We start from the raw sequence: 72,089 nt of genomic DNA on the forward strand, positions 1-72,089 counted from the left end.
ACTGGGTACTTAGAAACAATACAAAACTGTATAAAGATTTTGGAGATTACAGGAACGCGAGTATATTTTTTAAATGTTTAATGTGTTTTTTGCTTTTGATGTTGAAGTATACATTTCATATGTTTTATTTAAATTTCAAGCGTTAGATATAAAATTTCTTTACTGTTTTCATTTGAAGGAAAGTGAGAAATAATTCAAGCCATCTACATTAGACTAAAAATTTTTGTGCTTTAGAAAGCATTGTTCCCCTTGACATACCCCAGAAAGAATTGAAAGAAGGAACTGGAAGCAGATGTTTGTTTACCCATGTTCATAACCACATTATTCACAGTAGCAAAAGAAGTGTCGGTGGCTTGATGCATAAAATGAATCCAATATACACATATAATAGGTATCTAGAATAGTCATTCATAGAGGCGAAAAGTTGACATGGTGATTGCTAAAAGTCGGAGAATAAGAAATTAGGACGCCATTGCTTTATTATATATACACAAAGTCCCCTTTAGGGTAGATGAGAAAAATTGCTTTAGAAGCATATTGGTGATCGTTATACAACTTTGTGAATCTATGTTTTGTTTTGTTTTGGAACCACACCCAGCTATGTGCTAAGGGGTGCTCCTGGCACTTCTCCGAGGACCGTGTGGTGCCTGGGATTAAACTGGCAGCCAAAACGCTTTGCTCATTGAGCTCTCTCTCAACTCAAACATTAGAAATATGCTGTCACTGAACCATATACTTAAATGTGTAAGAACATAGAATTTTCTGTCTTGTGTACTTTGCCACAATTTTAAAACAAAATGTTTTCCCTCTGATGACCAAGAGTTGCAGAAATCACTCATTTTGTAAAATAGTGTTGAGAAATGAGGATTCCTCATACCATCACAAACACCCATAGCCTCTACACCAGTTTATCACCTCCTTCCCACCCTTTTCCAGCTTATGAACTGTTACACTTGCCAATTACCAATTAATGTTCTTATTTAGATGTTTCTTTAATGGTGGAAGAATTTTGAAAATACAAAATTTTTAATGTTATAAATATCTTGAAGTTTGTGGGAAGAAAAAGAATCTTACAGTTTTCAAACTAGAAAAACCTTATCTAGATCACACCTCTTCTTCAGGAAAGGAAAACTAGGTATAAAGTAATAGTACAACTAGAAAGCCTAGTCTCATGATTCTTTGCTCAGAGTTTTTGTTCTTTTTTTGGGGGGTAGGGTTGGGGGCAGGGGGACATAACTTCATAGTGCAGCTAATTCATTATTTTCTTATTGGAAGAATTTAACAATTGGGACAATTAACAAATTCAAAGTAGTTAAATACAATTTAATTCAATTCCTAATTGCATTAAATCTTTGTATGTGTGAAAGTATTTGTGAAATACCTTCTGTTCCCTTTAAAGATGTGAACAGAAAGAACCCACTTGTTTGTTACAAAGCAGAAGTGAATGGGGGTGCACGAGAATGAGATTGAGTCCATTGTCAAAGTAGGTACTCTGTCCCCAAAACTCCTCCTCATTTTTGTAGCTAAAAATTTCAGGCTTCTAGGCCTCTGGGGCAGCCTGTCGAGCAAGCAGCCAGCCACAGGGAACTGGAAACTCTCCTCAGCCAAGGTGCTGACATGAGTACCAAGGCCAGGGGGGACCCCTGCAGTTTTAGAAGTGTGCAGGAGTAGAACTCTAATTCAGGACCTGCACCAATGAGGCCCCTCCCCCACAGGTACAGTGGTGGCAGGGGGTGGGGGGTGGCCTCCATGAGCAGCCGCTGTTATTTTCCCCTTTCATAGATAGTGCTTTGGACTCATACCTCCCCGTCTGTTACCTAATTTCTACGAGGACAGCCTGGCTATCCCAAAAACAGCGAAAGGGGGACACTGATAGTGAACTGGAGGAATTCACCTCCATACAACTACAGCATCATGAAGAAATAGCAGAGATCCCCACCAGAAGGAGTGGATGAAGAAAAGAGCCCAGAAGCCTCAACAGAGAATACCCACAAATATATTCTCTCCAATAAAGAATGCGGAGATGAAATGTTGAGGATGAACTCAAAGGAATGGTGGAACAGACATCTAGTAAAGTAAAGGAGGTTTTGAAAGAAACAGTGAAACAGACAGCCAATAAAGTACAGGAAGAAATGAGAGTAGAAATAAGAAATTTACAAGCAAAAGTGTTCATAATAAAGAATTCAGTAGATGAAACTAAAAACTCAGTGGGTACCCTCAACAGTAGAATAACAACAGCCAAAGACAGAATCAGTGAGCTTGAAGATGAGCTGCAGAAAGCACGCAGGCAACAGCATACCATGGGAAAAGACCTCAAAATAACTCAAGGGTGAATAAAAGACCTACGGAATGAATTTAAGAGGAACAACATAAGAATATCAGAGTACCAGAAGGACAGGGAGGCAACCCCAATGAAGTAGTGACAATCAAAGATATCATTATTGAGAAGTTCCCAGAACTGGAGAATGCAGGCATCCAGATCGAAGAAACCTGAAGGGAATCAGCTAAAAGAGACCCTAACAAAAAGACTCCAAGACATATCATAATCAGAATGATGATACCACAGATAGAGACACAGCACTGCAAGCAGCAAGGTCAAAGAAGGAAATCACATATAAAAAAAAGCAACCCTTAGATTGATAGCAGACTTGTAGTAGGAAACCATTTGAGCCCGAAGACAGTAGTGGGATGTAGTGAAAAAACTCAATGAAATGAACGCATCACCAAGAAAACTTGACCCAGCTAGACTCTCACTCAGACTCGAAGGAATGATAGACTATTTCATGGATAAACAACAGCTCGGGAACTTCATGGACTCAAAATCAACCTTAAAAGAAGGACTGAAAGGGCTATTGTAAGACAGACAAACCCCACAAGTACATCAAAACTCTGCAGAAAGATGGCACAAAACCCCCTGACAGTAATCTCTCTCAATGTCAATAGTCTTAATACACCAATTAGAGGAACATAATGGCAAAATGAATTAAAAAATGGAATCCAACATTCTGCTGCCTACAAGAAACAGAGCAAACACAAAAGATAAAATACAAACCTTCAAGCAAATGTCTCCCTCAACAAAAGCTGGGGTGGCCATACTCTTTCTTATCCAGCAACACAGATTTCAGGCTGAAAAGATTAGAAAGGACAACAAAGACCTTTTTTTTTTTAATAATCAAGGAATATGTGCATCAGGAAGAAATCACAGTCCTAAACATATATGCACCCAATGATGGTCCAGCAATATTCTTAAAACAATTGCTAATAGACTTCAAGGAGAACATTGGTAGCAACACAATAGTTGTCAGAGACTTCAACGCTGCCTTATCACCTCTTGATAGATCAGTAAAACTAAAATTTAGCAAGAAGTACTAGCTCTGAAGGAAGAAATGGAAGAGAGAGGGCTAATAGAGGTATACAGGGCTTTTCATCCCCCTCCCCTCCCCCCCGCCCAAAACCGAATACACATTGTTTTACAGCAGTTCACATGGAACATTTTCCAAGATAGACTGGGTCATGAAACACACCTCAAAAGAATGAAGAAAATAGAAATTATATCAACTATCTTTTCAGACCACAATGCACTGAAGATAGAAGTTAATCACACACAGAAACGGAGAATCAAATCAAACACCTGGAAATTAAACAGCTCAGTGTTGAACAACCAGTGTGTCAGAGAAGAAACCGAGAAAGAAAAGATTCCTAGAAACAAATGAGAATGAAGACATGAGCTACCAGGACTTGTGGGGACACAGCTAAAGAAGTGTTAAGGGGAAAGTTTATAGCTCGGCAAGTGTTTCTCAGGAAGGAAGGGCCCGTACAAATAACTTGACTTCACAGCTTAAGATCTTAGAAAATGACCAACAAAAGGAGCCCAAATCAGGCAGGAGGAAAGAAATGATAAAATTTAGAGCAGAAATCAATGAGCTGGATTCCCAAAAAGCAATCCAAAAGATCAATGAAACCAAGAGCTGTTTCTTTGTAAAAATAAACAAGATTGGTAAACCATTAGCAAGACTCACAAAGAAAGAAAGAGAGAACCCTAGTAAATCAAATCAGAAATGAAAAGAGGGACATCACAACAGAAACCAAAGAAATTTAAAACACCATCAGGGATTACTTTGAAAGTCTATATGCCATGAAACAAGAGGACCTAGAAGAAATGGATAAATTCCTGGATTTCTATAATTTCCCAAGGCTGACCCAAAAAGATTTGGAATACCTGAAGAGACATTTCACTGTAAATTCAAACAGTAATCAAAAGTCTTCCCAAAAACAAAAGCCCAGGTCCAGATGAATTACAGTGAATTCTTCCAAACATTTTAAAGAGGATCTATTGCCAGTCCTTTCAAACTTTTTCAGGAAACTGAAGAAACAGAAACACTCACAGTTTCTATGAGGCACATATCACCCTAGTACCACGAGCAGACAGGGACTCCACAAAAAAAGAAAATTACAGGCTGATATGCCTGATGAATACAGAGACAAAGATCCTCAACAAAATAATAGCAAATAGGACCCAAACACTCATTAAAAAGATCGTACACTATGACCAAGTGGGATTCATCCTGAGGATGCAAGGATGGTTTAACATTCACAAGTCAATTAACAATCCATCATATTAATAAAAGGAAAAAAACCATAATGATCATATCAATAGACGCAGAGAAAGCACTTGACAAGATCCAGCATCCTTTTATGATGAAAACTCAGCAAAAGGAGAATTGAAAGAACTTTCCTCAATATGGTCAAGCCATCTAACACGGCAAACATTATTCTCACTGGGGAAAAACTAAAAGCCTTCCCTCTAAGATCAGGGAGAGATAAGAATGCCCACTCTCACCATTTCTAGTCAATATCGTACTGTAAGTACATGCCATAGCACTTAGAGAAGAAAAAGATATTAAGGGAATCCATATAGGAAAGAAAGAAATCAAGCTCTCACTATTTGCAGATGACATAATACTAAGAGAACCCTAAAGCCTCTACCAAGAAGCACCTAGAAACAATAGACTTATATAGTAAAGTCGCAGACTATAAAATACCCAAAAGTTCATGACTTTTCCATATACAAAAGAGAATGAAGAAAGTGATATTAAAAAAACAATCCCATTCACAATTATGCTCAGAAAATCAAGTACCTCAGAATCAGCTTAACTAAGGAGGTAAAGGACCTGTACAAAGAAAACTACAAAACGCTGCTTCAAGAAATAAAAGAGGACACGAGGAAATAGAAACACATCCCCTGCTCATGGATTAGTTGAGTTAACGTTGTCAAAATGGCAGTACTCCCCAAAGCATTATCCAGATTCATTGCAATCCCTATTAGAATACCCATGACATTTTTCAAATAAATTGATCAAACACTCCTGAAATTCCTATGGAACAGTAAGCCCCCATGAATAGCTAACTCAATTCTTGGGAATAAAAGGATGGGAGGCACCATCTTCTCCAACCTTAAAATGTACTACAAAGTGGTAATAATTAAAACAACATAGTATTGGCAGAAAGACAGATCTGCGGACCAATGGAATAGGGTTGATTATCCTTACATACCCGCAAATATATGATTCTCTAATCTTTGATAAGGGAGCAAGGAATAGAAAGCGTAGCAAGGAAAGCTTCTTTAACAAATGATGCTGGCAAAACTGGACAGCTACTTGCAAAAAAAAAAAAAAGACTCAGATCTCTACCTAACACCATGCACAAAAGTCAGATCAAAATAAAGACCTCAACATCAGGCCTGAATCCGTAAGGCACATTGAAATAAGGTCGGTAAAACCCTCCACAACATCGCAGCTAAATTATCTTCAAAGATGAAATGCCACTGACCAAGTGGAAGCTAAGGTAAACAAATGGGACTATCTTAAACTAAGAAGCTTCTGCACCTCAAAAGAAACAGTGACCAGGATACAGACAGCCTATGGAATGGGAAAGAATATTCACCCGCTACCCTTCTGATAAGGGGTTAATATCAAGGATATACAAGGCACTGGTTGAACTCTACAAGAAAAAAATCCAATCCCCTCAGAAAATGTGGCAATGAAATGAAACAGAAACTTTCTCAAAGAAGAAATTCGAGTGGCCAAAAGGCATATGAAAAAATATTCTTCCTCACTAATCATCAGGGAGATGCTGATCAAAACAACAATGAGATATCATCCCGCAACACAACGACTGAAACATATCCAAAAGAGCAAAAGCAACCAGTGTTGGCATGAATGTGGGGAGAAAGGGACTCTCCTTCACAGTTAGTGGGAATGCCGACTGGTCCAGCCTTTTTGGAAAACAATATGGACATTTCTCAAAAAACTAGAAATTGAGCTCCCATTTGACCCAGCAATACCGCTCCTGGTTATATACCCTGGGTGCCCAAAAACACACAGCAGAAACACCATCTGCACTCCCATATTCATTGCAGCACTATTCACCATAGCCAGAATCTGGAAACAACCTGAGTGCCCAAAAACACAATAAAGAAACTGGCACATCTACACAATGGAATACTATGCAATTGTGAGGAAATACAAAGTCATGAAATTTGCTTAAAAATGGACATGGAGAGTATCATGCTGAGTGAAATGAGTCAGAAGGAAAGGGACAGTGTAGAATATCTGCACTCATTTGTGATATATATATATATATATATATATATATATATATATATATATATATTATCCATGGCCAGGGAAAACAGGCATTAGGAGGACTGGTCAATGATTGGAACTAACCACAAATGTGTGTGGGGCTGAGGATAGGTAAGATAGAGAAGAGACCAGCATGACAACAATCACTTACTGGGAATGATCACTCTGCACAAGGTCTGGTGGTTAAAAGTAGGCAAGGGATATTCTTGATAACCTTTCAATATCAGTTTTGCAAACCACAGTGCCCAAAAGGACAGAGACAGAGAGAGAAGAAGAAAAGTGTCTGCCGTAGAGGCAGATGGGGGGGGGTGTATGTTGGGAGTGATGTGAGGCAACCTGGGGACACTAGTGCTGGGAAATACACACTGGTGGAGGGATGGTTGTTGAAATCCTGTATGGCTGAAGTCCGATTATGAACAGCTTTGTAATGGTCTCTCATAGTGATACAATGAAAAAATTTAAATAAATAAATAAAAGGAATTTCAGGTCTCCAGTCAAACTGGAAGTCTTCTGTGTCCATAGACTTGTATGAATATTAAAGGGACCTGATTTAGTGATTTGCTTATAATATGGTCATTGAAAAAGCCATCTAATGACATGAAAATCCAAAATAAACAGAAGGAACAAATACTATGTGAAGAGACAGATGAATATTCAACAGATATTTGTCTTATGACTATGAGAGTGCATTGCACCCATAAAACAAATACAATAAAATTGATTTTACACTACAGAGTAATACTATTCTATAAATTAGAAATTTCTAGAATTTAAAGCTGAAAGGAGTGAAAAGATTACAGGAATAGTGGATAGGCCAGAGTACCTAAATAAGGATACCAGGGGAAGGAAAAGAAATAATCAAAGAAATAGAAGAAATTTTCTTTGAGCTAAGGAAATGCCTGGGACTTTAGAAACGTTAGAAACAATATTGATTCCACTGTACAAATTCTAACGTAACTTGAAGTATATTAGATATGATGAAAATGTGAATTTTCTGAATTCACTGGAAACTCAAGAAATTCACAGGGCTCTCAGAAAGCTTAAATGTGAATCCAGTGTTTTTTGTTTTTTGTTTTAAATATGAGACTGGAGCAATAGAATGGCAGGTAGGTCATCCATCTTGCATGCAGCCCAATCTGGGTTCATTCCCCGGCACCCCATACAGTCCCTCAACCTCCCCATGAGTGATTTCTGAATGCAGAGACAGGAGTAACCCCAGAACATCGCCAGGCACAGCCCCAAACAAAAAATAGTAAGTTTTGCTCCCTCAATGTCTCTTTTGCAAACCACAGCACTCAGAAGGAGAGATAACAAAAGAGAATGCCCTGCCACAGAGGTAGGGTGGGCTGGGGATGGGGGGGTGGGAGGGATACTGGGATCCATGGTGGTGGAAAATGGGCACTGGTGGAGGGATGAGTACTCAATCATTGTATAACTGAAACCCAAGCACAAAAATTTGTATGTCTGCAACTGTATGTCATGGTATTTCACTAATAAAAATTTAAGGGAAAAAATTGCTAGCATATAAATATCTTTACACTTTATAACTTTGTAATAGTTTTTATAGTAGTTTATAAATATTTACAAGTAGCAGCACTGCAGCACTGTCCTCCCGTTGTTAATCGATTTGCTCAAGCAGGTCCAGTAAAGGTAAAGGTAAAGGCCCTCCCGTTGATGGTCGATTTGCTCCAGCGGGCCCAGTAACGTCTCCATTGGAGACTTTGTTGTTACTGTGTCTGGCATATCGAATACGTCACGGGGAGCTTGCCAGGCTCTGCCATGCGGGCGAGATACTCTCGGTAGCTTGCCGGGCTCTCCGAGAGGGGCGGAGGAATCGAACTCGGGTCGGCCATGTTGGCCGCTTGTAAGGCGAACGCCCTACCCGCTGTGCTATCACTCCAGCCCTTAAGCAGGTCCAGTAACGTCTCCATTGTGGGACTTGTTATGTGTTTGGCATATTGAATACGTCATGGGTAGCTTGCCAGGCTTTGCCATGCGGTCAAGATAGTTTGCTGGGCTCACCGAGAGGGCTGGAGGAGTTGAACCCAGCTCGGCTGGGCCGGCCGCACGCAAGGCAGACGCCCTACTGCTGCGCTATCACTCCAGCCAAATATTTATAAATAAAACTATTATAAATAAGTCATTTATTATAGGGTTTTTTAGTAGAATTTAGGTTTTTGGTTTTTTGGGTTTTTTTGTTTTGTTTTGTTTTTGCGGAGAGGGGGCACACCTGGCAGTATTCAGGTCTTATTACTGGCTCTGCATTCAGGCATCACTCCTCATTGGATCAGGGGACTAAGTGGGGTGCTGGGGATCAAACCCAGATCCCGTACTTGCTGTACTTCCTTTCCAGCCCCAAATTTTCTTATTTGAACAATCGTTCACTTGAACACCAGGTAGAAATTTTGTTTCATAAATCACCTATGAAACTTGCTTTAATTCAAAAATTGCAGGGTGGGGGAAATTGAGCATGAGAAATAGAATTAAAAAGCATTAAATTTATATGGTTCTAAGTTAGAAGCAGAAGTTTCTGTGTGAATCTATTTTGTGATTCCAAATAACACAAGATCTGATTGATGAAGAGCTATTTTTTCACTGGATTAAAGTTGATGTTACACTATTTAAAGGTAGGGAAGTGTTCCTGACTTTTTTGCCATTTCTTGCCTTACTCTCTTGGGTTATGAACAATTGATCATTTCCCACTACATTAAAATTGAACTCTTGAAATTATGTGACTGAGAAATCATTACTAATACAATTGTAAACTGTAGAATCTTCAAATAAGAAAAAAATTCTAAAAAAAATTAATTCTAGGATCAGAGAGATAGTCCAGAGGAAAAGACGCTTATCTTGCACAAAGCTGATCCAGTTTGATCCCTAGCTTCTCCTGTGGTCCCCTGAGCATTGCTGGGTGTAGCCCCCAAACAAAAAAAATCAAATTTTGAAAAACCCTCTCTCGATGATTATTCCCACATTTCTTCCTCTTCTTCCTCCTTGTTCTCCTTCTCCTCCTTCTCCATGTTTTACAGTGTTGATGGTGGCCGGGGGCTCATGTATTTAACAGGTTATACAACAACTTCCAAATTCTCAGAAGTTTAACTGGCATACCAGTAACGTGAACTTGGTAATAGGTTATGGAATCTGCATCCTCTCCTTGTAAGATAAGTTTCTAGTACTGGGCCACGTCCCTAGCACGTTGTGAGCCACCATTTTGAAAAGTATTGTGTAATCATTATAAATCACCAGCAGTCCTTAGAACTCACAACTGCTTTAACTGTATTATAATCAACATTATATAACAGGAATGTGTAAAGTAGGCAGTCCACTGAAAAGTTTTTCGTAAACAGATTTTACTTCCTATTAATGAGAAGAAACTATGTGAAATACGTTTTGGAAAGCCTTTCATTGCAGGTCTCAAAAACTAATGGATAAGAGACAATCCTTCGCATTTGAATTTGTACTCAGCAACATAGAGAGGCTTAATTGAAAGCTGGGTTAATTCAGTTATCAAAAGTTTTTGGAATCTGTTGTATTAGCGTATGCAAACGTAGGCAACCTGTCCAACTGCTTAATCAGGAAGACTTTGTTCACGTGTTAGAGGATTGCTTAAGTAGATTATCACACTTGGAAATATTTACTTTGTATGGACTATGTTCAGAAGTTATTGGCTGAGTCAAAATTTATGTTTATCGCTTTTTGTGCTTATAATGCCAGCTTGCCTGGAACCTTTCAAGTATTTGAATCCCTTATACATCAAAACCATGCTTTAAAATGTATAGTCTGGTGGTTTTTAGCACTGTCCTCCCATTGTTCATCAGTTTGCTCAGGCGGGCCCAGTAACATCTCCATTGTGAAACTTGTTGTTACTGTGTTTGGCATATCGAATACGTCATGGTAGCTTGCCAGGCTTTGCTGTGCGGGCGAGATACTCTCAGTAGCTTGCCAGGCTCCCCGAGAAGGGCGGAGGAATCGAACCTGGGCCGACCAGGTCGGCCGCATGCAAGGCAAACGCCCTACCCTCTGTGCTATCGCTCCAGCCCTTACTCATTTTTAATAAAAACGGTTTTACATTAGTTCTAAGTTAAATATTGGGTTTTTGTTTTGTTTTGTTTTTCTTTGGGCCACACTTAGCATTGCTTAGAGTTTACTTCTGGCTCTGTGAGTCCTGAACGCAGAGCCAGGAGTAAGCCCTGAGTACCATCAAGTGTGGCCCCAAAACCAAATGAATAGTAAATAAAAGTAATTAAGGGAGAAGGAATACAGAAATGGCTACCTGTGGGATTTCAAATTAAGTATGTGGAACAAAGCTTACAAACTTTCATTTCCTATCTTAATTTCCCATCTTCTATATAATATTGTCATAGATCAATTATTTCTTCACTTTTGATACTGAACTGCTTTCTTTTTTAAAAATGTCTTAAACAAGTTCATAACTAACTCAACATTTGCAGCCATTTTTGATGTCTCTGGTAACCATCTTCACTTGATTTTTTTTTTTGTGTTTACCTCAGCTTTTCTCACCTGTGGGAAAGACGTTGACTCTTAACATTGTCCAGAAGGTTCCCTCCTATTTAAGGAACTTGTGTAAATTTTTCAGACTCACAATTAAGACTTCCGTTAGAGAGACTCACATTCCCTAGTAACTTACTGGTACAGTTACTCTGTATCTCTAGGATCATAGTGGAAGTTAAAAATTATAAACTACATTGAGAAGTAGCTATCATTGGGGTCGGAGAGATTCATACAGGGGGCAAGGCACTTCCCTTGCATGCAGCCGACCCAGGTTCAGTCCCTGGCATCCCATATGGTCCTAGGTCCCCCGAGCCCTGCAAGCGTTGCTGGCTTTCTGAATTTGTGGGGCTTCCTGATGGTTAACTAGATGGATCTATAACTAATTGAAGAAATTGTAAGATTCTCTAGGTGGCATGATAAATTTTGACATTCTGCAAAACAGAATGTCCTGTTTGTATCTCCACAATTTATCCATGAATTCAAACTCAAAATAACTCACCTTAGATTAAAGAATGTAGTTCTTCACAAATACCTACCCTCTAAACTGGGTAAGACTTTAAATTTTTAGCCTCCTCCCCTACTGATCCCCCCACCCCAACACCAACTCCCGTGTTCAGGGCGCCATGTGGTGCTTGGAATCAGATTCAGAGCTTCCTGCATACAAAGTCTGTGCTCCAATCCATTGAGCCACTTTCCCAGCCCAGAAGCATTTTTTCATGTGTTCTCTAGGCTTTAAAAAGGCTTGTACTAGTTCATTACCACACAAGTTTGAACCCTAAGAGAATCCTTTCAAAGCATAATATGAGTTCATCTACTTACCATAAAGCTTTTAAAAGGACACAGGGGAGGAGGTGGTGGTTTTGTTTTTTCAGTAAATATTTATTACATTGGGGATTGACAAGAGTCATTTCAGTGATTTTTTTTTTTTCTGTCAGAAGAGAGGAAGGAAATACAGTAGGTCATTCTATTTTAGGGAACATTTTTAACACTAATCTTCCTGTTTTTGCTGAGAAAGAGCTCGTCCATCCTTTTTCCTTTGTCATTGAGCAGGAAAAAGTGGCCAGGTGAAACAGGTTTTCAAATTATTATTTTATACAATATTAGGAAATTCTTCCTGCTATAAGTGAAGTAACTCCAAAAGGAAAACCTACATCTTCACAATGGGAACATCTGTTTGACATTGAGTTGACTCTTTTTTTTTTTCTTTTTTTAAATTCCTGAATTGAATTCTGGAGGAAAAAATTTCCTTTCCCTGCAAGACTATTCCATTCTGCATTTTATAATGCATGGAATGACTGCTACCTTCCCCTAAAGTAGGTTCATGGGTTTTTGTTTGATTTCTGTTTTGCCCCTCCTTCGACAAGAAATTTAATAACAACGAAACATGTTTGTAGTCGTTCCTGCTATGTGATCTTTGTAAACATGTTCCTTCTTTAATGATAGGGGCTACTGATACAGGGAACCGGTCTTATCATTGACTCATTTGTCCAAAAAAAAAAAATAGTAGAATTCCTATAGTTGTTGTTTTTTTTCTTTTTTGGGTCATACCCAGCCATGCACAGGGGTTACTCCTGACTCTGCGCTCAGGAATTACCCCTGGCTGTGCTCAGGGGACCATATGGGATGCTGGGAATCGAACCTGGGTTGACCGAGTGTAAGGCAAAAGCCCTACCCTCTGTGCTACTGCTCCAGCAGCGGTAGGGCGTTTGCCTTGCACGCAGCCAACATGACCTACCCAAGTTCAATTCCTCCGCCCCTCTCGGAGAGCCCGGCAAGCTACCGAGAGTATCTCGCCCGCACAGCAGAGCCTGGCAAGCTACTCGTGATGTATTTGATATGTCAAACACAGTAACAACAAAGTCTCCAAGGGAGACGTTACTGGGCCCGCTCCAGCAAATCGATGAACAACAGGAGGACAGTGACAGTGACAGAAGTCCTATATCTGGGAGTTACTCTGATGACCCTCAAGGGTAAAGGGAGAAGGTATTAGCTCATAGCGAACTAGTTCATGGCTTGTTACATCATTCGCCTTTGAACACGGATCCTGCTCTTGTTCTCCTTCACTTTGGTTTTCTTTGTTCCCTCTTGCCCCTTCCCTTAGTAGCCATTCAGCTGTACATCCCTTAGATATTTATTCTTGACAAATATTATTTGTTAATAATATTATGGATTTGTTCATTCCTTTTTTCATATAGTAATATATTAAGCTCCAGTATCAAAGACTGTTTCTGACAGCATACTATCGTATTATCCGCATCCAACACATTCATAGTCATTTCCCCAGTGATGGCATCAGCGGGATCAATGTTGTCTCATTACACCCTGAAACAAATAGTGGTTTTAGTAAGCACCCGTGTTTATGTATATTATGTTACCGTAAGGTCCTGTGTAAAACCTGTGGGACTCCTACACCTAATCTTACTGTTCACTGATAACGTTTTTTAATTGTTCGCATTCTTGCATCTAACCCATCAGTTTAAATTCTTAATCTCTGACCCAGAGAGGTAGGATAGGGGTAAAGGCACTTGCCTTTCATTCTGCTGACCTGATTCATATCCCCAGTACCTAGCTAGCATTGCCCAGGTCAGTCTTGAACAAAGGCCAGGAATAGCCCCTGAGCAACTCTGGTTATGGCCCAACCTCTCCCCAAATTAAATTCTTTATTTCTGATACTGATGTTTTGTATCACTGGAGCAATAGCACAGAGGGTAGGGTGTTTGCCTTTGCACGCGGCCGGCCTGGGTTCGATTCCTTTGCCCCTCTCAGAGAGCCCAGCAAGCTACCTGTGATGTATTCAATATGCCAAAAAAAGTAACAAGTCTCACAATTTGTTGTGAGACGTTACTGGTGCCCGCATCGAGCAAATCGATGAACCGTCGTTCACCGGGAGGACAGTGCTACTAATGTTTTATCTCATGTCTGGGATCAAATATGATAGCAGTGCATTCTGTTGCCGAGCTCTATCTAAGTACCCAGCCCCAATATTGGTTTGTTTTGTTTTCTTGTTTGTTTTTTAAAATTTTGTGCCACACCCAGCAGTGCTCAGAGATTACTCCTGGCTATGCACTCCTGGTGCTGCTTGGGGGACCATATGGGATGCCAGGAATCAAACCCAGGTCGATTGCACTCAAGGAAAGCATTTTATCTGCTCTAGTATCTCTACATCCCCCAATACTGGTTTTCTAATACCATGATGTTCAATTCAGAGCTTTTTTTTATTATTAGTTTGTCTTTGTTGGAGTGCATGTGTGTGTGTGTGTGTGTGTGTGTGTGTGTGTGTGTGTGTGTCCTCAGGTCACCTATATGGTTCTTTCTCTTTCCCTCACTCTCTGCCCCTTCTCTCTCTTTCGACCTTGTTGCAGCTGTCACATTGACTGGGGCTTGCACAATCTGGATGTGGTACTCCAGAGAGGCTGTACTTCCACACCACAGTCTTACACATCTGTTTAGTTGTGCCAAGCAGGACTTGCATCCCTTTTGGTGATGCTTTTACCTAACTGGCTCTAGTGTGACCAGAACTCCTTGTAGTTCAGGATCATAGAGACCAGATATACCAGGCTGTGGGGCAGAGCTGGCCACATGTCATGCTCAGCATATGTGCTACTGAGATTTGAACTGTGATCACACTTGCAGGGAAGGCACTGTAAGCCCTCATACTAATCTTATGGGCCCTGTTACAACGTAAAATGCTTGCTTTGTCTAGCCAAACTTTTTGCCATGAATTGTTCAATTTGTTTGAAAGCTTTTGAATACTACCAAATATCTCCTCAGTTTGGTTGCCAGTAAATAAGTATATGTTTTCATTCATGTGAAATTCACAAAAGACAAATTAAGACTTTAAGAGTATCTAAATTTGTGGGGCCAGAGAGATATTACCACAGGTGGGGCGTGTGTGTGTGTGTGTGTGTGTGAGAGAGAGAGAGAGAGAGAGAGAGAGAGAGAGAGAGAGAGAGAGAGAGAGAGAATATATCTAAATTTGGGACTGGAATATAGGTGTGCAGGGTGCAGGCTGGTTCAGTTTCCCATGCTGCATATGGTTCTTTGAGCACTGCTGGGCACGGACCAAAAAGCAAACAAACAAAATATCTAAATAAAAAACTTATTATAAATTTAGGCTTTTTTAAAAACCATTTTTGTGAATCACAGAGCTACAAAGTTACTTATGATTAAGTTTCAGGCATACACTGTCCGAATATTCTAATGCTCGTCCCTTCACTAGTGTCCACTTCCTGCCACCAGCGTCCCGTTTCTCCCCCATCCCTCCACCTCCAGATTTATTTCTTTGAACTGTACTGTTTATTATGGAATATTTTGCACCTACTGAGAAGAAAGGAGTGACGCTGTTTTTCCCAGAATCTGTTTTGCTACCCTGTATGTCCGCTATTATATGAAAAAGTGGTAATTTGTAAGTTTTGTCCGGGTTTGGGGTAATAGAGATGGGAATAAATTCTTCTGCCACCAGCACGATCAAGTTGGCTTCATTAGGCCCGACTCGGGCACTGCAGTCTTTTGTTGTTGTTGTTTTTCTCTTAGCTGTTCTCCTTTGGGCTCATCCCCAGAAGGATCCCTCTTGCATTATGCATGTCCAGTCAGCCAGACTTACTTCAAAATTACTTATTATAGTATGTGAAACTCCTCATGTTCACGAGGTAAATTACAGGAGTATGGTCTTGAACGATTTGCAGTTTACTTATTAATCAAGCCCTTAATAGGCTATTGCGGATCAGCTAATTGGGGACAAGAAATAGCCACAGGCAGATGAATATACAGGTAGCATTGGCATTATACCTTCTGCTTCATCATCTTTTTTTTCATTCCGACTCCTCTGAAACAGACCCTTTGAACTCCCTGCCCTGCCAACGCTTATCAGAAGATTTTTTTTCATCTGTTAATAAATTTGTCACCATATTCTCTAGTGCATATCTCTACTTTACACTTTTTCTCTTTATAATTGTTTTCGAATGTTTAATATATATTATGTAAGATTTGGGTGTGCGTAATTGAAATCAGCATGATACTAGGTAAAGTGTATTCATCTTCAATTATCCAATTTTGTCCTTCACCAGACAATCGTCCTATTTGCTTTGGTATATCACCCGTCCCCATCCTGTATGGTAGCTAGCAAATTACTGGTTTTATAATCTCAAAGTGTATTTTCATTTTCCTTCCTCTCTATTCTGTATACCACAATGACTGAAATCACACAGGGTTTTTCTCTAGCTTATTTCTAAGCATCATATCTTTGGTCCAATTTGTTGCAAATTGTAGGCTTTTGTCTCTTAAAACAACTAAATAGTCATGTGAATGTATTACATCTTTATTCATTTGTCAGTCTGTCAACGTAGGTTATTTCTCTTGACATTGGAAATATTGCTGCAGCAAATACAGGGGTGATTGTCACTCTTCAATATTTTGGTATTTTGAGAAATCTCCATTTTGTTTTTCCATAAAGTCCAAAGCATCTTATATTCCTGCATGAGTTTTGCCTTCTCTTTGCCTCTTCTCCAACGCTGGTTTCTTGTCTTGGATGACAGCCATTCTACAGGTGTGAGGTGATGGAATATTTCTATTTCATTTCCCTAATAGTAAGTAATAAACATCTGTTCGTGTGTGTCTTAGGTAAAGTGTATTCATCTTCAGTTATCCATTTTTTTAAAAAAAGTTCAGTTTTTCATCAGTAAGCTTTATGGTTTCTTTGTACATTGAAAGTATCAATCCTTCATCTCAAAATATGACATGCCATATCTTATCCTCTCTTCGTTTTGGAGGACTGTAAGGGGGTTGACCACACCCAGTGTTGCTCAGGGACAACTCCTAGCTCTGCATAAGTTTTTCTCAGGGCAGAGCTCCAGGAATCGAATGGATTTTGGGGTTTAAGTTGGTATTGACCGCATGCATACAAGGCCGTCCATTTAAACCCCTCTGCCTCCATCCAGCACGAGTGTCTTCATTTTTATGCACGTTTCTTTCATATATTTTGCTTGGTGGTATGTCCAGTTATCTTGCCTTTTCCTCCCCTTTCCATTGGAGTTGAGTCACCAAATACATCTCTAAGTGTGGTACCAAGGAGTGATACAGATCCCTTATTTCCGTTTATTTTATGGTTTCAGATCTTACGTGTTAATACTACCATAAGCTGTTAGATATTACAGTTTCAGTCTTCCCCAGCATCATTTATTGAAGACTCTTTCCTTGTTCCATTTAAGCTCTTAACTTCTTTGTCATAACTAGGTGTCCTTTCATGTTTATATCTGAGCTCTGTTCTGTTCCATTGATTTGTGGGTCTGTCTCTGTTTATCCCAGTATTGTGCCATTTTAATCACTATCATTTTGGTAGGTATAAAGTTAGGGAGCATGAGCCTCTATAATCATTTTTTTCTCAGGAGTGTGTTTCTTATTCAGGGTCTTATGTAGATCCAAATACCATATTTTTCAGCTTTTTTTTTAAATGAATGGTTGAGATTTCATTGAACCTACATCATTTTCAATAATATGGCCACGTTGTTGTTACTTCGGTTCATGAGCACAGAATATGTTTCCATCTCTTTGTAGGTCCTTTCTTCTTTCAACCGTATCCTAGAGTTTCAGCATTCAGGTCTTTGATTTTATTCCAAGATATTCAGTTATTTTGATGCGATTGTAAATGGGATTTTTGTTATTCATTAACCATGTTCAGAAAAACAAAATATTTGGGGGAGGCCATTAGAATTAGTACTGTATATGGCATCTAGTTATTATTTCTCTAACCCTTCTTCAGACCATGCTAAAAGTTTAACTTCATCTGGCTTTTTATTTGTTTTGAAGACTGGAAAGGAATAACGGTAGAATAGCAAGTACTGAATGATGTTTCCCAGTCGCCAAGAAACTTTTCTGTTTTTCCTCTTTCCTTACTCATTTCTTCAGTCTCACATATTGCCCTTGTTTCTTTGTGCTGCTTCTGCTTATTCTTCCTAACCTAGAGTAGGTACTTGTTTTTTTTATTAAAAAAATTTTTTAATAGTGAAACATGAGGTACAGTTGCAGACTTACACATTTTTGTACTTGGGTTTCAATTATACAATGATCAAATACCATCCCTCCACCGGTGCCCATTTCCCACCACCACGGATCCCAGTATCCCTCCCACCCTCCCATCACCCCCATCCCACCCTGCCTCTGTGGCAGGGCATTCCCTTTTGTTCTCTCTCTCCTTTTGGGTGTGGTTTTCAAAAGAAGCAATGGGTGATAGTCATGTTTGGTCTATAGTCTACTTTCAGCACGCTTCTCCCATCCTGGGAGGATCCTCCCAACACCCTTTATTTGGTGTTCCCCTCTTTATCTGAGCTCCCTTTTCCCCTCGTATGTGTGGTTGGCCTCCAAGTCATGGAGTAAAATTAGGTATTTGTTTTTAACTGAAGCAATATGGACTAGATTTTAATTTGCTAATGTGTATCTTGGGGTGGGGGAGGTGTCTTAATCCTTTATTTCAAAGTGCTGTTTAGTCACTCTCCCTAGGTGGTTCCATTTCTGGCATAATGGTGCTTATTTCCCCTTATCTTTGTATTTAGATTTGGGGGAGGATTTCAAGTGCCTCAGGAAGGTGTTTGTTTTGAGCGTCTTCTTCCTGGAACTAAACAGTGTTCTGCTTCTGCTAAGAAGAGTCAGGAGTCCGAAAGGCCAAGACAAAAGAAAATGCTAGGAGAGCAAACAAGTACGAGCCGAATGCTTTTGAAATATTAATGAACAAGGCATAGGAGACGTGTACTCTGGCCATTAGTCCTCATTATTTTCGTTCTATTCATTCTCACAACCAGGCTGTAGTCGTTTGCCTTTTATTAGTGGAGAAGTAAAAGGTTGAAAGGTAAATGCTTAGCTCAAAGTGACACAGTCAGTAAAAAGTAGAGATTAGATTCTGCCCTTATTCTCTCAAACTTGAACCTCCTTGTTCTAAACATTTAACAGTTGTTTCTTGTTCCTCTGTTTGGGGACCACGTCCAGTGTTGCCCACTCCTGAAGGTGCTGGCAGTCCCTACATGCACTTATGCTTACTCTGAGCTCTCCAACCCTTAGGGAAATTTTGTTGTTTGCTAGCTTGCTTGATTTTTGGGTGGGTCACACCCAGCTGTTCTGGCTCAAGGATCACTCCTGGTGATGTTGGTGGGCTCCACCAGTGGCTTAGGTGAAGTGGGGAGGAGAAAGACGGTCACTTCCTCCAGATCCATCTCTGCCACCCCAGGACCCAGGGGTACTGGGTTCTTGTCTCGCCTCGCAGAGAAGAATTTCAGGAGTAGACAAGCAGCGAAGTAAAACAGACTTTATTTGGAGGTTTCTGAAGGGGAGGAGGGAGGAAAAAGTGGGAGAGTAGAGTAACGCGCCCAAGAGAGAGTGTGGGCTTTTCCAAGAGGAACAAGAGCGCCAACACAAAACCCAGCCTTGGATATGAAAGTACACATCTCAAGAGGGCAGATTCGGGCAGCACAGGTACTCAGGTGCCACGGTGCTTGGCCCTAGCAGTATATGTGCGGCCTTCCTTTGTTCAAGGTGACTTTTATAGGATTTTTTCAACCTGCCCCCATGTGGGGCTTCTACCTAGGTAAAAGTTCATTGCTAAGGGGTGGGGGGTGGGGTGGTAGGGAGGCTAGTAGGGGTTACCAGGGAGTAGTGATGTCTTCCTTGACATTCCTTTCTAGCCTTTTGTTTCTACTGGCGCTTCTCTGGGAGCCCGAGGAGGCGGTGGCGGGGTGTCCAGCCTTCTCTGGGTCTGTTGCTGGCCAGGTAAAAGACTTACCAGGCCTTAGTTACTGTTTTCTACAAGGTTGACTTTTGCCAACATTTCTTAAGGGCTATTACTTCCGGGAAGATTTACTGTCATTGCCTTGGGAAAGGGCTTTCCCTTTCTGCCTGCCTGCTTACATCACTGGCAGTCTCTGGGGACCGTATGAGGTCCTTGGAATGGAACCCGGGTCAGCCAAGGAAAAAATTTAAGGTTTCTCTAAGCATCTTATTTTTCCCCTTCCTGTTGTTGATGGCCAGCAACAGTTTAGCTGTGGTGCTCGTATTGCTTAGTCCTCACCAGGGGTCTTGCATCTGGTTGCCATGAGTCAGAGAACACACTTATTGTGGCTCTGGGGGTCCCAATGCCTGTGCCAACCGTGATGGAGCCCTGAGCGTGGGAGGTGATCTCCAGCCTCATGAGTTTGAACTCAGAGCCTCCAAGGTAGGCGCTCTATGAAGCTATCAACATGTAGAAAAATTTTTTTTCTCCATAACAAACTTTATAACCTTTCTTATTGGAGCAATAATTACATAGATTTTGTGTTTTGCAGAATGCTTAGGCTGCTGGCACTATAGTTTCATATTACAGGTTTCTGAGACAAGTAGTTTTCTGAGCACTCGAACCAGTGTAGCCTCGTGCTATGGGACAATGAATAAATATGGTGTCCAGTCCTTGCACACTGCCATTGCCTCACTTTGCATCCACTGGACAGACAGGGTTGTCCCAAGGGCTAAACATTGCATCTTAGTGCTAGAAAATCCAGCACGATGCCTGGCAAACTTTTTATAAATATTACATAGGTATTATATCATGCTAAGAAGCTGGTTTTTCAATGAGGTTCTGAGAATTTTTCACTGTTACTGGTATAAATCCTAAAGATATTTCATACCTGTGCTGTTGTTTGTGAAGAATGGCAACTATAGCTCTGTTATGCTTTTATTGAAAACGATGAGAGATAACCACTGCTGACTGAAGCAAGATGCCCAAATTGTGTATGAGAGGACAATTAAAAGAACAGACTCCAGATACCATTATTTGTTTTAAGCTTTTATTGTATGAGAATGTAGATCGCTGATTAAAACATTTCCTGTCTTCTTTTTTTTTCCAGAAAATGAATAATCTTTCATTTAGTGAGCTATGTTGTCTCTTCTGCTGTCCACCTTGTCCAGGAAAGATTGCTTCAAAATTAGCATTTTTGCCGCCTGACCCAACTTACACGCTGATGTGTGATGAAAGTGGAAGCCGCTGGACTTTGCACCTCTCAGAACGCGCAGACTGGCAGTACTCCTCCCGAGAGAAAGATGCAATTGAGTGTTTCATGACTAGAACCAATAAAGGCAACAGAATTGCCTGCATGTTTGTGCGTTGCTCGCCCAATGCCAAATACACTCTACTCTTCTCACACGGAAATGCTGTGGATCTTGGTCAGATGAGCAGTTTTTATATAGGCTTGGGATCACGGATTAATTGTAACATATTCTCCTATGATTATTCTGGATATGGTGCAAGTTCTGGGAAGCCCACAGAGAAGAACCTCTATGCGGACATAGAAGCTGCTTGGCTTGCTCTCAGGACAAGGTAAATGATGGCTGTAAAGTATTTTTCACAGGTGTGATGGTCTTTTCTGAGACTTCAATAAAGGCGATTTTGTGACACCCCTTGTATAGACCAATTTTACCACCGTATAATTATGAAAATAACAAAAGAAAATTTAAGGTAGTTCGTATTGCTGTGTGGCTTAGTATATATGATTTTTCTAAAAAATTTAAGCCACTAACAATTGTTTGATTTTTTTTCTATAAACTTCTTATAGAATATGATATAAAATCTTTACTCATAAAGTCATTTCAAGGGAGTGAAAGTAGTGATAGCTATTTACTTGGTTGATAACAATATAAGATATAAAAAAATATAAACTTAATTTTTTGTTCAAATTCTAAGCCAGTCTTTGTTATTTCAGGTAATTATCTCTTCGATGTTATTCAAGGATACCACATTTGAACTGTTTTTAAGAAAACATTGTACAGGGGGAATTTTTACTTTTTATTCTGGATTAAAATTCAAAATTTGTAGTGATGATCTCAAGTGGAAATAAGTAATGTTACAATAAATCATTAACTACATTCTCATACTATATCCCTAATTCTTTGATCATAACTGAACACTCTGGGGGGAACTAGAACGTGCATTGATCCTTTCTAGACACCCAAGTATGTGTAAATACTGCGATTTTTGTACATCAGTGTATTTTTCCATTGGACAGAATGATAAAGCAAGTCAAAAGATAAACTTGATGTAAGTTAGTCCTCGTGTATATTGATAATTTACCGGGCTTTTCAGAGTTTTTTTTTTTAGGTTGTCAGGAGAGAACATAAAATTTACGGCCTTTAGTTTAAAGACTCTTCAGTGTGCTAAGGAGAGCCTGGTGGTTCTTTTTAGGATGTATATCTCTTTTTCTCTCTTTTGCTTCTCCCTGCCTCCTCCTTTTCGGTGTTGTTACAGTGGCCAGTGCACATGCTCATTGGAGGTTGCATGACAGCCAGGGCCCCTGCACTCCCAGTTGCAGAACTCACTGAGGCTTTTCCCTGTGGCAGGGCACATATGTGCTCACAGAACTCTGAGCTGAGCCACACAAGTGAACGGTTGTGTGGTGCTCTCGTGGGGTCATTGTGCTCACACACGTGCTCCCCAAAGCTTACACTTTCTGGCCCGATGACTGGCACATCTTCGTAGTTGCTGTGCTTACAGGGGTCACATTTCCTTCCTTTCACGCTCATAAGCATGGCCAGAGATTATCTGACTCCTGGGATCCCAAGACCCCAGAACTTCTGAGGGCACATGCAGTGCATGTAGGACGCTGGGGATTTGAACTGTTGGCCATATTTTGCAAGACTCGGTGCTCTTATGCCCCTGTGCATTTCCTTTGGGCTTATAACCCTTTTTAGAAAATGTTTGTAGAACTGTTTACCAGTACTGTCATTGGCAAATTTTAGGTAAAGGGGATTTTTTTAAATCAGTTGAGTAATAACATAAGGAGTTCACAGGCAAGAGAGAGTAGCATAATATAAAAATGGCTTAAATTATAAACTTGAAAATTAGCTTTAATTTTGTATGGGTGAGGTGCCAGGGATCAAAGCCAGGGTCTCGCTTATATAAGGCCAATGATCTTGACATTGAGCCATATCCCTAGCCCTTGAAAATCATTTTAAGTGACCAAAATCAAAATCTGATTCAGATACCTTTGATCTTAGTCCCCTCGGGACTCTATAAAATCAGGAACAAGTGTTTTTCAGTTAGCATTTCAATGATTATTAACTCAGGAAAATTGACTTTGGGAGACTGGTCTCTCCCAAGCAGTACTCAGGGACCGGCTCGCTGGTGGAGATACTGGGCCGGACTATGTGGGTCTGACATTTCAGTTCCTGGGGCCCATTGCAGTACAGGAAATGAAACTTTATGCAAGGCATGAGCCCCAGCTGTTTGAATTATCGCTCTCCAGCCCCCAAAATTAATTTTTACAACAGACTGAGTTATATTTTACAGGCCATAATTCATCCTTTTAAACCATACCTCAGTAGATTAGTGTAGTTTTTAAGGATGCAAAGTAAAAACTACATAGCTTTATTATTAATACTTTCAAGTATCACAGAAGGATGTTACTCAGACAAAATTAGTGTCCACTTGAGCATTATGTCAGTGTAAAGCAGATCCCATCTAGTAAATGGCAAGCTTTTTATTTTTTTTAATCCTATCAGTTACCAATTTGAAGGAAAGCTTCTAAGATAATTCTTAGTCTTCATTAATTGATCTTTTAGTAAAACACCCTTGATGAGCAGTATTAAGGAAAAAAACTGGGACCAGAGTGATGGTACAGCAGGTAGGGTGCTTGCCTTGTCCGCGGCTAATCCGGGTTCTGTCCTCGACATCCCGTATGGTACCCCTAGCACCGCCAGCAATGATTCTTGAGTGCTGAGCCAGGAGTAACACCTAAGCATCACTGTGTGTGCCCCCCTCACCAAAAAAAAAGAAGAAGAAGAAGAACAAAAGCTGAGTAGATAAATCCCCTCAGTAATTCCACAAAATATTTCCACAAAAAGTTTCAGACTTTAACTTTCTTTTATGTTGAACCTTAAATATATTTGGAAGAGTTTTAAAAATTAGAACTAACCCTGGATCCCAGTTTAACTTCTTCAGTTCCACATGTTCAGTGAAGAAATTAAACACACCAGCCCCAAGATCCTTTCAGTTTCAGTGTCCTATCCTCTCACAAAGCGTGTATCATCAGAATTCATGCTTTTTCACTTCCTTAAAGTAAAAATGTGAGGGCTTTAACCTTTAGGGGGAAATAGTTCATAATTATTTATGGCCCCCTTTTTTTTTTGGGAAAATTGAATGTCTACAATGACCACAGTAAGATCAGCGCAAAGAGATTTTGGGGTTTTTTTTTTTTTTTTTTTTTTTTTTTCTGGAGCCTCACCTGGCTGGGCTCAGGGCTTATTCCCGGCTCTGTGCTCAGGGATCACTCCTGGCAGTGAATCAGGGTTGGCTGCACATAGAGCAAGCACCTTACCCACTGTCTGTCTCTGCAGTTCCCAAAATAAGGGATTGATAATCACTTCACAACTGGCCACCGGAGTCCTTCAGCTCGTTATTTTTGTGCGGGTGCAGTAGGAAACAGCGTTGGGCCTAGGAATCAGCATACCTGGATTCTATTTATAGGTTTGCCACTGACTTTGAACATCTGTTCACAGTAAGCAGCTGAACTAGATTAGATTGGTCTCTCAAATCCTTTCTGGCGCATACTAGAACTGTAATTCTCCTGTTGCTTTGAGTCCTCTTAGGCTCAGTTAGCAGCTGCGTCTGCCACTCTGGCGCCTTGCATTGGAGCTTTGCCATTGCTCGCTGTAGCCCAAAACCCAGAGAGAGTCAACACCAACAGTGCTTCTCTTCAGCTGACAGCAGCAAGCAGCTTCAAGAGTTGGACTGATATAAACGTGTTTTTTCCTAATGTCTTCATTCTTCTAAGCACTTACAAATGGTGCCTACTCCTGTCAAGAAAAAGATTTTCCCGAGGCTAAACTCAGAGAGAGTCAGGAGTTAAGGGAGACTCGTCCTGGACCATAGCCAGATGCATGGACAGTGATGGTTGGAAGAAGCTCAGGAACTGGGGGTCATGTCACTCACTGGTTAGTTCACATGGTCCTGTGCCACTGAAAAGGAAGGGCAGGGTTTGGTTTTGTTCTTTCCTGGTACATTTTTGGGCTTTTAGCCATAAAAAAAATTTTGTGCCCTTTTCAGAAAATGAGAAACTGTTAACTCAAATAACTTAGCAGTTCCAGGTTACTACTACTGTCTCCTTAGCACTTACCGTTTTTGCATTAGTTTACAATTAGCACTTACAGTTTAGAGAGGTAATACGCTTGGAACATAGTATGCATCCACTGTTTAGTGGAGCTAACATACTTCTGGTGCCTTGGAGTAAAGGCCATACTCTTGATATTAGCATGTATCCCATGTAGCCCATTCCTTGATATCCCATGTAGCCCATTCCTTGATACTCTTGATATTAGCATGTATCCCATGTAGCCCATTCCTGATCTACAGAACCGCACAGTGTTCGAGAGTCTTATCTTTTCAGTTGTTCATTTCTATAGGCAAAGGCAAATTTCAAGAAAAATAGTAATATCTCTCGGCTCAAATGATACTTGGGGATGGGGTTGGCCTCTAGAGCCTCCCAGCCCTGGCGGTGCTCAGGAACTATTCCCAGTTCTGTAGTCTGGAGATCCTGTGGTGCGAGAGATCAAACCAGGACTCCCTGCCTGCAAAGCATATGCTCAGCCTGTTGGGCCCCTGATACATACATTTTAATAAAACATCATCATCTTAAGCATCAGTTCATTAGAATATGATTAATATTTGTACCAGATTTCACCAGTATGCTAGATTGAATTGTTTAAACTATCTCATAAATCCAAGATTAAAATGCCGGTTTGCCTTAATTATTTATCCAAAGGATAAAATAAAGAATGGAGATGCCAGTGATTAATTTTTAGGAATTGAACATTTAAATACGACCTTTCGGCGCTGAATCGGGGTTGGCTGCACGTAGAACAAGCCATGCGGAATGAACGAACGTTTCTCTTGCCAGTCTAACTTTGCTTTGTTTCTTTTCAAACTCTTCAACTTTGTAGATACGGCATTCGTCCTGAAAATGTGATTATATATGGCCAGAGCATAGGGACTGTCCCATCTGTGGATCTTGCTGCTCGATACGAGAGCGCCGCTGTCATTCTTCATTCTCCTTTGACCTCAGGAATGCGCGTCGCTTTTCCTGATACCAAGAAGACGTACTGTTTTGATGCATTCCCAAAGTAAGTGTCGAATGCGAAATAAGCCTAAGGAATTTCGAATGACTTCTTTTAATTATCTCAGTCATGAGCTACTGGGGGGTCAAGGGATGGTCACACCCAGCAGCGTTCAGGACTTACTCCTGGCTCTGCATTCAGGGATCTTTCCTGGAGGGGGAGTTCAGGGGATCATATGGGGTGCTCGGGATCGAACCCAGGTCAACCCTGCACAAGGCAGACACCCTGTCCACTGTAATATCTTTGTGGCCGCTCTCAGTCACAAGCTCAGATATCAAAGGACCTCAGGATATCATGGTTTTTGTATTGGAGATGAGGTAAATATTTGGGAGATAACTGACAACTGAGCATCAGATCAAGTATGGGATGCTGATCAGAGAACTTGTGTGTAATTTATCATTGTCACTTGAGTTGCCGATGGATATTGCTGCAGTTCCCTGAGCTGCATATAATTAGTAGTGGTTCGTAGGAACAGTCAGAGGGAAAATTTTAAAGTGTGCATAAAAATGAATGAATTAAATATAAGGATATCTAAGTTAGAAGTTGTCTTAAATTAGAATAATTATTGCTGCTGCCAAGTGCAGATATGTAGTATTAGACAAATTTGAAAGGCTACTTATCCCATCCTCAAGATAATTTGTTAGTATACCTACCTACTGCTGTCATTGTTGGGGAAAATTATTTCTTTATTTTGGGCGGGACTCCCAAGCAGTGCTCAGAAGACCCTAGCAATTCTCAGCTATCAGACCTGTGGTGCCTGTGTTTATCCAGGCAACATCCAGTAGTGCTGAGGGCACCCAGGATTTATTCCTCCTGCCCCTTGGATGATAAAAGCCTGACTGCCAACATTCTGGGGAAACGGTTTCAAAAACCAGTGTGTATGTGTTTCCTTGTCACTTCCTATGTCACTCTGCCCTAAACTGTATGTGGCAAGAGCCTAGTTCAACAAACCCTCCAAGCCTGGGGTGACAGCGATTATCCATCAACATAAAGGAGAAATTCTTAGGGAAGAAGGTCATAGCTTTCTTAAATAGCCTTTTTGCTTGCTTGCTTGCTTGCTTGCTTGCTTGCTTGCTTGCTTGCTTTTTAAAATGTTAGGAAGGGGGTCAATCCCAGTCCCTCACCAGAGTGAGGAATGTGCTCCCTTACTGGGCCTTATTGCCTTCTATACTCTTAAAATCGTGAAATTCTCACATACTTTTTTTTTTCCTCTCTTACACATTTACATGTAACTGCCTTCTGGTCCCCAGAACATAGCAGAAAGGTGAAGTAAGATGATGAGTTGTTCCCTCACAAAGGAAGTCCATGAAGTTTATATCCTCAGATCCTCTTAGAGCAGGGAATACTCAGAATTGTAAATTTTTTGCATCTTATTTAACATAATCTAGTTCGGCCCTGAGATTTTCTCAGCCTCTCCTTGCTCATCCTTCTTAACGCTGCTGTATTTATTGGGGGCTCTTTCAGGGTCAGGAGGAATGAGGCTCATTGTTTTTACTGTTTGGGGCATATCGAATCCGCCAGGCTTTATAACCTGAGGAGGCGGCACCCGTCCCCTCAGAATTGACTCACAATTATTTCAGCGACTGGCCAGATACAGCACAAGAAAACCGTTAGACGTTCCTTTGCAGAGTTAATTTATTGATTTCCCCCCTCTCTTCTTTTTCCCTACAGTATTGACAAAATCTCTAAGATAACCTCGCCAGTATTAATAATTCATGGGACTGAAGATGAAGTCATTGACTTTTCACATGGCCTCGCCTTATTTGAGCGGTGCCAAAGACCTGTGGAACCCCTGTGGGTTGAAGGGGCAGGTCACAATGATGTGGAACTTTATGGACAATACCTTGAAAGGTTGAAACAGTTTGTGTCACAGGAACTGGTAAATTTGTAAAATAGTCTGTAAATTTGCGCACTGGGTTTATTTTTTCTTGCTGAACTGCACTCTGGTAAAGAGTATAAAACCTGAAGGTTTTGTTTGCAAATCATGTCAGTTGCCTTCATAAATGTACAGGTAATGATTTGTTAACAGACTTAATGAAGGTTTTAATTACCAGAACTAGAAACTGGAAGTAACAGTATCATGCAGTCAAGCTGTATAATTTATATTTTTTCTGTGAATTTTTTTTTAACATCAAGATGAGTACTGTATAAAATTTTAATTACAAAATCAAATGCTGTAAAAGTATTGCCAAATGCTTTTGCCTATCAGAAACAAATTTATAAATATTTTTAAAACATCTCAATGTACTAAATCTTATCCTGGTATTCAAATGTTAATATTCTTTCAAGAAAATGCTGTATATCTAAAATAATTCAAGTACTCATACTAGAATAATCTGTATAAAACAGTTGAGTTCACTAGAGATGACCTAAGCCCTGTTGTATAGGGATAGAGGTTTAAACGGTTATTTTATTGTAAAATACCTTGAATTTTCTGTATTCCCTGGCTACCGGACATTTTATCCCTTTAAAAAAAAATGATGTAAAGTCTTAATTTTTATGCCATCTGTTAATTTACCATCTAGTTACCTTGTAAATGAAAAGTCATGATAGCGGTGAATTTTAACTAGTTTTAATTTATAAGGTTTGGTACTATAAGGCAACTTCTTAAATTTTTTATTTTAGTTAAACGGAATTTAGAGCTTCAAGAATGATTTTGTATGTGATGTTTTAAATTTTGACTAATCTTATAGAATGGCAGTCCTCTTCATTATAAGATAACTTGAAAGTCCCATTAGATGTTCTTCAAGACCACAAACAGACTAGCTCTTTTGTCCCTTTTCATGTCGGCTATTTTTAAGAATAGAATCATTTGTTCTGGATTACTATCAGAATTTCATGGGTTCACTCCTGTATGCAGGAGGTAAGAAAACACTTAATAATTCATAACTTTTATATTAACCAATGTAGTAAAAAAAAATTAAGCTCACACAAAAATTAAGTTGCCTTTCCTTGAATGAATCCTGCTTGAATAAAACAATGAAAGAAAAAATTAACGGTATGTAGTCTAATTTGTAAATGAATGAATATTGAAATAATACACACTGTGGATATATTTTAAGGCCTTATGTAGTTTTAATTGTTCTGCTTGTTCTGTGGTTATGTCTTAAGATTATAGTATATGATTCTCTTCAAAGTATATCAAGTATTGTGAATGCTTTGGTTCAGATGTGTCAAATTAACAGTAAAACAAAAAAAAATACCACGCAGCTGTGCCTATTTGCCTTTTTTTCCATGCTCCTGACTCAGTATTATAAAGAGTGGGGGGGAAAATAACTATATTTCGTAAATTGCAGTTCTGTAGTTTTCTAAACTTTACCACATTTCTTTCATGGAGATTTTTTTTTAATAATTTATTTATTTATTGAATCACTGTGGGAAAAGTTACAGAGCTTTCGGGTTTAGGTCTCAGTCATGTAAGTATCAAACACATTTCCCTTTACCAATACTTATTTTTAACCGCGAACCCCAATAGAACCCCACCTCCCACCCCTCCCAATTCCTGTGAGGCAGATGAATTCTAGTTAATACTCTATCTACTTTGACTAGATACATTGTTTCGATAGAAGATGCACAATTATGGTTTAGAGTTTACGACCCACCCCCCACAATCAGAAAAATATGGAACGCTTCACAAATTTGCGTGTCATCCTTGCGCAGGGGCCATGCTAATCTTCTCTGTATCGTTCCAATTTTAGTATATGTGCTGCCGAAGCGAGCACTCGTGGAGATTTTTTTTTTCTTTTCACAATTGTCTTTGAGTCCCATCAATGCTTCAAAACTTCTTTGTAAATGTACAACCCAGAATTGACTTAAGTATTTTCATTGATTATCTGTGAAAATTGCAGTGTATATCATGCTGCTCTAGCGTTCATTCATTTAACAAATATGTATCTAGATCATGCAAAACCCTGTGCCAGATAAACATAAGTGGAAATCATGTCTTCATTACCTTTACAATCTATCTGAGGAGACGTACAGCTTATTGTGTATTACTGTTTGGACCAAGACTTGAAGGGTTATTACGACAGGTTAAGGTACTCTTGGAAGGGATTCCATGAGAAGAAGATTGGTGAGTCCCACAAAGAAACAGTATTTGAGCTAAACTTTGTTTTATATTTTTGTGAACTTTTCTGCATTTGTTCTGTTTTGGTGTGTGTGTGTGTGTGTGTGTGTGTGTGTGTGTGTGTGTGTGTGTGTGTGTTTTCCCCCCGCCCCCACCAGGGGAGAGCAGGCTGATGGCAGGGGGTTGGGCCATATCCTGTGATGCTCAGGGATCAATACTGAGTATTTGAGGGAGGATCACATAGTGCAGGGAATCAGGACCAAGCCGCCTGCATATAAAGCCTGCACTAGTCTGTTGAGCCTGAGTTTAAAATAGTGAAGAAATGATTCAAGTCGGGTTACCCAGGGGAAGCATTCCTGGCTCTGAGAATACCAATATGTGGAAACTTAGAGGGAGGATGGGACATTTGAAACAGAAGACCGGGCCAGAGGTTGAAAGGAAAGGAGGCCATAGGGTGACTGAGACTGGCAAGCTGGTTTGGGACAGAGCCATGGATCCTGATCCTTATTCTACAAACATGGAAAACTATCTGAAACTCCATTTATCAAGAGTTTCTAGAAGAAAAATATTTGGAGATGTTAGCCTGCTAGGAATGATGTGTGCTAACAACTCTTTAAAACTAATGTCTTAGGGTGCTAAAAAATCATGGGGAAATGATCTCATTATGCCAAGTGCTGGTCAAACCACACCTGCAACATTTACTTTCAGATCACCGTGAAAGGAACTCCACAAAGCAAAGTCTGGAGGGGTTACTAAGTTGGATGAGTTCCATTTTCTGATACCTGCCTTCAGTATTTAAGTGTCATTTTTACTTGACTCTTTTTGTCTCTCAAAGCAGAACTAGGTGGATGGAAGTTGTAAAAAGGCAGTGTTTAGTGTTCACTGTGTCACTGTCATCCTGTTGTTCATCGATTTCCTTGAGCAGGCACCAGTAATGTCTCCATTTGTCCTAGCCCTGAGATTTTAGCAAGTGCCACATTGGAGGCTCCTTCAGGGTCAGGTCATTGTTAGTGGGTTTTAGCATATCGAATACGCCATGGGTAGCTTGCCCGACTCTGCCGTGCAGACAGGTTACACTCGGTCACCTGTCGGGTTCTCCAACAGTGAGAACTAGACAATAAGAGGTCTAGTCAACCCGCCCCCCTCCAAGGGGCCCCGGTGAGGACAGCCAGGCGCAGGGGCAAGAGACTTTTGGGAGCTGGGTTTTATAGTCCCTGGGTCTTGGCCATTAATGGAATAACACGGTGCCAGGGGCAATTGGTGGGTGTAATGCCTAGCTACTGGAAGATGGGGGATCTGGGTGGAGAAGGCCCAGTCCAGATCTGAGCAGGCTTGGAGATCTCAGCCCCCGGTCCCGCACACCTGGATTCCTTTGCCGGTTCCTTCATGCGTGAGGCTTGTCCGAACGTGTGGAGAATGGTCTTAAGCATGGCTGTGGCTGGTTCCGGAGGTCTTCAGCTGCCGGGGCTCTGCTCAGGGTGGGGAAGGAAACTTAACCCGCCCCCCTCCAAGGGGCCCTAGTGAGGACAGCCAGGGATGGGGGCAGGAGACTCAGTGCTTTAAAAAAAAAAAAAAGCTATTGGGAATTTGTGGGGTTTTTTTAAAATTTTTTTTATTTTATAAGTTACTTCACAATATTTGATTACATTCTCTATTCAAACACCAGTCCCACCACCATTACACCTTCTTCCCACCACCAAATTGGGGATGTTTGCATCCAAGCCTTGTCCCAAAACACAAACTCAAGAATATATTTTGTGTTTTTGTTATAAAGAATTGCTGAACATGCTTACCAAAAAGTGTTCATATAGAAAACAGTGTGAAATTGTTCTATTTTCGCAGGAGCCATTAAGACGTTCTATACAGTATCACTAACATGTTGTTATGGTTTGGGTGATGTGAGCTTTGGTGTATGTGTCTGAAAATAGGTATAGATGCATATATATTTTTTTTCCTCTATTATTTGTTGCCTACTGTCTGAACCCCATCAAATATGATGTGGTAATTATGGAAAATGGTTAAGGAGTGTCTTATGATGTGCCCAGGAATATGTTCACTCCTACGTGAGGCTCGGCTCAAGTGTGTGGAAAGCGGCCTGGAGCGTGGTGGCAGTTGGGTTGTGGAGGTCTGCTGCCGGGGCTTGGGTCCCTTGGGGCGGGGATGGCTCTCACCCACCCCCCTCTGAGGTGCCCCGAGTGAAAACAGCCAGGTGTGGAGTCCAGTGGCATGGTTTTATGCTCCCTTATGGGAGCAGCAGCTGTGAGTTCTGGAGGGTGGCCTCTGAGGAGATTTTCTGGTGCTGGCAGGAGGTGGCTTATGGGTGTGATCCCTGTGTCGCCAGAGACTGGGGAAAACAGGCAGAGGATCTCTGTTCCTGGGTTCCTTTGAGCGCAGAGTCCAAGATCATACAGTTTCGCATCACCTGAGTTCTGTGGGACGTCACTCATGCGTGAGGCTCGGCCCGACCGTGTGGAAAGCAGCGTGGAGCATGGCAGCGGTTGGGTTGTGGAGTTCAGCTGCCAGGGCTGGGTCCCTTGGGGCGGGGAGGGTTCTCATCTGCCCCGCTATTGGGAATTTGTTTATCAAAGAAAGGAATGATAATTATATTTTTCACACATGCTACTGAAAAACATGCAGATTTAAATGAGAAGTTAAACTCTGTTAGCGCTGTATAAGGGCCCTTTAAGATCTTGTACAATTCTTTCTTTTTAATTTTTATTAGTGAAACACCATAAGGTTTGTACAGTTCTTCTTGGGACTGCATTTCGATAATAAAAATGCTGACTGGAAGCAATCTCGAACATTCTCATATTCTTACTTAGACCATTATGAAGTTGAATAATAGGGTTGGGAATTGTTTTAATATGTCATTCAGATTTTGTCAAAAACAAACTCTTCTGAACTGTGGGGCAGGGAGTTAGCAAAAAAGGCCTGGAGCACATGGTTTGCATGTGGAAGCCCAGGTTCCATCCCTGGCACTGTATGATCTCTGGTACACCGCCAGGAACAATTCTCAGCTCCAAACTAGAAGTAGCCCTTAGCACTACCAACCATACCCAAAACAAAACTTGCAGTCTTCTCTCAGATTTTAGGACTCTATCAGTCTTCCAAAATCAGTCTTATTTTTTTTCTATCATTGACGTTCCAATTCTTCATTGGCTTTTATTTATTGATTTGTTTGGAAGGGGGTTGGGTCAGAGGGGTTGGGTCAAGGTGGTGCTCTGGGGCTCCTCTTGGCTCTGTCTTGAGGGTATCCTGGTGGTGTTCAGGGCACCACACAGGAAACTGGGGTTGGCCGTATGCAAGGCAAGCATGCATGTGTACAATCTCTCTTCCCCTTCCATCTTTAATCTACTTAATGAATTCTTTGGAGCGATAGCACAGCGGTAGGGCGTTTACCTTGCGTGCAGCCAGCCCGGCTGAGCCAGGTTCAATTCCTCTACCTCTCTCGGAGAGCCTGGCAAGCCACCGAGAGTATCTCGCCCTCACAGCAAAGCCTGGCAAGCTCCCCGTGACGTATTCAGTATGCCAAACACAGTAACAAGTCTCACGATGGAGATGTTACTGGGCCCGCTCGAACAAATCGATGAACAACGGGAGGACCGTGACCGTGAATGAATTCTTTGAAACAAAAATACATATGGTTGTCCCCAAAGATCAGTGCATCAGCGGCATAAAGCCTTGCTAGATAACTCAGTCCAAAGTAGAGAAAGACAAGACAGGTGATTTTTCAGTAGGTTACTTTCCAAGGATAAATTTTCAACCAATCATCTGCAACTCCCTCCCTCTCTCTCTGCCCACCTCTCTCCCCACCTCGGTGTGTGTGTGTGTGTGTGTGTGCGTGTGTGTGTGTGTGTGTGTGTGTGTGTGTTTCTCTTTTTGAGAAGAACTCTTTGAATTCTAATAAACACATTATAGAACTAGATTTTATAGGATAAATTAAAATGAACAACATGACTGCATGAGGTGCTGGGCATTGCTTAGTGATGCGTTCTGGGAATGGATAGAGAAGCCATGACTTGGAGCATTCACTGATGCCCATAGTATTCCTGTTGTCAATTTTTAGCTCCCAACAGTTTTAAAAGTGCCTGGCAAGATTCCTGAAAATGTAACAATCGCCTCTCACAGGCCCATACGAGCTGGCACGGGCTGACTCCAGCACACACTGCATGTAAAACACTTGGTATATAGTAAACACTCGCTTAATATCGGTTGCCCTCGGGGCTGGAGCAATAGCACATCAGGTAGGGCATTTGCCTTGCGGCAGACCCGGATTCAATTCCCAGCATCCCATATGGTCCCCCGAGCACCGCCAGGAGTGATTCCTGAGTGCAGAGCCAGGAGTAACCCCTGAGCATGGGCTGGGTGTGACCAAAAAAGCAAATGTATATATATATATATATATATATATATATATATATATATATATATATATATATGTTGCCCTCTCTTGAAACAGTGAAGGTAAAGTACCAGGTGAATCTAGTGAACAGGTAGCCTGTCAGACAGGTAGCCAATCAAAACATAATAGGATGTCTGTGGGCAGGAGATGGCAGCAGATAAAAGGAGCCCCCAGGATCTATGCGAGTGCACACGCACGCGTGTGTGTGTGTGTGTGTGTGTGTGTGTGTGTGTGTGTGTGTGTGTGTGTGTGTGTGTGTCCAGACTCCCTCTCTTCCTCGTACCCTCTCATCCTCTCCTCATGCCCAGGCCGACTGCAGCATCTGATAGTACTTGTGCTCCCAGGCAGGTGTCTGAGAACAGGCCGACCCATAGTCCACACAGAGGCAGGACACAGGCAAGACTCAGAAGCCCAGGAAGGTTCGAATTTAAGCAGGTCATGGATCCCCAAGCAGAGACAGGTGCAGAACACCGAAGTCACTCCCATGCATGTTGACCATGACTGGAGACTAAGCAAAACTAGAATAAGACTTCAGGGAACGGTTGGGGTACAGTCTGGGAAAGGCCCACGGACACATTTTAGAACAGGAAAGGGTGCATGGAACAGGGGTGAGGTAGGGATGGGACCTGGCCATAATTCATTGAAGGTGAGTAGATGGGAATGGACTGAAACCTCATACATGGTGTGGGGCAACACCAGCACGGGTGATGGCATTCAAGGAGAGGCCTGGGTACTTGAGGAGGGACCTGGACCTACCTACTTAAACTCTACCATAAACACTAACTTTGACTCTTCCGAGTTTTTATATGCAAATCTGTCATACAATTGTTTTTTCTTGGTGGGGAGATCACAGCCAACGACACTCAGGGTTTACTCCTGGATCTGCCCTCAGGAACCTCTTCTTGCAGTGCTTGGGGGGCCTTATAGGATGCTGGGATTGAACCCGAGTTGTCCGTGTGTAGAGCAAATGCCTGACCCACTGTAGTGTCATTCCAGCTCTCTTTCATACAATTCTCAAGAACCCACCAGTGCAGGAAAATCCACTTTGGTACTGATGTTCTGGACCTCATGAGACACAGGTTCTGCCTACCATGTCATGTAACTACTGTTCGTTCAATGAACACGACCTCTTTGAATGCACCCAGGGCTGAGTGGACAGACATTGTAGTAATAATTTTTGTAAATGAAATGAATTATCTTGTTGAGAAGGTGCCAGCATGGATAATTGAGGGCATATTTGAAATACTCTTTCTCCAGTAGACTATGTGGGACATGCCTGAAATTTACCTCCAAAGAACTTTGTGACCTGCCACTGTCACTGTCTCCACTGTCACTGTTCTCCCATTGTTCATCAATTTGCTCGAGTGGGCCCAGTAACATCTCCATTGTGACAATTGTTACTGTGTTTGGCATACCGAATACGTCACAGGTAGCTTGCCGTGCTCTGCCATGCGGGCGAGATACTCTCGGTAGTTTGCCGGGCTCTCTGAGAGGGGCACAGGAATCGAACTTGGGTTGGCCATGTTGACCACTTGCAAAGCAAACGCCTTACCCACTGTGCTATCGCTCCAGCCCATGACTTGCCACAGAGATGAGATTACCTTGTGTAAAGCAGATGAAATGGGCAAAATTAAAGCCTATGGAGATTATAAAGCAGAAGAGCAAAGGTGATTACAGATTTAAATCATTACTGAGTTTTTCCTCACAGGAACAACTCTATGTTGCAAACTTCAGAGTCAGAAGAAATTATACTGCTGGGGCCAGAGTGATAGTACAGTGGATAGGGCGCTTGTCTTCCACATGACTGACCCAGGATCAATCCCGACATCCCACGTGGTCTCCTGAGCACGCTAAGAGTGATTCCTGAGCACAGAACCAGAAATAACCCCTGACCACTGCCAGGTGTGGCTGAAAAAAACAAAAAACGATAAAAAAATTACACTGGGAGTGTGGAAGGCACAATGAGAGAGCACAGGGGTTCAGGGACTTGCATTGTACACAGATGATCCCAGTTCAAGCTCCAGCCTCACATTTGTTCCCCCTGAGGGCTTCCAGGAATGATCCCTGAGCACTGTCAGGTGTGGTTCAACCGCCACCCCCGGCCCCACCACACCACCCCTAAGACAAAATCATGTACTCTACCCTGAGTATTCTGGGTACTGCTGTCTCCTAAAGATGTTTCTAGACAGACAGACAGTTATCTTTTGGCCTAAGAGGTAATACAACAGGCTGAGGTTGGACTTTGCTTGCAGGACGCCTGGGTTTGAAACTCAGCACAACCAGGAGTAGCCCAGAATACAAAGCCGGGAGTCCCTCCACACCCAGTAAGCTATTCTATTTAGTTTTTTAGACTTGTGTGTGTGTGTGGTTTTTTGTTTTTTTTTTTTTTTTAGGTGAGGATTTTTTTTTTTAATTTAATCACCGTGAAATTCTAAGGTTATTCACAGTTGGATTTCAACACCAATCCCTTCTCCAGTGTCCACTTCAACCACTTCTGTCCATCAGGGCTCCTCATCCCCCTGCCTCCCACCAACCAGTCTGCCTCTAAGAGACACTTTTTAAAAAAAATTAATAAATAAGTTTCTGTGCTTTACAGTACCATTACTGATATTTTTTTTTTAAAGATTTTTGCTTGATTTTAGGGGCCGGAGCAATAAAACAGCAGGTAGAGTTTTGCCTTGCATGCTGCTGACTTGGGTCCAAGCTCCAGCATCCCATATGGTCCCCCGAGCACCACCAGGAATAACTCCTGAGTGCAGAGCCGGAAGTAACTCCTGAGCACTGTTATGTGTGAATCCCCAATTTTATTTTTTTTTAATTTGGGGGGGATTGCTTTAAGGAGATACTATCGAGTTCCACTTCTAACCAAGAAGATGTAACTGGTACAGAACGCCCTCCCACTGTGAAAAACTAGAAAACCAGCATATATTCAGAAGTGCATTCTAGAGAAGAGAAACAATGGAAATGAACTGAAAATAAGTAGTTTTCTGGCTTTCTATCTAGAAGGCCAGCTGCCAAATGAAATAAAAGATGTCTAGTTAAAAGTGGGGGCTGAGAGGTAGCACAGCGGGTAGGGCGTTTGCCTTGCACGCAGCCGACCCAGGTTCAATTCCCAGCATGCCATATGGTCCCCTGAGCACCGCCAGGAGTGATTTCTTAGTGCAGATCCAGGAGTAACCCCTGTGCATCGCCGGGTGTGACCCAAAGAGCAAAAAAAAAAAAAAAATGAATGTGAGATACACAGCTAATAATAATTTGTAGTGTATTATGCTAAACAATGCAACAACAGATTTTTATATGCAACATTCCTTTGTCCTACCTGAAGGCAATATTCCTATGTACTTACTTCTTTTTACTGAGAGGTGGAGCGAGTTTTGTTTTGCTTTTGTTTGGGGGCCACTCCTAGCCCTGCAGAAATGACTGTGCAGTGCAGGCGATTGAATGCAGGGTTCCTGTTCCAGCCTTTTGAGTCATCTCTCTAGTCATACCTGGGGCAACATTGAATTTCATATTCGTTAATTATTTTGTTTTTGAGCCATACCAGTGTTTCTCAGGAGCTACTCCTGACCCTGTGCTCGGGGGTTGCCCCTGATGGTGCTGGAGGTGGAGGGGACCAGGTGGTGCTAAGAACCTGTGTCTCCTGCATGCAAAGCAGTATTCAACACACCGATCTGTCCATCCAAGCCCAAAGGCAATTAAAACAAAAAAAAATTATTGAATGACCCTGAGATCTACACTTACAAAGTCCATGTTTGAGTTTGAGTCATACAACGTTCCGACATCAGTCCCTTCACCAATGCACATTTCCTGCCACCAGTGTCCCATTTTCCTCCAGCCTGCCTTTAGAGCAAATCTCTCTCTCTCTCTCTCTCTCTCTCTCTCTCTCTCTCTCTCTCTCTCTCTCTCTCTCTCCTTTTAAGCACTGTGGTTTGCAATACTGCTATTGAAATACTGCATATCACTTTATATCACCTTATGGAGCCAATTTTTAATCTGCGGCCAGGGTCTGAGATGTGGCTCACCAGTAGAGCACCTGCTTAGAATGTGTGAAACTCTGGGCTAGAGACGTAGTCCAGTGGGGAAGGCACTTGCCTTACATGCAGCCAACCTGGGTTCAACCCCCAGTATCCCATATGGTCCCCTACGCACCGCCATGAGTGATTTCTGAGAGCAGAGTTAGGAGTAACTCCCAGCATATGCCCCCCTGACCTCCCCCCACAAAATAAAATAGGAATATGGAAATCTCTGGATTCATCATTAGCAAAAAAAAAAACAACAACAAAAAACTGCAACCAAGGGGAGAGAAAAAAAAATTTTTTTTGGAAGGAAAAAATTTAATCCAGCCTTTCTTGGCAATGAAAATTTCTTAAAAGACAAAAAGATATTGGCATAGTTACAATTCAAATATTCATTCCCTGTAAAGTTCAAGTGAAAGTGAGAGAAAGCAACCCAGTTACAAAGTATAAGCTTCTAAGACAATTATCCAATCATTCTAGTAAAATGTTAGTAAGGAAGCCTCGTGCTAATCAAGTACCCACACTGTGTTCCTACACGCAGCCAGAGACCCATCAAGCCAACCAGCGACATCCATCGTGACCAGAACCGCCCCTTCCCCTGCACGTCATTCTCGTCTGTGCTGCCAACCACAGAAACGAGACTTGATGTTTTACAACTCAGAGATGGTTCAACAAGGTTATGTCCAAGAAGCTCCCTATCAGTTACAGTGGATACTTACAAATTGGGTTAATTCACTAAGTTCTACTTTTTGTCATCCACTGTCACCTCAGGACATCTAAAAGCTTAGATGTTGCCAAGTAATCAATGAACCTTGTCCGCAATAAACATGAGTATACAAAACTACACATCTAGATAGACCTACAGTTATAACCTAAACTGTCTTCTAGCTGAGCTACCATCGGAGCCCTTCCCTTCATCCTTCCTCTTCTTTCTTCACCATTTCAGTGACCAGGTTCAGGACCCATCTTGCTCCAAGAGGTGGATTATTAGACTAAGGGAGAGAAAATTTTAAAAGTCCATGTTAATTTCATCAAGGTGAGGAGACAGAATGATTGTTTGCTGAGTCCATGACGACTGCAATTTGCAGTGTGGAATAGTGTAGTGGGCAAGAAAAAGAGAAAAAGAACCCAGAAATTCTCAACAGGGTCCCCTGACTTCCTTGCTCTGTGGATGACAGAGGTGAAATCCGGATAGACCAGGAAACGGACAAAGGCTAAGGATTCCTCACACGTAATTTGAGGTACATTTGAATTTGATTTTGTCATGTCAGAGAGACTTATTTGCACAATTAGAGCCTTCAAAGGAGGCCTAAGAAAGGACACCTTCATAGCCAGAAGATCCTGGCCCTAGAAAAGAGGGCACTAGATTGACTGTAACAAAACTATAAACTACGTTGCAGATCTGTCTGGAGATGCATCGCCCACAGAAACAAACTTGAACATTGCAAAGGAAACACAAAAACCTCAACCCACAAAACTAACCAAGTTTGGCCTTGATCAAATGACTAGATATACAAAAATTAGCTAGATGTGCAAGAAAAAAAGTGAATTCTGGCCTATAACTAGGCAAAAAAAAGCAGACTAGTGATAAAAATTATAGAATCGGGGCTGGAGCAATAGTACAGCTAGTAAGCTGTTTGCCTTGCACGCAGGTGACCCAGGTTCAATTCCTTCAATTCCCAGCATCCTAGATGGTCCCCTGAGCACTGCCAGGAGTAATTCCTGAGTGCAGAGCCAGGAGTAAACCCTGTGCATCAATGGGTATGACCCAAAAAGAAAAACCAAAGGAAGAAAAGAAAAAAGAAAGAATCACTGAAGCATGTAAAACAATTACCACAATGATATTCAAGGAACATAACTGTCACTGTCACTGTCCTCCCATCGTTCATCGATTTGCTCGAGCAGGCCCAGTAACGTCTCCATTGTGACACTTGTTACTGTGTTTGGCATATCAAATATGTCACAGGTAGCTTGCCAGGCGAGATACTCTCAGTAGCTTGCCGGGCTCTCCGAGAGGGGCTGAGTAATCGAACCTGGGTCGGCCAGGTCGGCTGCATGCAAGGCAAATGCCCTACCCGCTGTGCTATCGCTCCAACCCAAGGAACATAACAGGAACTTAAATAAAAGAAAAAGAAAAATCAAGACTCTAAAGATGAGCTGAAAGATAGGTGAAACAGTAGAGCATGTGTCCATCATGCTTAAGGCCCTGGGTTTGATCCACAGCACCACGTGGTCCCCCTAAGCACAGCTGGCTGAACACCTGGTGACCTTCCTAGCATCAATGAACCTGAGCACCAAACTACTCATATGGTTGTGCCAAGCACAGTTGAGAGGCCCTGGACCCCCCAGAGGTCTTCTGGATCTGACCCTTATTTAAATCAAGAAGCTACACCACAAAGGGGGACTTGGAGGAAAAGGGGTGTCACAGGGGAGGTGTTGGAACAGTGTGTGCAGGAAACCCTGCATTAACAGTATTGTAGGTCTGGGTTTCTCAAAATTGAAAACATTAAAAGATTGTGGAGCTTGGAGAGACACTGCAGGGATAAGGTACTTGCTCTACATGCAGTCCGTCCTCGTTCAGTCCTCAGCGCTGCATATGGTAACCCAATCATCTCCAGGAGTGGCTCCTGATCACAGAGCCAGGAATGAGCCCTGAGCACTGCTGGCTATGGGCTCAAACCCCCAAATAACGATAATAAGTTTCAGTAAAAATAAACAAGAGCAGGAAACTGGATAAAGAAATGTCTGCACGGTGGAATTAATGAAATATTCATTATATAATAAAATACTACATATGCTGGAACGCTACCTGGTTCTAAGAAAAGCTGAAATCCTAGTTTGCTGCTATGTCGATGGATCTGGAGAGCGTCATGCTGAGTGAAGTTAGACTGAAGGAGAGGGACAGACTCAGAATAATCTCTCTCACGATCACAATCACGACCATCCTGTTGTCCGTCGACTGCCTCGAGCAGGCCCCAGTAACATCTCCTTCGTCCTAGCCCTGAGATTTTAAAAAGTGCCACATTTGGGGCTCTTTCAGGGTCAGGATAATGAGACCCATCATTGTTACTGATTTTTGGCATATTGAATATACCACGGGAGGTTTTATAGACTCTGCCGTGTGGGCAGGATACTTTTGGTAGCCTGTCAGGTTCACCAGAGTAAGACCTAGATGATAAGATGTGGCGCGGCCGCATTTGCTTCTGGGAGCAGGGTTTTATAGGCTCTGGGTCTTGGCCATTGATGGGATTACATGGCCGGGAGCAGTTGGTGGGTGTAATGCCTATATACTGGAAGATGGGTGATCTGGGTGGAGGAGGCACCAGTCCCAATCCATGGCTGTCCTCACTGGAGCCTCTTGGACGAGGGTGAGTTGAGTTTCCCTCCCCACCCCAAGCAGAGCCCCAGCAGCTGAAGACCTCTGGTTCCAGCCACAGCCATGCTTAAGACCACTCTCCACACGTTCGAACGAGCCTCACGCATGAAGGAACCAGCAGAGGAACCCAGGTATGCGGGACCCGGGGCGTAGATGTCCAAGCCTGCTCGGATTGGGACTGGGGCCTCCTCCACCCAGATCCCCCATCTTCCAGTATGTAGGCGTTACATCCACCAACTGCTCCCGGTGCCATGTAATCCCATCAATGGCCAAGACCCAGAGACTTAATAAAACCCTGCTCCCGGAAGAGAACAGCTCAGAGTCTCCTACCTTTGCGCCTGGCTGTCCAGCCCCATGTATTTTTAAATCTTTATTGAGGCACCATGATTTGTACAGTTATCCATGATTGAGTTTCAGGCATAGAATGTTCAACACCAATCCCTTCACCAGTGTCTGCTTCTCTTCACCAATGCCCCAGTTTCCTTCCCACCACTCAACCTGCCTCAATGGCAGGCACTTTCTTTTTTCCATTTAGGCCTCATGGTTTACAATACAGTTACTGATAGGGCCTCATGCATAATCGTAGAAATACTTCTTTATGAGAAATTAAAAAGAAATTGTGCAAATGATCAAGCCTCCTGATTCTACTTTCCTATCCTGTTTATTTTGCTGCTTGGGGGCCACACCCAGCAGTGCTCAGGACTGACTCCTGGCTCTGTGCTCAGGGATCACTCCTGGCAGTGCTCGGGGAACCAGAAGGATGCTGGGAGTCAAACCCAGGTCAGACATGTGCAAGACAAGTGCCTCACCTGGTCTTCTATCTCTTGACCCCGGTGACTTTTCTTGAGGCTGCTACTATGTCCTGTGAGTAAAAAGTAAAGTAAAGGCCCTCCCGTTGATCATCGATTTGCTCGAGCGGGCCCAGTAACGTCTCCATTGGAGACTTTGTTGTTACTGTGTCTGGCATATCGAATACTCTCAGTAGCTTGCCGGGCTCTCCGAGAGGGGCGGAGGAATCGAACTCCGGTCGGCCATGTTGGCTGCGTGCAAGGCAGATGCCCTACCGCTGTGCTATCGCTGTGAGTACATGACTGTATATATCAGCTATTACAACAGGCAGAAAACCCGAGGCAGCATTTGCTAGAGGAAAAAGGGCAGCAATCTAGAACATGCCAGTGTGTTGGTCTGTATTTGGATTAATCAGCAATTCACATGTGTATTGAAAGATGGATGTATTGTGAAATTATTTTTTTTAATTGCCAAAGGCCCTTACTTTGTTTTAGTTTATTTGCTTGGTTTGGTTTGGGGACACACCCAATGGTGCTCGTGGGGATCACTCCTAACAGTGCTCTCAGGGATCACTTCTAGTTATACTCCCAGGGATCACTCTGGGCTCTGGGCTCAGGGACCAGTCCTGTTTATGTTCTCAGGACCGTTCCTGGAGGTGCTCGAGGGACTATGTCAGTGGTTTGCAAGGCAAGTGCCTTACCCCCCTATACAGTCTCTCCGATCTTCCAAAGCCTTTAATTTATATCAAAGAAGTTTTGGCTTAGTTTCCATATTATTCAATTATTTAATTTATTTGTTTTGGCTTTTGGGGTCATGATACCCAGTCAATGCTCAGGGGACTATGTGGTGGCGGGGATTGAACCCAGGCCTACCACATCCACAGCACGTACTCAGCCCATTACACTGTCTTTCCATTCTCCGACACTATTCTATTCTCTGACTGTTCCTTCCACACTTCCCCTGCGCCTCCAAATCACATGCAAAACAAAACAACCCCAAAGCAAAACCCAAAAGCAACATCTGCATCCTCTTTAACAGCTCAATTTTACCTCTTAATTCTCCCCCTACTTCCTTCTCTTCTCACTTTCCCCCACTTCGTTTGAACACCATTCTAAGTTTTCTCTCAGTCAACAGTAGGTCATCTTACCAAGATGTTCTGTTGCTCTAACTTATAAGTAAAAGTAAAGTCACCACCAAAGTATCCATGCTTACGTCTCTTGATGAAATGTAAAATTTCTGGTATCAAGGAAATTAAGTCCTTTGCGGATTTGTTCTGAGGGTGAACACTATGACAAAGCTGGGAAGGGGTGTGGGCTAGGTCCTATCATTTTTTGTTTATTTAAACGGGCTGAATTTTGCCAACACACTCTGTCCCTCCTTTCCCCGCCCAGACACGACACTACGTTCTAAGAAGCAATGATAGACTCTGTGTCATGAGACTGCATTTCATGCCAAACTGCAACTAGGTTGATAAATAAAGTAAGAGGGCATTCAAGGACATTCCCATTTCACTATCCTGTCCAACGTGAATTGGATCCAACACATTTTCAGTCCATGCACAATTAGGAATTACCCAAACACACAAACACATTCACATTTCAGGATGAAGAAGTCTTGCCTGGTGGTGGTGGTGGTGGTGGTGGTGGGGTGTGTGTGTGTGTGTGTGTGTGTGTGTGTGTGTGTGTGTGTGTGTGTGTCCTGCAGGGATTAAGCCTGAGCCTCACACATGCAAGCTAGGTAGGACCTCTAGCCCTGAGCTACGTTTTATTTTATTTATTTACTTATTTTGGCAACGCTCAGGCGTTACTCCTGGCCCATGCACTCAGGAATTACTCCTGGCGGTGCTCGGCGGACCATATGGGATGCTGGGAATCGAACCCGTGTCGGCCACATGTAAGGCAAACGCCCTACCCCGCTGTGCTATCGCTCCAGCCCCTAAGCTACATTTTATTTTTTTTTTAATTTTTTAATAGTGAGACATCATGAGGTACAGTTGCAGACTTACACATTTCTGTGCTTGGGTTTCGATTATACAGTGATCAAATACCCATCCCTCCACCAGTGCCCATTTCCCACCAACACGGATGTCAGTATCCCTCCCACCCCCCATGCCCCCCATCCCACCCTGACTCTGTGGCAGGGCATTCCCTTTTGTTCTCTCTCTCCTTTGGGGTGTTGTGGTCTGCAAAAGAGGCACTGAGTGGCAATCATGTTCAGTCCATAGTCTACTTTCAGCATACTTCTCCCACCCTGGGAGGATCCTCCCATCACCTTTATTTGGTGTTCCCCTCTTTACCCTGAGCTACATTTGAAAACATAACTTCAGAGAATGCAGAGATTCAGAAGACACCACAACTAAAATTGAACTCAAAATCAAACAGCCCAAGACACTGGAAGTTAGGACCACGCTGTCTTGGAAGGAACAGAACTTTTCCCCAATTAACCTCTTCTAACCGGAGCTGGAAGGTTTTTGCATATGCCCTAGGGATTCCAGTCTCTTCCTGAAATTCCTGTGCTCAAACAGAGCAAGGAAAGCACTGGGGAGTATTAAATGGCAAGACTCAATTGGCTGGGAGAAGACTTAAAGGAAAGTCCTGTAGTCAGTCAGTATGTCTGTGGCTTAAGTTGTAAGTTTAAATTTTGATTTTCTCATTATTGAGGGAGGAATGGGTAATGGGTAGATGTCTTCTTAGTCAGACAATTTCTAGTCTGGCTGCTATGACTAATTGGCACAAGGAGTAGGGAGGTTTCACAACATATGTTTAAGGATTTATTAGGGTTTGGGACTAGTTACCAGGATTCCAGTTAAAAAATACTTAAGAGTCAATGTTCTGGATTCTAAGCAGAGAATCATATGAGGGGCTAATTTCTAAGGAAATTGGAAGTAAAAGATTTTTTTTAGGCTTTTTGGGTCACACCCGGTGATGCACAGGGGTTACTCCTGGCTCTGCACTCAGGAATTACCCCTGGCGGTGCTCAGGGGACCATATGGGATGCTGGGAATCGAACCCGGGTTGGCCACATGCAAGACAAATGCCTTACCCGCTGTGCTATTGCTCCAGCCCCCGCACAATTGTAATCTTTAAATAAATGAATTAAATACGATTTGGGGATAAGAATACTTATTCTGGGGAGTGGCGGGATAGTTCAGTGGGTAGTATGCTTACCATGCATGTGGTCAACTCAGATTCAACCCCTGACACCCATATGGTTCTCCAGAGCCTGTTGGGAATGAGTCCTGAGTGCAGAGGCAGGAATAAATCCCGAACACCTCTGGATGTGGCCCCAAACTCAATAACAACAAAAGAAAACATTCTGGAATGGGAAAGAGTCTCATTATAGTCTTTATCATTCAACAAAACGATTTGATTAAAATGCAATGAGCTCTTTTTCCCCACACACATTAGTCGCGAAGTGTTCAGAATGAGATGGAGTTTGTAGTTTATGCAGCAAAGTGGCTGGGTGAGAGACTCTACCATTGTGTGCTTTCTTCGGAAAGGATGAGTTTCACACAAACATTATTCTTCCACAATCTCTTTGTTCTTCTCAATAAAGTTTATGTCGTCCTGTGTTGTGACTGCAGAAATAAGGGAATTTATTATAAGGGAATTTACTGGGAGGAGGTGCTAGGATAGAGAAACCCAGGGTCTCATATCTATGGGGCATTTATTCCACACAGAACTTATCGCTGGCCCAAAGAAATCATTTTTTAGTAAAGATTTTTGTTTGTTTGGGAGAGAGGTGAGTTTGGGTCATACCCAGCAGTGTCCAGGCATTATTCCTGACTCTGTGCTCATGAGTGACAACTGGCAGTGCTCAGGAGACTGTATGCAGTACTAGGGAACAAACCCCTAAGATTCATTCCTCCCTCCCTCCCTCCCTCCCTCCCTCCCTCCCTCCCTCTCTTCCTTCCTTCCTTCCTTCCTTCCTCCCTCCCTCCCTCCCTCCCTCCCTCCCTCCCTCCCTCCCTCCTTCCTTCCTTCCTTCCTTCCTTCCTTCCTTCCTTCCTTCCTTCCTTCCTTCCTTCGTTCCTCCTGGCTCTGCACTCAGGGATCACTCCTGGAAGGGCAGGGGTGCATATGGGATGCTAAGAATCTAACCTGGGTCAGCCAACGCATGCAAGGCAAGAGCCTACTTCTTGTACAATTGCTCTGGCCCCAAAAAGATTCCTTTCTTTAAAATAAATTTTTATGGATTTTGGTTTGGGGCCACACCCAGCTATGCTCAGGGTTTACTTAATGACTACTGAGGGATTACACCTGGCGGACTCGGGAACCAGATGTGTCACTAGGAATTCAACCCAGTTCAGCCACATGCAAGTGCCTTACTCATTGTACTATCTCTCTGGCCTTTACATTTATTAATTTTTAAATTGAGCTATACTGGCTTACAGGACTGTAAAATTGATTTGTTTCTTTGGTTTGGGGAACACACCCAGCATCCCAAGGGACTACTGCTGACTGCTCAGGACTGTATCTGATGCTGATCCTTGAACCCAGCTTCCTGTACACAAAGCATGTTCTCGGCCCCTTGAGCGCCCGCTCTAGCCCAAGGGTAGACATTTTATAAGCGTTAGGAGCAGTGTGTCACCACACCACGCCCACCACAAGCAGCTGATATCCTTTCACGACCATCCAGGGCACCCTGTTCCTTTTAGAATCTTCTCATGTTGGGCTTTGCTACAATATGCAGGAACTTTATTTTTACTTTTTTTTATTTTTTAATTTTTATTAGTGAAACATCATGAGGTACAGTTGTAGACTTACAAATTTTTGTGCTTGGGTTTCAGTTATACAATGATCAAGTACCCATCCCTCCACCAGTGCCCATTTTCCACCACCACGTGTCCCAGTATCCCTCCCGCCCCCCCATCCCCCCCATCCCATCCTGCCTCTGTGGCAGGGCATTCCCTTTTGTTCTCTCTCTCTCTTATTGGGTGTTGTGATTTGCAAAAGAGGCATTGAGTGGCAATCATGTTTGGTCTCTAGTCTACTTTCAGCATGCTTCTCCCATCCTGGGAGGATCCTCCCAACACCCTTTATTAGGTGCTCCCTTCTCTATCTGAGCCGCCTTTTCCAAAGAGCTGGGGACCAAGCAAGGCGAATGCCCTATCTATCGTACTATCTCTCTGGCCCTATCGCATCTATACCTTTTATTTTATTTTTTTCTCTTTTTTTAGTAACAATGATCACCAATTGACTTTATGGATTTTTTAAAAAATTTTATTAGTGAGACATCATGAGGTATAGTTGTAGACTTACAAATTGTTGTGCTTGGGTTTCAATTATACAATGATCAAATACCCAGAATCTGGGAAGAAACCTGAGTGCCCGAGAACAGATAACTGGTTAAAGAAACTTTGGTACATCTACACAATGGAGTACTATGTAGCTGTTAGAAAAGCCGAAGTCATGAAATTTACATACAAGTGGTACTACATGGAAAGTATCACGTTAAGCGAAATGACTCAGAAAAGAAAGGGATAGACATAGAAAGATTGCATTCATCTGGGGAACATAAAGCATCTATATCTTTTAGTGTTACTAGTACCTTATTACCCTAGTGTGTGTTATTTTAGTGCTAATACTACTACATCAGTTCCTGTCTATCCGGAGACTGTAAAGGGTTTTCACGCCACACCAGACACAATACAGGGCTTGCCTGTTCATGTGGTCAACACGCGCCTACATTGCCCAGGTGTTTCTTCTGGTTTAATAAATTCAGACCCGCTGAAGGTGCTTCTTTAGGAAACACACCTGTGGAAATAGGATCCCTCATCTCTGTCATTAAGATGCTACCCGCTTTCACGGCATTCTGGAGCTGAACTGGTCTGTTCTCTCCAGTGCCTAGTCCTGTGGGAGGGAGTTGCCTCATCAGCTAGCAGGCGTTTCAGATGTGCTCTCTCACAGCGGACACAGGCACTGCAAACCTTAGACCTAGTCTGCTGGCAAACATTTCAAATAGCAGTGGGGGGGGTTGAGGAAAGTGCAGTTTGAGTATTCCAAAAATCACGCAGCCAACAGGACAGAAGGGAGTTAAAATTCAGCCCAGGCACTCCTGGCCAAATCTGGCACGCACAGGTCTGCATCAGCTGGAGGAGGGAGTGCCTTTTCGGGCTGCACAAAGGCGCCCTAGAAGCAATCAGCTGGATTCTGGACCTAACAATAGCAGTATTGCAGGGTCCCCAAAGAAATACCCTCTTGTATTCCGCAGAGGCGTGATACTTGAATATTCAATTGACATCATGAATAATTTATATCGTGGCTTGAAAATCGTTTTATTTTCGGACTTCCAGGCCCATGCAAATGAGCTCCAAATCATCTGAAGGAGACACATCGCAAATTCTGGACAGGATCAAGCTGTCTTAAAGGGATTTCGCCTTCCCCCCTCTGGGGTCTGCACCTTCCTGTTAGTGAGGGTTTTTAGTTATCAGTTGCTGGGCCAGTCAGACAGGCTTCCTGATGTGCACAGTTCTCTGTCCCTCGCTGTGCAGGGAACCTTTCTCTTCTCCCAAAGTGATGCTTGGCACGTCAGTAAGTGCTTGCAAAGCGATGAGAACTCTCTGCCATGTTGGAATGGATGCATAGCTTTAAATCCAGAAACTGAAGGCTGGAAAAACTAAGCTCTTGTGCAAAGAGGGTTTTTTTTTCCCTTGTCCTTTGTCCAGTTCTTGGTCATTTAGTGGATAGATATTCCCAACACAAGAGCTTTTAAGCTCTTAGGTCAAACAAATTATATGCACAGTAGCATTGATGCTAGGCTTACTAAAGTCCAATCGTGATTTAGATGTAAACAGTTGGCACACATCAAGACACACATGGCAAGAAAGCCTTGAAATTATCTGGATTTTTATTGCATTCGGTAGCCTGCCAAATGCAGGCTACCGAATGTAACCTGCCCACACGGCAGAGTCTGGCAAACTCCCCGTGGCGTACCCAATATGCCAAATACCAGTAACAATGAAGGGTCTCATTCTCCTAAAGAGCCTTGAATGTAATCTCAGGGCTAGGATGAAGGAGATGTTACTGGGGCCTGCTCGAGGCAATCGACGAATGACAGGATGGTTGTGATTCGTGATTTATTGCATTAACACGGACCTTTTATTTATTATCTTGGGGACTTGTGGGGGGGCACACCCGGTGGTGCTCAGTGCTTATGTCTGGCTCTGTGCTCAGGGATCACTCCTGGTGTGGCTTGGGAATCATATGGGGTGCCAGGGATCGAACCCCGGTCAGCCGCATGCAAGGAAAATGCTGTATCCACAGTACTATGGCTCCAGCCCTGAATCTTTTATTTCTTATCTCCACAAGAAAGTAACAGCTAATCTTTTAGAAATATATTGGTATTGCATAAAATGAAAATGGCGAGCTGAGGACAGTTCCCAAAGCACTGAACTAGGCTCCATCCTCTTCTTGGCCAAGACCATTTGCTCAGTTTCACAAATTCCTCAGCTCCTGCACCCAGGAGTCTGGGTGTAATAGATGAAGTGTTTTCACTAGCTCTAAAGCACGCTAATTTTAGTACATCTCAAACAAGCGCAGCTTGAGTGAATAATGTTCTTTGGATGATATTTTTTTTCCTTTTAAACATTTACTCCAATTTTCCTAATTTGACTAAAACTTTTTTTTTTTTGCTACATCAAAACTGGTTTTCTATCTACTAAATGCTCCTTTGCAAATGTACTCATTTCTAACAGCAAAGCAAGGACATAAATAGACAAATTCCTTTTTCAACACACTGATATAATTACAACAGTGGCACTTCTTAAAAGTTATTTTCTATTTTTTAATTTAACATGGTATTTTTTTTTGAACGAACACACCTGGTAGTGTTCAGGGCACCTGATAGTGCTGAGAGATTGTAGTGTCAGGATTGAAACTATTGTCATAGCAGCAGCCACATGAGTACAGCCTCAACCTTGCACTCTCTCTGGTCCTTATTTTTTATTGTATAAGTATTATCTATTAACTATTTGGGGGGAGGATCTCCCAAGTGGTACTTATGGGGCCTCTGGCCACTCCCTGTTATTGGTCTGGTGGTTTGATGTGAGAGTCTGAAGATGTTATCATACTCAAGCTGGGGATTACCAGGTACCATCCCCCTCAGCCCCTACACACCACCAGCACCCCCCAATTCAATTCTGTAGATCAACTCTCCTGTTCTGTTGGCTTTGATCCTTTGTTGCTATCTTGTTGTGTAACTTTAAGCCACACATATGAGAGAGAGAGAATTCTGTATCTATTCAGATCTGTTTGACTGACTTCACTCAGCCTGATGGCCCCTAGTTCTATCCATGTCACAACAGATTGCATGGCTTTTTCCTTTTAACAGCTGCATAATATTCCATTGTGTATATACACCACAACTTCTTGATTTATTCATCTGTAGTTGGGAATTTGGGCTGTTTCCATATCTTGGTTATATACTAAGCACTGTAATGAACATAGGTGTGCACATATGCTTTTGATTTAGTATTTTTTTTGTGTTTCGGGGATAAATGCCATAAAGTGTACCCCTGGGTCATACGTGAGTTCTTTCTTTCTTTTTTCTTTCCTTCCTTCCTTCTTTCTTTCCTTTCTTCCTTCCTTCCTTCCCTCCTTCCTTCCTTCCTTTTCTCTCTTTCTCTTTCTTTCTTTCTTTCTTTCTTTCTTTCTTTCTTTCTTTCTTTCTTTCTTTCTTTCTTTCTTTTGAGAGAACCCCATATTGCTTTCCATAGAAGCCGAACAAGATGAAGTTCCCACCAACAGTGGATGAGAGTTTCTTTCACAACACAACCCCACCAGCACTGACTATTTCCAGACTTTTTGATATGTGCTATTCACACTGGCATGAGTTGTTACCTCATAGTTGTTTTGATCTGTATTTTACTGCTCATAAGTGATGAGCAATTTTTTATGTCTATTGGCCATTCAAACGCCTTCTTTGGGAAGTGTCTGTTCATCTCCCCATTTTTGGATGGAGCTGTTGGATTTTTTCGTTGTTGTTGACCTTTCTGAGTGCTTTATGAATTTGAATATTAGCCCTTTATCTTATGTGTTGAATGTAAACACGTTTTATTCAATGTATTGCAATTCAATGTATTGTCTAATCTCAAGGTCTTTTCTACACTTTGAGCTGACGTTCGTGAGTGGCGTGGGATAGTTCTAATTTCATCTTTTTACCTGTGGTTATCCAGTTTTCCAATCATCATTTGTTGAAAAGACTTTCTTTGTTCCACTTCATAAACTTAGTGCCTTGGTAAAAGGTTAACTTTGTCATAATTAACTATGTAATAATTAACTTTGTCATAATTAACTAATTTAGAATTTATAATTCTGGCAGTTTGATGCTTGACTCTCAGTTCTGTTAGCATTGGGGTATGGGTCTATCTTTATTCCTGTACCTTGCAGTTTTGGTTATTATAGGTTTGTAGTAAAAATATGAATTTTTTCAAAATGTTTGGCATGAGACAAAAGTGAAGTTCAGTGGGTAGAGAGCTTACCTTATACATGGCTGTCAAAGGCTTAATCCCTGGCATCCCATATTGTCCCCCAAGCACCACTAGGACTAATCCATGAAAGCACAGCCAAGAATCAGCTCTGAGGACAGCCAGATGACCCCAAAACAAACAAAAGAAAATAAATGCTTGGCATAAGTCTACACCCTACAATAAAAATCATTTTCATTAGTAAAGTATTGGACTACGAAATATTTACTCAAGGCAAAGGATAAAAAAATTCATTAAAAAATAGGATTCTAATTTTCATTTTGCCATATACTATGAGGTCTTGGCTAAGATATGTATTTATCCTGGCTCTTTGTGTCACTGAACAGTGAGTGAGTGAACTTGGGTGCTCTGTTGAGAGCTTACAGTACTATAATTCATCACGCTAGATGTTTCTTTTATGATTTTTCAAATCAACAGAAAATCAAATAATTTCTAACTTACAGATGAAGAATAAGTGACTCCAATCACCTGAGAGGAGGGCGGGCTCTAAGAGTGCCGTGTCCATCCAGGAAGTTGGCAAGAAGACCCTGAAGTATCCCCAAAAAGTAGGACAAGGGCATGAACAAAGAAGCAGAAACAGAAAAAGAAGCAGAAGAAATTGGCCACAGCAAGAGAGTACAGAGGGTAACATCCTTATCTTGTATGCAGTTCCATCCTTGGTACCACATATGGTCCCTTGAGCAGGAGTAACCCCTGAGAATCACCAAGTGTGGTCACATTCCACCATCCACCCCTCCCCCCCAGAGTCCGGATGACCACCTTGCTGCAGTAAACTGAAAAAATGTATCAAAGGGGCTGGAATGATAGTACAGTGGGTAGGCACTCGCCTTGCACATGGCCAACTCCAGTTCAATCTCTGGCATTCCCATATGGTCCCCTGAGAATTGCCAGGAATAATTTCTGAGTGCAGAGCCAGAAGTAACCCCTGAGCACTGCAGGATGTGGTAAAATGAACCAATACATCTACCTCCCCCCCCCCAAAAAGAGAGAAATCTGTTTTTAAAAGTCAGAGAGACAGCAAAGGGAATAAAACACTTGTGTTGCACACCACTTATCCTGAGCACTGCCAGGAGTGATCCCTGAGCAAAGAACCAGGAGTAACTCCTGAGTACTGTTGGGTTTGGTCAGCCCTACGAAAGAAAAGAATTTTTTTTTAAAAAAAGACCCCTGGCCAAAAAAGGGGGGGCAAAAAAAGAGTAGGCGGGGGTCACACCCACCAACTGGCCCCCTGGTGCCATGTAATCCCATCAACGACCAAGACCCAGAGACTATAAAACCCAGCTCCCGGAAGAGAACAGCGCAGAGTCACCTGCCCCCGCGCATGGCTGTCCTTGCAGGGGCCCCTTGGAAGTGGGGTGGGTTGAGTTTCCCTCCCCGCCCCGAGAAGAGCTCCGGCAGCTGAAGACCTCTAGAACCACCCACAATATGCTGAGACCACTCTCCACACGCATGACGGTACCAGCAGAGGAACAAAGGCATGCGGGTCCTGGGGCTGAGATCTCCAAGCCTGCTCAGATCAGGCCTGAGCATCCTCCACCCAGATCCTCCATCTTCCAGTAGGCAGGGTTCACACCCACCAATTGGCCCCCTGGCGCTGTGTAATCCCATCAATTGCCAAGACCCAGAGACTATAAAACCCAGCTCGCGGAAGCGACATCTTATTATCTCATTCTTGCTTTGGACAACCTGGCAGGCTACCGAATGTAGCCTGCCCACATGGCAGAGTCTGGCCAACTCCCCGTGGCGTACCCAATATGCCAAATACCAGTAACAATGATGGGTCTCATTCTCCTAACCCTGAAAGAGCCTTGAATGTGGCACTTTTCAGAATATCAGGGCTAGGATGTAGGAGACGTTACTGGGGCCTGCTCGAGGCAATCGACGAACAACAGGACGATCATGATCGTGATCATGGCAAAAAAAAGAACTGTTCTTTGTTCCTGAATCAAAATGCCACACTAGTTTAAAGTCTAGGTTTCCTGCCATACATATTGTCCACCAAAAGTTAGAATGAGTCATCTTAGAGTCTTTTGCATGTTTACCAATAAACATTTTTGTGGGACTTGAAAGACAGTGTGGTGGGGTAAGGCACTTGCCTTGCATGTAACTGACTCTATCTCCATACCCCTAGGTCCCCTGAGTACTTCCAGGAGTTATCCCTGAGCACAGAATCCAGAGTAGGCCCTGGAACACTTTTAGGTGTGCAAGCGTGGCCCTAAAGCCCAAAAGATAAAAATTCAAATGAACTGTTTTTTTCTTTTTTTTTGGTGTTTGGGCCATACGTGGTGGTTCACAGACAAGGATCATGCCTGGCAGTTTTCAGAGGACCGTATATAGTGCTGGTGCTGGGGACCAAACCTCGGTTGGCCATGTGTGAGGCAAGTACCTGATCCATTGTACTGACTTTCTGGTCCTAAAAATGAACTTGTGCAAACAAAACAAATTAATCATTTGTACAAAGTCACAAAACCAAACAGAGCTGTATCAGGCCCCTTGACTAAGTCTGTCTGATTCCAAAGTTTATGCTTTTTCTCCTCCTTTCATAAATCTCCCCTTTCAGGAGACAGAGGGAAGAAACAGTGTAAAGACGCAAATATCACATCCTTAATTTTACCATAAATTCTTGGCCCTAGAAGGAACCCCCTGGAGGAAATTTTTATTTATTTATTATCTTATTTATTTTTGTTTGTTGTTGACCTCTATACTTTATTTTTAAATTTTTTTAAAACACTTTATTTATTTATTGCTTTTTGGGTCACACCCAGCGATGCCCAGGGGTTACTCCTGGCTCATGCACTCAGGAATCACTCCTGGCGGTGCTCGGGGGACCATAAGGGATGCTGGGAATAGAACCTGTGTCGGCCATGTTGGCTGCGTGCAAGGCAAATGCCCTACCCGCTGTGCTATCACTCCAGCCCCCAATCTCTATACTTTATAAGTAAATTACTAAGACAGTGGATCTCAAATTATGGTTCCAGAACTAGAAGAATTAGCAGCACCTAAACATTTATGATAAATGCACATTCTCAGGCTCCACCCCTTGAATTTTGAATCAAACTGGTAAAATTTCCCAACTCTGGGAATTGGGCCCAGTAATCTGTATTTTTAAAAAAAACCCTCCAAGGGCTGGGGAGCTGATTTAAAGGATTAATGTACATGTATTAAAAGGATTAATGTACATGTATTAATCCATGTATTAAAGTACATGGATTTCATTCCCTGGAACATCATGGTCCCCCCACCCCCTAGTGAGTGACCTCCCAAGCACCACGTTGGGGGTACCCCCTGTTCATCACTGGGTGTAGCCCTCAATCCAAACCAAAAATTAAAAATAAAAATAAAGAGCTCTCCAAGTGATCTGGACACATTTCAGTAAAACACACAACACTCTTGGAGAACCGCAACACTGAAATACATGACCTTGGAAATTGTTGCAAGAATTCTGAACTAGAGCTATTGGTTCGGAGATTCTCTGGTTTTTCTATGACCTAATACCTGAATTATTTATGGGAGGACAGATCCAATCCATATCCCTAATTCTGAGAACTGATACTTAATAAAGTCAAGAAGGAAACTGCAGATGAAAGGACGAAGAGGACAGTCTTCCACTGAGCCCACAATTCGTCCAAGCAGAAATTTGGTTTGGGACCATTTATGGCAGCAATACCGATGACATCCCAAATTAGAACATCTTTTTTGGAGTCCCCGTGAATGCAACTAGCTCTTGGGGAATTTAAAAATGTATTAGGCAACTCGGCATGCAGCTCCAAGAAAGACAGAATCAATTAAAAAGATGCATTCTGCTTCCTCAGCCCCGCTCTAAGTCATTCAGGAGACAGTTTCTGGGAAAGGAGTCTGATGGATCTTTCTTGCAAACTGGAACAGAGTAATACCTCACTTCCCAGGAGTTTACCTCTCCGCTCCCTCCACCAGGAGATGACACATAGCTCAGGATCCATTTCCACCAGAGATGATCTCATCAGCCTTCCAGGTAGCTTCAGGATCTCCTGTTCTCGATTAGCAATGACTCAGCGAATGGCAGGGAGTATGAATGGCCTTAAGTACCCGCTGGCGCCAAGGGTCATATTTTCATTATTTATTAAAAACATTTTCTTTTTCCGCTGTCTGTCTCTGTAACTCCATTCTTTTTTTCTTCCACTTATATATTTTTTTGTATTAGAGTACCATGATTTACAAAGTTATTGACAGTTGAATTTTAGACACATAATACTGCAGCACTTATGCTACCATCAGTGTCAACTTCCCTCCACCGTTGTCCCGAGGTTCCCTCCCGTGTGTGTCCCTCCTCCTCCACCCCCAGCCTGCCCTCTGGACACGCACCTTTCTAAATTTGGTTGTCAAAGTTCAGGTCTCTTGATTTCAGGGTGGTTGACTCTGTGGTTTGGATATTTGGAGAGCACAGCGGCCCACCTGGGCAGCCCGGGTTCAATTCCTCCGCCCCTCTCAGAGAGTCCAGCAAGCTACCGAGAGTATCTTGCCTGCGTGGCAAAGCCTGGCAAGCTACCCATGACATATTCGATATGCCAAACACAGTAACAACAAATCTCACAATGGAGGCGTTATTGGACACGCTCATGCAAATCGATGAACAATGGGAGGATGGTGCTACAGTGCATTCTTTGACATGACCTTTGTATATGATTCCCACGGGATGATATCACTTATATGTGGTATTTGGAATAACTGGATGAGGGAATGCAATGCCTTAAAGGAGGGGTGGTGCCCTGATCAATCCTGACCACAGCGTATAGAGAGAAGGAAAGAAAGAGTGGAGGAGAGGGGGAGAAGAGACAGATGTAACTCTTTTCTTACATAGCACAAGACAAAAGGCAGAAATCTTTCTCCAGCTAGGTTAGAAAATACTCCATTTCTTACTGGTGATGTTGAAGCAACCAAATCTATTATAATGTCAGGAGCAGAGTAGCCCTTTAAGAAAAAGCTAACGGGACTGTAGCGACAGTACAGCAGGGAGGGTACTGGCCTTGCATGCTGCTGACCAGGTTTGATCCCTGACACCCCATACATTCCAATGAGCCCACCAGGACTGATACCTGAGCACAAAGCCAGGAGTAACCCCTGACAACTTCCAGGTACGGAGGTAGAAGAAGAAGGAGGAGGAGGAGGAGGAGGAGGAGGAGGAGGAAGGAGAAGAAGAAAAAGAAGAAGAAGAAGAAGAAGAAGAGGAGGAGGAGGAGGAGAGGAGGAGGAGGAAGAGAAGAAGAAGAAAAGAAGAAGACAAGAAGAAGACAAGAAGATAAGAAGAAAAGAAGAAAAAAGAAGAAGAAGAAGAGGAGGAGAAGAAGAAGAAGAAGAAGAAGAAGAAGAAGAAGAAGAAGAAAAGAAGAAGAGGAGAAGAAGAAGAAGAAGAAGAAGAAGAAGAAGAAGAAAAGAAGAAGAGAAGAAGAGAAGAAAAAGAAGAAGAGAAGAAGAAAAGAAGAAGGGAAGAAGAAAAGAAGGAGGAGAAGAAGAAAAGAAAAGAAGGAGAAGAAGAAAAGAAGAGAGGAAGAAAAGAAGAAGAGAAAAAGAAGAGAAGAAAAGAAGAAGAGAAGAAGAAGAAGAAGAAGAAGAAGAAGAAGAAGAAGAAGAAGAAGAAGAAGAAGAAGAAGAAGAAGAAGGAAGATGAGTCAGAGGAAGAGGAGAAGGAGAAAGAGAAGAGAAGAGAAGAGAAGAGAAGAGAAGAGAAGAGAAGAGAAGAGAAGAGAAGAGAAGAGAAGAAAAAGGGAAAGAGAAAATAAAAGGGCTATAGTACAGTGAGGAGGGCACTAGCCTTGCACACGGCTGATCTGGGTTAAATCCTTGACACCCCTATATGGCCTCTGCAGCCCGCCAGGAGTGATTCTTAAGTGCAGAGCCAGAAATAATCCCTGAGCACACCCAGGTATGCCCCCCCCAAAAAAAGAGCTGCCAAGTGAAATGGGAAGTTAGTCAAAGCAGCTCTCTGGCTGCGCTTAGTTTGGAACTCACGCCGGAGGGTTTATGCCCTCTCCAATGCACACTTGGTCTTCTCGGTGCCAGGGACTGAACCCAGGGCCTCAGTCTAGCAAGGCATGTTGCACGACCTTCCCACCCCGAAGCACAGTCGAACCTTATCTTTCCCGGTGGGGAAGGAAACGAACGTGTTCTGAGCTTGCCTTAGTAAGTGAAAAAAGCACTTACTGCACGCATTTTTGTTTTCCCTATGAACCATCTCACCAACCCTGTTCTTCCCCATTTGTAGGCAGAAAACAGGCTGCGTTTCTGCTGTCAGCACAGCTGGTCCATGGGATGGTACCTCAGGACACAGTTCATTTTCTCCCACTCTCCAGGCTTGCTGATATCAAATTTAGGATGTGTGTGTGTGTGGGGGGGGAATGTATTCTCAGAACCAGGCCTCAGTCTGAAACGTAGAAAAAAAGATGATGTTTGGGGCCGGAGTGATAGAACAGCGGGTAGGGCGTTTGCCTTGCACACAGCCTACCTGGGTTCAATCCCCGGCATCCCATATGGTCCCCCAAGCACCGCCAGGAATAATTCCTGAGTGCAGAGTCAGGAATAACCCCTGAGCATTGCTGGGTGTGACCCAAAAAGCAAATAAATAAATAAATAAAATAAAATAAAGTTTAAAAAAAAAAGATGATGTTCAAGAATCAAAGGTTGGAGATATAATACAGCGCATAGTGCATTTGCCTTGCATGCAGTGGACCTGGGTTTGATTCCTGGCATCCCATGTAGTTCCCAAGCACCACCAGAAATGATACCTGAGTACAGAGACAGGAGAAACCCCTGAGCATCGCTGAGGTTATTCAAAAACAAAACAAAAAGTATTAAAGGTCCTGGGCCTGGCTGGGTGGCAAAAATGCTGCCTTGTAAGCCTGAGGCTGTGAGAGTGACTCCCATTTCTGGGTACGTGGGCGGACTCTGGTCCCCACAGCTCTGTTCTGGGGTCTCGGTGCCACTGCAGAGTGTTCAAGCTCCCACACAACTCAGTGTGCAACCCCCGTGAGCACAACTAATGCTGTATAAGCAGAATAGGCTGGACTACCCCACCCCCTCCCCTGCCGCCATATACACCTCATGCACACGTATGTGAGCATTGTAGGGAGCACTGCAACTCCAAGAGGGAAAGGCCAGAAAGCAGGTGGCTGAGTGGGAGGCCAGCAGCGTGTGTGGGATCCTGGTCAGCACAGCAAGGATCGAGGAAGGGGAAACAATTCTGTTTTAGTTTGTTTAGTTTGTCCTCTGTGTTAGTTTGTCCTCTTCCTCCTCTTCCTTTTCCTTTTCCTCTTCTTCTTCTTCTCCTCCTCCTGCAACTCCTCTTTCTTCTTCTCCTTCTTCTTCTTCTTCTTCTTCTTCTTCTTCTTCTTCTTCTTCTTCTTCTTCTTCTTCTTCTTCTTCTTCTTCTTCTTCTCCTCCGCCTTCTCCTTCTCCTTCTTCTCCTCCTCCTCCTTCTCCTCCTTCTACTTTTCCTCCTCCTCCTCCTCCCCCTCCTCCTGGCAGTGCTCAGGACTTACTCTAGTTCTGAGCTCAAGGATCACCTTGAACACAGAACCTCAAGGAATGGGACTCAGGGGATCCAGTGGGACAACAGGGGTTAAACCCAGGTCAGCTGCATGAAAGAAAAGCACTTGACCAGCTCTCCTATGTCTCTAGCTCCAGGAAAACAATTTTAAATATAAGATTTGTTTTGTTTGTTTCTTTGCTGAGGGGAGGCCACACTTGACAGTGCTCACTACTTCTTCTTCTTCTTCTTCTTCTTCTTCTTCTTCTTCTTCTTCTTCTTCTTCTTCTTCTTCTTCTTCTTCTTCTTCTTCTTCTTCTTCTTCTTCTTCTTCTTTCTTCTTCTTCTTCTTCTTCCTCTTCTTCCTCTTCCTCTCCTTCTTCTTCTTCTTCCTCTTCCTCTTCCTCCTCTTCCTCCTCTTCTTTTTATTCTTCCTCTTCCTCCTCCTCCTCTTCTTCTTCTTCTTCCTCTTCCTCCTCTTCCTCTTCCTCTTCTTCCTCTTCCTCCTCTTCCTCTTCCTCTTCCTCTTCTCCTCCTCCTCCTCCTCCTTCTTCTCCTCCTCCTCCTTCTTCTCCTCCTCCTCCTCCTCCTTCTTCTCCTCCTCCTCCTCCTCTTCCTCTTCCTCCTTCTTCTCCTCCTCCTCCTCCTCCTCCTCCTCCTCCTTCTTCTTCTTCTTCTTCTTCTTCTTCTTCTTCCTCTTCCTCTTCCTCTTCCTCTTCCTCTTCCTCTTCTTCTTCTTCTTCTTCTTCTTCTTCTTCTTCTTCTTCTTCTTCTTCTTCTTCTTCTTCTTCTTCGTACTGCTATTTATTCAGCCGCTGATTGAAGCAGGCATGAACTCCGCATTGTTTTTTCTAAATTTTTACATTTTTCATTAAGTTGTTCACAATTATTGTTTACATTCAATATTTCAACACCAATCCCACCACAATTGCCCCTTCCCACCACTAGCCCAGCCTGTCCTTAAACAGATGCTAAATAATTTATTGTTTGCTATGACTAGTATGAAGAGTCACATGGTTGTGGAAGTGACAGTGTGCTCCTGAAATCTTAAGTCTTTTCAATATTTGGGGTCCAGAGGGATATCTGTGGCGTGCTGCTTTCTTCCAAGATTCACTTGTGAGTCTCTGAATCATGGCCGTTAATGAGCTTAAATGGCACCCAGAGGCAGTTCTTGGGCATGACTGCCAGGAAACTGGAAGGGCAGGGAGATGGGGGAACGCCACCCATCCCCAACTCCACGAAGCCTAGAGTTTTCAGTAACTAGTCCTGCATATCTGGATTTTTTTAGCGTGTTTATTTTCATATGTGGATGGGCTTGGGACCAGCCTATGAAGGTTGACTGTGAGTGTGGCAGTAATTGGGTTCTGGGGGTTTGAGGCTGCCAGGGTTCATTTGGGGCAGGCAGAGGCACACACCTGCCCCACTCCGAGGTGCCCCAGTCAAATCAGTCTGGCATGTGGGGGGTAGGCATCTCTGCAGGATGCTACTCTCTTCCGAGATTCATTTCTGAGTCTCTGAATCATGGCCATTAATGCACTCAATTTGCTTGCTTTTGATCTCTTTTGAGATTTATTTAAGGGTCTCTGAATCAAGGCTACTAAATGAGCTTATATAGCTGAACTGGAGGTGGTTTGTGGGTGTGACTCCCACATACTTAACTTTTGGACCATTTAATTTCCCAGGAAACTTGGTCCCAATTTGTTGGTGTCTGGCCAGTGGCAGAGTGGCAATTTTGAGGTATCAGGAAGTCTAAAGGCATAGTCAGGCTGCTGAAGCACTTGCCCTGCAGGTACAGGTTGACCTGCTGGGTAACAGCATACCTGCTACAGTGTTCACTTCTCACTCTGCACTCAGGGATCACTCGGGGCTGGGACGGGGATGGGGGGGTGGACATACAGAGTGCTGGGAATTGAATCCAGGTAGGCCACATGGAAGGCAGACGCCTACCAGCTGAACTATATCTCTGAGCCCAGAATAAGAGTTTTTTAAGCCTATAAATTGGGGGATAGCCCAAGGGCTTGTGCACATGCTTTATATGAGGCTTCTGTAATGACCCCAAACACTGAACTGGCAGGAGCCTTTGAGTATTACCCCAAGAAAAGCCCCAACGAATCATACTATGCACTTATTCCAAAGTACAGAGACAATGATCATTTCAGATAAAGGGATCAAAAGGTAAACCCATACATTTTTGTCCATTTGTTACATAGAACATTTCTTACATATAAAAAAGTATGGAGATTCAATTCATATCTCATAAAAATGAGACACCACATCTGAGAGTCCAGAAGTCAATGAAGATGTTCTTGTTTGTCTCAGAAACAAACAAGAACCCAGCCCATATACCATGATGTGAAAATGGAAGCTTTGAACTTAAGGTGGGAGAGATTTGAAACTGGTAATATTTTCTTTCTTTCTTTCTTTCTTTCTTTCTTTCTTTCTTTCTTTCTTTCTCTCTTTCTTTCTTTCTTTCTTTCTTTCTCTCTCTCTTTCTTTCTTTCTCTCTCTCTTTCCTTCTTTCTCTCTTTCTCTCTCTCTTTCTTCTCTTTCCCTTCCTTCCTTCCTTCTTCCCTTCCTTCCTTCCTTCCTTCCTTCCTTCCTTCCTTCCTTCCTTCCTTCATCTTTCTTTCTTTCTTTCTTTCTTTCTTTCTTTCTTTCTTTCTTTCTTTCTTTCTATTTCTTTCTTTCCTTAAGTTTCATCATCCCCACAGGTCAGTTAAGGTGGTTATCAAACCACACCTGAGTTCCACTTATTCTGCCCAGAATGGGAGATGAATCTCTACACAAAATTTGTCAGAGAATCATGAAACCCTGACTGGAGTGAGGGATTGTTCTTTGTAGTAAAGGAAAGTCAGTCCTAAATCTTACCCAGGATTTCTGGGTCTGTCACCATTCTCTCACAGAAAAAAAATTCAGAGGAGAAAAAGAGTGAAGTAAAAAAAATTGTTTGGGAAATAAGGGGAGAGAAATAAAGAAGCATGCTCAAGAAAGAACACAGGCTTCTTTAGAGTGGAAAGACATATAGTACACGTCTCAGGCAGGATACATGTGCGTCATTTCCCCACAGTAAAGAAATACACATCTCAGGAGAAGATTTAGGAGCAAGTATACTTTTCCCTTGGCCAAGTTTTCTCAAACTGATTCCCAAAGTTCATTACTAGAGAGGTTGCCAAGGAGGATAGTCTGAAGCTGTTGATACTGTGACATTCTTAGCCTGGTTTTTGTCCCAGAAATGGAGCACCTGGCCCAGACAAGTCAGATCTGAACACCTGAAGAACCTACAGTCAGTACTCATCAATACACTGGCTCTGCTCTTCACACGCTACCTGTCTGAATGCAAGGGTCCATCCCAATGGAAAACCAGCAGGACTGTACTACTGTACAAGAAGGGAGACATCCACAACATTGGCAACTATCGCCCGATCTGCCTATTGTCTGTCATCTACAAGCTGTTCACTCGAGTCATCCTGAATAGAATTGGCAGAAAATTAGATGAAGGGCAACCATGCGAGCAAGCCGGGTTCCACAAAGGATTCAGCACCATTGATCATATCCAGACAATAACCAAGCTCATTGAGGTTTCTCGGGAGTTCAAGATGCCACTCTGTCTAACATTCATTTAAAGAAGGATTCTATTGAGACGGAAGCAGTCATTGAAGCCCTAGCCAATCAGGGCATTCAAACTCAATACATCAGGATCCTCTGTGAGCTGTATTACAGATTCACTACCAGGATCTCAACATTCTACAAAGAAGTTATCATTGATGTCAAGAGAGGGGTTCGGCAGGGTGATGCCATTTCACCGAAACTCTTCAGTGCCACACTCGAGAACATCATGCGACAACTGGAATGGGAAGGAATGGGAGTGAAGAAAGATGGTCGTCAACTACACCACCTCCGCTTTGCTGATGACATTGTTCTAATAATACCAAACATTAGCCAAGTGGCACAAATGCTGGCCGACTTCCACCGTGAGTGTGGAAAGGTCGGATTACAGCTGAATCTCACAAAGACAATGTTCATGAGAAATAGTCTCGTTCCGGATGTCCCATTCACTCTCAACGGAACGACCATCTTTGAATGCAACAGTTATGTGTACCTAGGTCAAGAAGTCAACATGACGAATGACCTGGCACCTGAGTTGTGCAGGAGGAAGAGAGTGTCTTGGAACACCATCAAGAGTGTCAAAGAAATAGCTAAGAGGATGAAGAACCTCCAGATCCAGGCACATCTCTTTGATTCCACTGTTCTTCCTGCATTAACATATGCCTCAGAGACCTTTTCCCTGCGAAAACAGGATGAGAACATTATTTGGGTCTCCCAAAGAGGAATGGAAAGAGCTATGCTTAGAGTATCACGTTTCACTCAAAAGAGAGAAAGAATCCAGAGTTCCGACCTCCGTGGATGATCAAGAATCAGGGACTCTGTCTCGTTTGCCAAGGCATCAAAAATCAGATGGGCTGGACATGTAATGAGATTTGGAGACGACTGCTGGACTAGAGCCGTTACCGACTGGATTCCATGGGACTTCAAAAGACCGCGTGGCCGCCCACCTACAAGATGATCAGACTTCTTTGTCAAGACCCTGAATGATGGGTTTGAGGCTCTTTGTGTTCCTAGTACGAACAGATGCCATTGGGCATGTGACAGGAATGAATGGAGACATTACTGGTGCCTGCTTGAGCAAATCGATGATTAATTGGGAAGTCAAGTGATCAAGTGATATTATTATATATAATATATACATTTCCCTCTATGATTTGTTGCCTACTGTCTGAACCCCATCAAATATGGTATGGTAATTATGGAAAATGGGTAGGGAGTGTCTTATGATGGCAGAAAGCCATAAGTCCCTTGGGGCGGGGATGGATCTCACTCACCCCCCTCTGGGGTGTCCTGAGTGAAAACAGCCTGGCACGGAGTCCAGTGGCATGGTTATGGGGGCCTCATTTTATGCTCCCTTCTGGGAGAAGCAGCCGTGAGTTCTGGAGGGTGGCTGATGAGGATATCAACTGGTGAGATCAACTGGAAAACAGCTTTGATCTTTGCCTTGCTTCAACTTTTAGTGGAGTCAGATTTTTGCTTGTTTGTTTTTGTTTGAGGGACCACACCCAGTGGTACCCAGGGCTGACTCCTGGTTCTGCATTCAGGGATCACTCCCAGCAGGTTTGGAGGATCATATGGGATACCAGGGATTGAACCTGGGTCTGCCACATGCAAGGCAAACCCCTACCCACTGTACTATTGCTCTAGCCCCAGAAACCATATTTAATTAGGGGGTAGAGGGGAGACCCAAGTGGGAGGTTTGGACCACACCCAGAGGTGCTCAGAGGTTACTCCTGGCTTTATACTCACTCCTAAATCACTCCTAGCTGTGTTTGGGGTACCATTTGGGATGCCAAGAATCAAACATGGGTCACTGCATGCAAGGGAAGTGCCCTGTCTGTTGTACTATTTCTCTGGTCCCAGTCCCTGCACTCTCTTTTGGGCCTCTGTTGGCATTTGTATCCAAATACGTGCCCGGCAAGCTACCGAGAGTATTCGATATGCCAGACACAGTAACAACAAAGTCTCCAATGGAGACGTTACTGGGCCCGCTCGAGCAAATCGACGATCAACGGGAGGGCCTTTACCCTTTACCCTTTACGTGACATCAATGATCAAAGGGACAGTAAAAGACAGGCCTTATGTGGCTTTCTGATGATATTCTATGAGTGCTAATTAAAAAATTATGTAACTAGAAATTAATAAAAGAAGATTGTAGAGACAGTGACAGGGGCCAGACCAGAAGGCAGAATGAGTCACTTAAAAACTTGTACTAGGGGCTGGAGCAATAGCACAGCGGGTAGGGCGTTTGCCTTGCACGCAGGCAACCCGGGTTCGATTCCCAGCATCCCATATGGTCCCCTGAGCACTGCCGGGGGTGATTCCTGAGTGCAGAGCCAGGAGTAACCTCTGTGCATCGCTGGGTGTGACCCAAAAGGCAAAAATAAATAAATAAATAAAAATTAAAAAAAAAACTTATACTAAAAAAAAAAGATAAAACCCATGGGCAAGGGAGATAGGGCTGCTTTGCACGTGGGAGCCCAGGGTTCGAGCTCCGTCATTACATAGTCCACCAAGCACAGCAGAATGTCACTGCTAAACAAATAAAAGTGAAATCCTTCCTGCAATTCTCTTTAGCAAGGGAAGGTGACAGACCTGGAAAAACCTTGGTAAGGTTTAGGTCTGGCTTTCCTTTCCTCTCCTCAGTTTGGGTTCCACGGCATCCCCTGAGAAATCAGGTGGCAGGGATCCATTTCCACACCAGACAGAACAAGTGGAATCTTCCATCCCTCCTCAGCTTCCCCCAGACACTTCCCTGGATGATCAGGGTGCAGTGGGGGTAGCGAGGACAGAGGTAGACTCTGTTGCCAAGGCGACCAACTCTCTCCTCCCCACTTCCCATGAGCCACTTCCCCGCCCTCCCCCCCCCCCACACACACACTCTACATCCTGCGTGGGTTGAGGTGGAGTCTCACACTGGTGACACAATAACTGAAATAACAGAAACAGGGCTGGGGACTTAAGAGTTCAAGGCTGAATGCCGGCTTGGTTCATATGCACTAGAAGTGACTCCCAAGAACCACCCCAAAATAATTACCTAAACTCTTTGGCTAATAGATGAATCAACGAAATGAAATAAAATAATTTTAATAGTATTAATTCCATTCTCTATTTAATAGATAATTTAAGTACAACTAACATACAATTTAATTAGAAAATACATGGTCAATTTAATATACTTAATATAATTTAATCAACTAATGATTGACTAAGAAAAAATAAAAAATAAAGAGTACTTTAACACAGATCACGTCACTCATGATAGGCTGAGAGCTGTTTGTTAGTGTCTCATACTTTTCTGTTTCAAATAGCTTTATTAGTTCTCTCGGATTGTATTTAGAAAAAACACCCTTCCTGGGTGAAGGGTGAAACTTAAAAGAAGAGAGAGAATGAAGCTGCACTCTGTTATAATGCTCCAGCTTAAAATATTTATATATTCAACAATTTCAGCAAAACATCATTAGGCTTCTTGGAATCATGGAAATATTCCATGAAACCCTAGATTTTAATACAGTTGAGAAAACTCGGCGCTGACCGGGGGAACCTTTTTGTCTCGCTCCCAGCCACCAGATTCTGCAATTTATCTTTTAGACCAGAATTTCTCAAGCCTTAATGTGCAGATGAATCACTTGGGAATGCAGTGAGAATGCCAGTTCGGCTTCAGTAGCTTTAGGGTGGGGCTGGTGATTCTGCATTTTTAACAAACTCCCTGAGGATGCCCAGGCTTGGAGTCAAATTTTATAAAAAGCAAAGTTTTCAATGAGTCCAGAACTTCTGTCAACACTGACGTGTGCCTGGAGAGAGATCAGAGAGCAATCTGAAGGATTCCCGGGAATGTGATCACTTGGGGGATATGCAGAATTGTACCTGCAGAATGGTAAGACGGACAAGGTACCACACCATCTCCCCACGGTGCAAATTGCAAATTCCTTTCTTCATTCAGTGCTTCACCCATCCGTTCCGGAAGACTTACGAACTAATCCTCACTGAGAAGGTGGTTTTTCCGGTTACTCTTCCCCATACCTCTTCCACAGTGGCATTTTCAACAGCTCTTTCAAGTTGCAGACCTAGAGGAAGGGGACTCGAATGGAGAATGGCAGGAGAGACTTCGGTATTTATGGGGTGGGGTCAGCACTCCTTCCACGCCAGGCTTAAACAAATCTTGGAGAATGGAAGGGACACTTGCCTGTCCAAGTGGTTCGTTCTATAAGTTTCTGTCTAAACAAAGAAGGGAACTGTGGCAAGCTCAAAGACCCAGAAATGAAGTTTATTTGGGAATTGCAATTCTGAAAATATGGTGTTATCAGCTGGGGAGTGGGGTGGGGGATTCCCAGAAGGTGAGGTGGATGGTGTTTAATGAAAACAGGAACAGATTCAGCCTCAAGGAGTCAGTCCATTGACTTGAGGATACGGAGAGGTTCTTGGTTCATTGCATTAGTTTTTTTTGGGGGGGAGGGGTCACACCCAGCGATTTAAAAAAAACTTTATTTATTTATTTATTGCTTTTTGGGTCACACCCGGCGATGCCCAGGGGTTACTCCTGGCTCATGCACTCAGGAATCACTCCTGGCGGTGCTCGGGGGACCATAAGAGATGCTGGGAATCGAACCTGTGTCGGCCATGTTGGCTGAGTGCAAGGCAAACGCCCTACCCACTGTGCTATTGCTCCAGCCCCCAATTGCATTAATTTTTTTAAATTGTTTTTTGGGCCATTCCTCATGGTGCTTGGGTATTTTTCTTGGCTCTGTGCTGGGCTGTTGCTGCTGAGGGTACTCAGGGGACCATGTGATGTCTTAAAAGATAAAGTTTTCTCTTCCAAATTGGACATTTAAGGGGAATCAGTGCATTCCTAAGGTTTATGGCTTGGCGGGAATGAGGCATGTGATTCTGTTTCATGTACTTTCTCCCCATTTTAGATTGAAATACTTTCACGTTGAGAGTGTTTTCTCCTACTTAATTCCCATGCCTCCTTAAAACTGATTGTTAAGATATATCTACTACAGGGGCTGGAGCGATAGCACGGCGGGTAGGGTGCTTGCCTTGCGCGCAGCCGACCCGGGTTTGATTCCCAGCATCCCATATGGTCCCCTGAGCACCGCCAGGGGTGATTCCTGAGTGCAGAGCCAGGAGTGACCCCTGTGCACCGCCAGGTGTGACCCCAAAAGAAAAAAAAGATATATCTACTACTAAAAAGGAAATGAAGTCTCTCCAAAGAATATATTTTGGCAACTTGACATGAACTCTTTTTAGTTCAAATTGATGTGGGGTGTAAGGGACATTGCAGAACTCTCTGCGAGTTAAGTGATAAACATGCTGATTTTTTTTTTTAATTGGGAGGTTAAGGTGATTGCCTTGCATCCCCTGGTTCAAATCCTCGGCAACCCATATGGTCTCCAGAGCACTGCTAGGGGCCTCTCCTGAGCCCAAAGCCAGGAGTAAGCCCTGAGCACAACTGAGTGTGGCCTAAATCCCTCCATTCCTCTTTCAGGATCCAACCCCATTGTCACCATGCAAGATATTCACTTGTGGATCCTGTAGTTCCCCTCCTGAGTGTCTCTATGTTGGAGGTGACTTGGGTGAAGTGAAGGAGTGAAAGTGAGGAGGAGGAGAGAGAGAGAAACAGAGAGATAGAGAGCGAGAGAGGGCGAGAGTGAGGGTGAGAGAGAGAGAGAGCAAGTGAGCAAGAGAAAGAGAGAGAGAGAGAGAGAGAGAGAGAGAGAGAGAGAGAGAGAGAGAGAGAACTACTGCCTTCCTGCTCTTGCCAAGTGGTTCCTGAAGTTTACTTGATCTACATAGTGGGAAACTAGATCCCAACCCAAGTTCTTGGGAAGATCTGGCTTCATCTAGAAAGAGCAATTGTTCTTTGCAGGAAAAGGAAAGTCGGACCCACTCTCTCCTGCAGGATATCTACTGCTACAGAAGAAGAGCTCTTTGTTGATATTCCAATTGTGGTCGCCATGTCCAATTCCAGCCTGAGCTTCTCTAGTTCAGCCTCTTGGGAGGATGCTGGCAAACTTTTTTTTTTTTTGTATCTCAGTGAATTTCTAGCCTTTCTGATTTTAGGCTGGTTTCAGAGTGGTGTCTTAAATCCACATTGTCCCCAACTCCCCTCCCTCTCGCCCCCTCACCTCTGAATGCCTACCTGCTTCATTACATTCTGTTCTTGACTTTGTCATTTCTATTCTTTGTGACCTGGGCAAGCCATTTTGCAACTTTAGTTGTTGTTGTTGTTTTCCACATGCAAAGCCAAACAATAGGACAAGATCATCTCTGATTTCTGAAAAATTTCACTCTGTTGTTGTTACATTGATTTGGGTGGCCCTGCCCAACAATCACTTCCATCAGTGCTCAGGATCTAGCTGCTGCCAGGGATTGGCTTGTGGACTCTTGCATGTAATGCATGTACTGATGTGTGTGTGTGTGTGTGTGTGTGTGTGTGTGTGTTTCCAGGGATGAAACATAGGGCTTCACACATGCAAGGCAGGTGTTCTATGGTGTCCTAAGCCACATTCCTGAGTGATTTTCAGCACATTCTTTCTAAACTTATTTCAGGTGAATTTGGAAAAGGCCATTTTTGCAGGGGTGGTGTTGGCATGGGGCACATCTGGGAGAATTCAGGGGATACTCCTATCTCTGTGCTTAGGGATCTCTCAGGGGATTCTATGGGGTGAGAAGAATTGAACCAGGGTCAGCTACATGCAAGGCAAGAACCTTACCTTCTTATTATCTCTCTGGCTCCCAAAATAATATATTTTAAGTTGCTAATTATTTATAGTGGCTGATGAGGTGAATGGCAAGTTATAAAGAGGGAGGAGGCAACTCACCCTCTGACTCGGTCTGGGGCAGCCACACTGGTGACGAACACTGCTCAGGGCTCCGAGTTCCTACTCAGTGTGGGGGATACAGACCCGGAAGCTGTGTCTAGCTTTACCAACCTGATATATTCAGTGTGGGAGATGGTCCCTGCCACTGGAGTCTTGGGAAGCCATAATTATTAGGTTTAGGTGAAGTTATGCTCTCAGGGAAAGGAGAAGTCAGGCTCAATCTCCACCCAAGTTTCCTAGAGTCATTGGATATTCTCACAGAAAAAAAATAGGCATACCATAAACATTTTGGCATATTGGCACATCTCAGTTCAGCCATGTTTCTCTCTTAATCTGTTTGCACTGATGTGTGTTATGTATGTAAAATTTATATTTCAGAGTGTATTTTTTACTAAAGAATTATGGGAGTTTTCCTAAAGAATTATGGGAGAGGAACAAAGGCAAAAAAATTTTTAAAATGAGAGATAGTACAAAGGTTAAGGCACTTTTCTTACTCACAGATGACTCCAGTTTCATCTCTGGTACCACAGGACCATCTAAGCGTAGCTGGGAGAGATTCCCCCAAGCAGAGACCCCAAGCTACTTCAAAGTCAGGAGTAGCCTCTGAGGATACTGGCTGTGGCCCCAGACCTTCCTCCATCCCACTGTTAGCTGGTGTGAAAGTGGATTTTCCTGCCCGGGTGGGATCTGGAGAATTGTATGAAAGATTTGCAAACAAAACTCTCAGAAGAGTAAGTTAGAATTTATTGTACAGATAGAATAGGTGGTTCCTTTCCAGATGTCCAGGCCTCTCCTTTACCCATGAATGACATCAACAGTCCTGTCCCTGGCACTGCCCAGTCGTGGATAATGTCCCTCTCTCACCCCAAGAAGTCTACATGTCTCCTGTGAATGATGGCCGGGTCCTGTTCCTGCTCACTCTCTATTCTGTGTACTCTTTCCTCATCTCCAGCCATGGCCACAGGTGCAAAGGTAAAACCCTGTGCTCTGTACCTGTCTCTGGAACTCACAATGGTACCCCCGCAGTTCCTGTTGTCCTGCCCTAGCTTTTCTAGACTCTGGCCACAGCCATGTGTCAGAAGTTGAGATTCCGGTGTTAGCACCTCATCACTACCTGGGCAGCCAAGTCCTCTGTCGCCCAGGTAGTGATAAGGTTGAACCTCCCGTCTGAGACCAAGTGGATTCTCTGTACTGGACTCTGCATCTGGACCATACCTGATCCTGGAGGTCCTGGAAGAGAGGAAAGAGTCCAGCAAGCTGTGCTCAGAGAGAGCTGAAAGCGTGGGAAGAGAGGTGGGGCTCTCTCATCATATGATGATGCCATGTCACCTCCCAGCCATCCCATTGCCTATTCTGAGTGGCTCCTGTTCCATGCGCAAGAGTTAGAGTGGCCTGGTGGCCCACCCTTCTGCTACCCACAGAAGAAACATGTTCAAGAGAAGATTCAGGCTTCTCCGGAGAGGGAAGCCAACTTCAAAGTGAAGAAGTTCTGCAGCCTGAGTTGGTGAATGAGGGTGACTTCCAAATAAAACGCTGTATCAAGGGAAAGAAAGGGATCACGCACCCTATGTTAGGAAATGAGCAACTCTAGGACAGAGTGAAGGGTTTGCTTTGGGGAAGCTCCTTCTCTAAGTTGCCTTGCTATGGGGTTTTCCAGGAGTGATAGTACAGTGGGGAAGGCACTCGCCTTACATGTGGCTGACCCAGTTTTGATCCCTAGCACCCTTTAGCACTGCCAGGAGTAATTAC

At 43.0% G+C, this 72,089-nt stretch overlaps 1 protein-coding gene and 1 non-coding gene across 2 annotated transcripts; one reads left to right on the top strand and one right to left on the bottom strand.

The window, feature by feature from the left end:
- Positions 1-21,019: 21,019 nt before the first annotated feature.
- On the top strand, positions 21,020-29,469 carry ABHD17B (abhydrolase domain containing 17B, depalmitoylase). Its single transcript, XM_056118731.1, has 3 exons — positions 21,020-21,489; positions 26,103-26,282; positions 27,948-29,469. Exons 1-3 carry the CDS (start codon positions 21,023-21,025, stop codon positions 28,165-28,167), a joined length of 867 nt encoding a protein of 288 aa, XP_055974706.1. The 5' UTR covers positions 21,020-21,022; the 3' UTR covers positions 28,168-29,469.
- A 422-nt stretch (positions 29,470-29,891) lies between these two features.
- LOC130028054 (U6 spliceosomal RNA) lies at positions 29,892-29,998 on the bottom strand. The gene has a single exon (XR_008793148.1). It is a non-coding gene; the product is annotated as a U6 spliceosomal RNA (small nuclear RNA).
- Between the last annotated feature and the right edge of the window lie 42,091 nt (positions 29,999-72,089).

This window comes from Sorex fumeus, unplaced genomic scaffold (assembly GCF_029834395.1).
Source record: "Sorex fumeus unplaced genomic scaffold, SorFum_2.1 ptg000038l, whole genome shotgun sequence".
NCBI lineage: Eukaryota > Metazoa > Chordata > Mammalia > Eulipotyphla > Soricidae > Sorex > Sorex fumeus.

Bases quoted from the DNA above. Each gene is read 5' to 3' on its own strand.
- ABHD17B (XM_056118731.1), top strand. From the start codon at position 21,023: ATGAATAATCTTTCATTTAGTGAGCTATGTTGTCTCTTCTGCTGTCCA. The intron at 21,490-26,102 runs GTAAATGATGGC...TCAACTTTGTAG, and splicing joins TGGCTTGCTCTCAGGACAAG to ATACGGCATTCGTCCTGAAA. The intron at 26,283-27,947 runs GTAAGTGTCGAA...TTTTCCCTACAG, and splicing joins TGTTTTGATGCATTCCCAAA to TATTGACAAAATCTCTAAGA.